The sequence below is a fragment of the Helicoverpa zea genome, chromosome 14 (assembly GCF_022581195.2).
Source record: "Helicoverpa zea isolate HzStark_Cry1AcR chromosome 14, ilHelZeax1.1, whole genome shotgun sequence".
Taxonomy (NCBI): Eukaryota; Metazoa; Arthropoda; class Insecta; order Lepidoptera; family Noctuidae; genus Helicoverpa; species Helicoverpa zea.
Window position 1 is genome coordinate 8736142 of NC_061465.1, and position 72089 is coordinate 8808230.

The 72089-nt window shown below is 36.4% G+C and overlaps 1 protein-coding gene across 1 annotated transcript; it reads left to right on the top strand.

Annotated features, from left to right (window-relative positions):
* The first annotated feature begins 18827 nt into the window (after positions 1-18827).
* Positions 18828-51847, top strand: LOC124636391 (B-cell lymphoma/leukemia 11B). Its single transcript, XM_047172470.1, has 5 exons — positions 18828-19623; positions 36919-37095; positions 37368-37571; positions 37827-38009; positions 48190-51847. The coding sequence occupies exons 1-5, from the start codon at positions 19587-19589 to the stop codon at positions 50187-50189; spliced, it is 2601 nt and encodes an 866-aa protein (XP_047028426.1). The 5' UTR covers positions 18828-19586; the 3' UTR covers positions 50190-51847.
* The last annotated feature ends 20242 nt before the right edge of the window (positions 51848-72089 follow it).

Here is a 72089-nt window from a genome sequence, read left to right on the forward strand (position 1 = left end):
AGAGGTCACTTTAGGATGGTGTCCGTAAGTTTTGTGGTCACTTGCAATATTTATGACACTTTCACTTATTTGTTAAGCTCATTGCAATTTACGTTTTGGCAGTCGATCAAGTGTTTCAAACGTTTTCCGATGTCATCATCTTGTCCGTTCAAAAAAACCCTGACGGTTCCCACTCACTTTTTTTCATTATTTTTTCAGAAGCCCATTTGTTACTAGTGATGTGTCTATTGTCCTTTAAGTAACTCAATATAGCGCAACGGACTTTTGTCAAAATATTTACTTTACCCGACTGGGCCAACAAAGGGGCTCTTAACGCTAATAATGCCGTTCAAGTCATTCAAATCCGAATCGGCATGTAATTGTCATTTTAATTTCGACTGTTCTGTGTATGGGGCTTATTTTGTATGATAATAAGATATTCGAGAATCGATTGTTGGATCGATGCAGATCTTGAGATAACATAGTATCGAGTTGCTATGGTGTGTGAATTGATCGCCAGCTGTGATTGGAAGTGCGAACATTTAAATAGATACGAACATAATTGTAATGTCACAATCTTGATATTGTTGAAAAAATCCTTAAAGCAAAAAAAAATCTTTAGCAGCACGATTAGTATATTTTAACATGTTTTCAACCCAAACTATTAAAAACCGTAAAACAAAAGATTTTTTCCTCAACCAATTATGTAGATACCTGTTCTACCCGCAAAATAGTCAACAAAAAAGCCCAAAACATTACACATACACAAAACCTTTTGTTTTCAAAAGCAAGCCTAACAACCAGCAGCAACCAAAAAAATAATCAATAATAGACTTTAGTACCTACACAATAAAGGCTAGCATGCTAATCACTTTGACATGAACAAAAACGGTGACCTTTTTGAACGGCCAGCTATTATGGAGGACTTTGTATGTAAATTCTAGGCTTTAGCTCCCTTGACCCTCGTCATCAGGAATGAATTAGGAGACGAACTTGACCATGGGTCAGAGGTGTAGGTTATAAGTGATTGACATACCGGTAACCAGTGATGGTTTTTTGTTCGTTAGTTGGCGTCTTGTTTCCGTGGTGTATGTAATTACGTGTGTAGTGGTTAATTGAAATTAATGTTAGTTACATTACAAACTAGATTTGCTTCTAGTGCAGATTTTTGTTTGTAGTCCAGGTTTCCATGTGTTAATGTCAAAAGTTTACCGTGTGATCTTCATTCGATACATATTGTCATCAAATATCATGCAAAGGGCATAAATATAGAAGTAAGATTGTGGGTTCTTAATGAAGGAACTAATTGTAATTATCTACTTAACGATACGTCTATGACCATCTATAAAAACCCTGTTATAGAAGTCTCATTACAATTACAATACAAAGATGATAGAGGGTCTCCATGCTCTCTCTATTGAAACATAGAAACATTGGATTACACCAGAAAAGGGTTTGTATCTAATTCCTACTTATGTATGACATCAACTTAGGCACACTCGACGAAACCTACATCATTATTTGCGCTAGATTTTGGTAAGTACAGTATCTACAGTTTTACTTAAACGTACAATTATTACCAATACACCTGCTTACCAGACTCAACTGTCCGCTGAACCCTGACGGCCATGGACGAGCCGGTCAATACACGGTGCCAGGGCGTGCCATACGCCACCATCTTTACATTTTTAGGGTGCTACTAGCCATGCCAGTTGACTTACCTTCCATGGAGATTGGACAACAGTTTACTTTGTCGTTGCTAAGGAAAATAGCATCGATATTATTAAGTTCTTCCCTAATGTATTTATGATTGTCAGCTGTTTTTCTGATACATTGGGGTGCAAAGATTTTATTTATTTATTTATTTATTTAAAAACACCTTAAACTATCTTAACAGGATCTCTTATCCTAATACGACAGCTAAGAACTAAAAACTAAGTATTTAAAAACTAAATTATTTACAATCACAGTAATCCACTAAAGTTAAAATTATATACTAGGTATTGTGTTTATAACATAAAATAAATAATAATTCCTTTGCGAATTCACCAAAACAATATGTAAAAACATCAATGCTGCTATGTAGATCGTTTACGATACGGATGGCTCTGGTTATGGGTGCTTTGGCGAGTAAGTTGGTTCTCGCTGTAGGTACCAGTAGCAGAGGCGGGCTTCGCCGCCGCCACACGTAGCGGTCCAGCACACACAGGCTCAAGCGCTGCAGCACTGCCGGGTGACTCTCCAATCCGCGAAGCACCTTCACCAAGTAGGCAACCAGTGCAAACTCTCGTCGGACACGCAGTTGATTATAGCCAACCATGCCCAGGACAAACAGGGTGGGATACATCAGTAGGTAAAACGGATATACCCCATATAGTTTCTTGTACAGGTGGCGAGTAAACTTATTTTGAACGCGCTCCAACATTACCGCGTACTTCGCTTCATGTGGGGCCCATATGACCGCACTATGTTCCAGATGACTCCTGACTAGTGCATCATATAGGACCCTGACAGCTGCGATGTTGGTGAGGCTATGTGTCTGCCTCAGAATAAATCCTAGGTTTCTGTACGCTTTCTTACAGACTCTGTTTATGTGCTCCCGGAATGTCAGATCGGGTGTCATGATAACACCTAGGTCTCGCACCTCGGTGACTCGTTGTAGTGGCGCCCTGTCTACCACATAATCATAGCGCACAGGTGTCCGAGCGCGGGTGAAGCTCATCAACGAGCACTTGGATACGTTGAAGTACAGTTTGTTTTCATGACTCCATTGTACTATGCGATCGATATCCTCCTGAAGGCGTCTGCAATCTGATTCGGACCTAATCTCCAGCAGCAACTTAAAGTCATCCGCAAATAATAAACAAACGCCATGCCTTACGACTTCCGGCAGATTGTTTATCATTATCAGGAATTCTAGAGGCCCCAAATTACTGCCTTGACTTACCCCCGACCAAGTGTAATATGGATCAGATTCACATCCGTTGTAATCCACATACTGCTGTCTGTCTTGCATGTAACTAGTGAAAAACCGCAATAGATGCTGGGTGCATCCGAACTCGGCTAGCTTCCGCTGTAGGATGTCATTATCTACGGTGTCAAAAGCTTTTCTAAAATCAAAATAAGCTGCGTCCACCTGCACCCCAGCATCCACAGCCGGCACCACGCGTCCCATGAAGTCCAGTAGATTGGTAACAGTACTGTGCCCCGGACGGAATCCGTGCTGAGCATCCGATAACTGTCCGCGTACTTGCTCTTGCTTACAGCGCTGAATGGCAGACTCGAACACCTTTGCCGGTGTCGATAACACAGCTACTGGTCTGTACCCACTGATGTCCGGTCCCGCCCTGCCCTTGGGCACTGGAATGACTCGCGTAATCTTCCACTTACCTGGGAACTTTGCAAATTGAAGACAAGTGTTAAATACAAACAGTAAAGGTTCCGATAGAGATAGTTAAAGGACCATGGGCAAAAATGTATGAAGCCTGGGCTCACCCACCAACAGAGATGAGACCACTTTGAATATACTTGTAAAGCACTAAATATAAAGATTTAAACTCATTTTTGCGAAGAATCCATGGGGTTATTTTGCTATAAATATTTTTCTCCGACCATAAATAAACTAATATTCTGCAAAAAGTAGTGCTGTTATGGCAGTGTAGGTTTTGTTATTGAACACCTTTAACTAGTTTTAATTCCAGGTTTAATGTATACATAAAAAGTAAAACAGCTGCTAACAGTTAAAATTATTTTTGTTAACATTTCAATCAATATCAATAATAATGTCGTCTAAATATCCTGCCGGTGGATTAAATTGTGAGTGCCTGCCTAACCCTAGACACCATATTATTGAAATGATATGAGCACAAATTCCTACTGAGCGTCTACCTGTTAGACACGAGCAGTAATACTGAGCGATGGCATCTCGACCCATTTCGTTTCTGTTAACCAGAATGTATACCTACGTAATATGTAAACCTATTTAGGTGCATATCTTTTTTTTGCCATGGAATTGAAGGTAGTGCCCAAAGTAACAATTTTAGTACAAACAAAAACCTTCACAACGGCATATGCTATAACTCTGTTGGACAATGAGCCCAATTTGACTCATGGTCCTTTAGCGGGAAGCTTGGACTTGATAGATTCGATATGTTTATGGCGGTAGTCACTGCTGATCTTAGCTCTCAAGGGTTTCATTGATTGGTTAATAACATGGAATAGTACTGAAGCACTAAAGTTTAACTTTGACAAAGTGAACGTCAAGTTCATATTCAGAAATCAAGTATTCTTAAAAATAAACTTGAAAATTCAAACACAAACAACCTGGCCATAAGAACAAATAGAACTCCTTCACCTGTACTCCTGATTCGAAAATTAAAATAATTCATTCTTAAAAAAATACGTCCAATATTGGTAAACAAAGGGTATTATTCAAAGCCAGTATTCCACTAGAAGTGACCCGTCTGAGGGCGGTAGGCAGCGGTCAATACCTCGTGCCAGCCACTACCACCCGCCAATGAGGGTACGCTGATTTCGTGATTAGATTAAAAAAAGAATGATTTCAAATTTCGAATTATAAATTGTTGGAGACCATTAAGCTTCAGAGTTTATTTAGCAAGAAGGTTGTTAAAAAGAGGTCCTTTAGCATAAATAAGTTTTAATGCATTATGCTTGGACCTATTTTGGGCTTAGTCAATTGATAGAAAGTATGAAAGAAAGTTGTGTCATAATATAATTTTCACAGTGACCTTACAACAATTTATTTACAGTTATTTTTTATTAACGCATAAAAATTAATGATCACTGGTTTACGTTAATAGTCTCCAAGCTTTATTTGCAACAATACACTTCAAGGTGAAGGTTTTTTGTTCACAGACTAAAGAAAGTCTGATTACATTTCAGCTAAACTTACAGATTACGAAAAATAATCGACTTTTTAACTTTGTAGCCAAATTCCACATTCCCGAAACCAAAGTCATAGAAGCTATGATCAAAATCCTCGATGGTTCCGTTTCAAAATATCCTGTATAAAAAACATAACCCTCCTTCTAGCAGTCGGTTAAAAAACATTAAAAAGTAAAGAGTAGTGATGGTATCGGCCACGGCTATCGCCCACACAATGTGGCACGAGCCACCAATTGTTGGCGACCCCTGCCATTGTCTAACGGGCCTTTGTTTTTACAAGTAGCCCGCCTGATAAGAAAAATATATTATTGAAAAAAATGTTTTTGATACCTGCATCGGAGTATTTGCTAGCGATTTAGGGGGATTAGAGAGATATTATTTAATTAAAATATTTGATCTCTCTATAAAAACCAAATAATTGTACTCTTCGCATTCCTGAAGTTAAAAGTGAAACATATTGCGGTGCTATTTTCTAGGTTGTTTTGAGAAAATATCATAGAGAAAAGGGGCCTGCTATTACATCGCTTACAGTATTTCTTAAATGACTATCTACGATTTAGGTACACGCTCTGCTACGTACCTATATGTTGACTAAAGGTCTAACAGAAATCAGTAAACAGATCATAATGCAAGGAAGGCCTAGTAATCACCTACCCGCCTACCTAGTAATTACCAAGCAGCATAATATACACTAGAAATCGAATCTATTAGCGTGATGATAACCTATACAGTGCGTATTTAGTGGCGAACTAAGAGCACTTTACTATCATAAATTATTTTAGTAGCTGCTATACATAAATTATAATTGATCACGAGCCTAAGTAAGCATGTTTAACATGAAACAGCCCATTAAGTGATGCCCTATAGATGCTAAGCAAACCTATCAAAATTAAAAGTCAGGGCAGTCAGTAGCTCGGTGGTATAAGATTCTTCAAAGTTCAAATGGGCCTGTGGAATACCAAATACCTGATTTCAATGGTAAGTCAGAGATGTTAGATAGAATTCTAGACAATACGGCGGGTACGGTACCCACATAAATTGATCTCAAGTGTAAGCTATAGATACATTCGTATTTGTATATGAACTTCATGTTTGCACTAGATCATTGTATGGTTTCGCCCATAGATTTTACGTAAAAAAAGTTGTCTAAAAGTCTTAGAGCGTTCTGTTTTTAAGAAAAATAAATAATTTTTTAGGGATTTTAGCAAGCGGTTCTGATTTCAAAATCTACACTTTCTTCTGTACCTGATACTTGCAGGTAACCTTCATGAAAATGGTGTACCGTAGCATTAAAATGTAATAGAATCAATATTTATTGAAAAAACGGTTATTATTTTATAGCACGAAATTCAGCACTTGGTCCTTGAAAATAATGTTATTAACTTTCTTTTATTATTGGTCCTTGAAAATAATATGTTTCAGGAAGTACTTAGGTATATTAAAATACTCTTTACCACAAATCAATACCTACTGGAAGATATTAACCAGAATATGAATTCAATAGTAGTCAACTTCGGACAAGCAAAACTTCTCGGCAACATCAGTAGAAACAAATGCGCAAGAACTTAATGGCTAACTTCAGAATTACATACTTATTTGGCAAAGTTGAAATAAAAACACATGCACAAACAAACAGACACAAAATATTATTAATAATATTCAGATTTCGTATAGCTCCTTATTAACAAACTCAAGTTATTGAGTGTTGCAACTGATGAGTAACGCTGTGAGAATATTCCTTAGCTCGCGGCGTGGGTGTCGGTTTAGTTAGCATAGATTGCATAATGGGTTGCTTAGAGTTTTAGGCTAATTACTCTTTTTAACCTTGCCCTACATGGTACAGCTTTCTAGGGAGTTAGGACATAGAACTGCAAAGATTGAGCGCATCTACCGGGACATAGAGAATAAATGCACGGTGAGATTTTGAGAATTACAAAAATAAGTAAATGTTAGCAGAAACATAATTGCTGATTCTAAAAGCAATAGCTAGTAAGATTGTTTTTCCTTTAAATTGATAGGTTCCAGCTCTTATTTGAACATATTTAGGTAGACAGGTAATCAAAAGCTAGGGACGCTGACAACCAGTCTTACCAAGGGGTTAAATAAGAAGCTCATAATGCATAGATCAGAACATAACTTATTAGTATTTATTTCTCAAGACCTATTACTTTTACTTTAGACATTACTTTGACTTTTACTTTGGCTTTAACTTTTGATGAAGAAACTGGCTGTTAAACGAACTTAATAACATAACAATAGAATAAAAAAAAACCATTTGTTTGTTCTATTACAGTCATCAATTAAGCACTTATAACGCCATAGTTAACCTCTGACAACGAGGTTAGCAATTATCAACCTGTCACCGATGTATTGCGATATAGCCTTGAACTGAATAGGTATTTGTTTAGTCGAATTATAATATGAGATAGATGAACTTCATACAGATTATAAGTAGTAGGTAATTATAAATAATTAGGTATTTTATATAGTAGCCTTATATTCTCATCAGTGTGTGTACCTAGTACCTACTCCAGACATTTAATTTCTGAGACAAAAAAGCTCGAGGCATCAGCAATCGAATCCAGATCTTCTCACAATATTTATGATAGTGACACACTGGATTTAGAAGCTTTATTAAGGTCAGAAAATTTCTTAGTCACTACCTACTGTTTCGTTGATATAAACTTTGTTTTTAAAGGCTTCTATAAATCTAATACCAAGCAATTCCTTGTATCATTTGAATCAAAATGGTTGGTAAATAAGTATGCAAACGATATGGTTTAAGAACCATGAGAGGAGAGATGGAAAGACCATAGTTTGAAACCTATAATTTCATAAATACCACAATAAAACACCGTCGATTTAATCATAAGATATTTAAAGCTAAAATAATTCAATCTTTACTTACAAACTGTAAAGGTACGGGTGACATTTGATTCCAGATAACCTTTGACTTTCTCAATTGTCAAGTTCTTATTGAAATAAAACATACAATATAAATCCACGTATTGTACTAGTATTCTAAGAATAGAAGAATTGGGATCTGTTCAGGAGTATTCGTTTGTAGTTGTTCATTTGTTTTTTATTTAGGTATTTGATTCTACATTATGGCTAAAAATGTTTTCTGTGTAATATTGCTGCCTATGTTCGCTGCCGTGCATTTTTAGCGATGTTATTGATGATAGAGGGAGTTCCTAGAGTGATTATAATACCTACACCTGATATATAAAATAATGTTCCTGGACAGATAAAGATGTGACTTCTATGAGAGGATTACGATATATTCATCAAGAAATGACGGATGTTTTGTGAAGTAGAATAGCACACATTTTAGAATGTACTATTCAGAAATATGGCATATAATGCTTTTTAAATATTATGCGATAGAACGTGTCATTCTTCTCAGAGTACATTACAATTTTGTCCACATCAATTTAGAGAAGTTTCATAATAATTTAGCCATCCTTTATTTTCGCACTCTCACGATAGCTGTAACTAATTTGAAACATGGCATCTAATTGCATTTGTGAGCACAAAGGTCATCGTGGCAGCTCACCAAATGTATGTGAAGCCTCCTTGAATTTATTGTCACGTTGGCGGGACTGCATTTAGTGCTAGCTACCGAGCTTTTAGATGCACAAGTATAGTGATGTGTATAACTTTGTCGATAAATTAAGAAATGTTTAAAAAACTATGTGAAAAAAAGAAGTTTTTGTAAAATCCAAGCATTTGCTTTTTTTATGACTCATTATAAAGGTTTCGATTCAAGAAATGTATCAAAGAAAAAAATTAATAAAAAAAAGCTTTGTGTTTGGCAAAACTTGTGAATTTGGTTTTTATTTTTATTTTATTGGGAAGAGACAACAAACAGTTACATTGTAAATAGTGAACACAGGCATTATAAACTAAAATAGATGTAACAATGCAACCCACAACGTTATCTACAAATTAATAAAAACATATAGAGACATAAAAAATTAAGCTAAAGTTAGAAGACTAAAAAAAAACAAAGACATACTATATACATACTCAAACAATACTGGGAATAAACTACGTGTTGATGTTAATATTACTGAGTGATTTACAAATAAGACTCTTGAACTGGCCCATGGTACAAGTAAATATGTCAATATGTACAAAGTTCTTATTATAATTAGCAACCATACGACGAACGGGGGGGGTGGTTGGTAATCATTTAAAAAGAAAGAATTTATTTATTTATTATTAATTCATAGAAAGTATTTTTATTTTGCGTTACAAATACATATGTGTAAAGTACAGTACACATGGTAAAAACCAGATAGAAAACTGAATCATACAACCTAATTATGTTCTTAGAAACAAAAAAAAAATTGTTGTATCACTAATAAAACATCGATAAAAAGTACCTCCCCAAGTCCAGCACTAAAGCAAAAACCCGTTGACTTATTTGGCTCGGCACTTGATTAGGTGTATCGTAGGCGCGTTCCCACCTCGAGGTACACATTCATCCTAATTAGCGCCTAACATCGTTCATAAACAACATTATATAGGTATAACTTAATATAGTACTACATTATTATATAGTATTGTCTCTAAATCAACTGTAATGTCCTATGTCTGTTTTTAATATACCTCTACAGGTGAAGATGTTTTGTGCCTTTTAAGCGGAATTTTCAGTGATCTTTTTTTGTTGAGTCTTGAAATAATTTTGGAAAATATGCTTTTCATTCTTGCACAAACTTAAGGCCTATTTCGTTGGCCACGATAGTTGCGAAGATCTTGGACAGTTTGCTTGATCAACATTTGGCTAAACACATTGAACTCCATGATGCGCAATTTGGGTTCAAACCCGGTCTATCTACGGAGAGTGCCATTCTGTGCCTTAAGCAAACTGTCCAATACTATACTTCCCGAAAAACACCTGTTTTTGCTTGTTTTTTGGACCTGTCAAAGGCGTTTGACCTTGTGTCTTATGACGTACTGTGGGATAAATTGCAGAGCTATACTGAACTACCGAATGAAGTAACATCCTTGTTTCGTTACTGGTATGATAACCAGAGAAACAGTGTTAGATGGGCGGAGGCTTATTCGGATGTGTACCGGCTGGAGTGGGGGGTTGAGCTCACCCCGCCTCTTTAACTTCTACATAAACCGACTGATCGGTGAGCTCAGCAGTACCAGAGTTGGATGTCATATTGATGACATTTGTATGAATAATATTAGTTATGCAGATGACATGGTGCTGCTGAGCCCATCAATTGGTGCTTTGAGGACACTTGTTGCGATCTGTGAGTCGTATGTAGTGGCCCATGGGCTCAAGTACAATGTGAAGAAGAGCGAGCTTATGATGTTTAAGGCGAGTGCCATTAATTATTCTGATGTCCCCGGTGTGTCACTCTGTGGCGCTTCCTTAGCTTGGGTTACGAGGTTCAAGTACTTGGGTCACTGGGTCACTGAGGACCTCAGGGATAACGTAGTATAGAGAGGGAACGCAGATCGCTGGCCGTTCGATGTAATATGCTGGTTCGAAGATTTGCACGTTGTACTAATGACGTCAAAATAACTCTATTCAAAGCCTTCTGCCAGTCTTTTTACACGTGCAGTCTTTGGACCAGTTTTACGCAGAGGACATACAGTGATCTGCGTGTCCAATATAATAATGCGTTCAGGATACTGTTGGGGCGGGCGTGGCGTTGCAGTGCATCCGGTATGTTTGCGGAGGCCCAAACATGACGATTTCTACGCGATTATAAGAAAAAGAGCTGCCTCCATGAATGGCCGGCTGCGCGCCGCCACCAACAGTCTCCTGAACGTGTTTTCTGATCGGTGGGACTCCCCTCTGCTGCGTCGTTGGGTGAGGATTCACACAAATTATCGTTTTTAGTTGCTATTAATTATTTATTACTAACACTAGTCTTTAAGTTATTTTGTATACTAACACTATGGACACATGTCTGAAATAAATTATTTGAATTTGAATTTGAATTAAGGACTATTAAGTAAAAAATAAGGTATTTTTAGCTGAATGAATCAATTATCACATAAAAAAGCTTTATATCCTATTCTTATTACATCCACATAATTGCAAACCTGGACAAAGGCGCTAAATGCAGACCCTACTATTTCTGAGGTTCCATTTCGCATCATTACTTCAAGAGCTCTCCAGTTAAGCGAGACACTACAAAGTCTGGACTTCACACCTCAAGGAAACGGCTTCATAAAAAGCACCTTCTAAATATAAACCTTGTCCATAAACGCTAAAATTAGAGGTGCGCCCAATAAGTGGGTTGTAGCTTGGCCAGAGACAAAAATAGTCTATATTAGGGTGGGTCGCGGCTAACACTCTAATTTTAACCGTCAAATCCGTAGCGGACCCCAATCGGGGTCTGAACATCAATGTCACCGTAAGCTCGGTTTAGACCCCAATTGGGGTCTGCGAATCAGTCATACACTTTCCTAATTATTTACGCTCATATTTATTTTCTTTCCAATCAAACCACATTTGTGAGTACTAAATAAAATAACTAAATAAATTTAAATTATTATTACGCATTCAAACCTTTCATATTTAGCATCCCGTTAGAAATATACCTTTTTAAAATCCAATCGTAATTACCGGGAATTCTGATCGAACTCGCCATGTTTGTTTACATTAGTTGTTTTTTTAAATTTGAAGACGCATAGACAAGATGGCGACGGTGATAGAAGTTTTGCATCGAATGATCCGATTCCTTAAAATAAAGAATCGATTTAATAATTTTATATTATTTGATATTATAATATTACTAAATTGCACTTTTGTATACTTACCATAATCTGAAAATAAATTAGGAAAAGTAAAATGACTTAATTTATTTTGAAAAAAATGCTAGAAAATCAGTGGTAGAAAATACGTTGTAGCCGGAATAAAAAAAATCTTCGGTTTTTAGGGTTTCTGAAGACGGCAAATGAAGACTTATTCTTCGGGTGTTTGATGTGCAGGATTCCTGTAGATCTGCCAAACTTAATGGCGATTCGTTACTTCCAACTTTTTAACTGAGCGGCAAAGCTATTTGACGAGAGCCGTAGTTAGGTGTAGTTATCGCAAAATTTTATGACGATTTTATTGTTTGAAGGGCAAATAGTTCGCTGTTCATCGAAAGCTGGTCCAAGATGGAAAGATGGCCGCCGCCGACTTATTTTTAACCGACTTCCCAAAAAGCGGAGGTTCTCAATTCGACCGTTTTTTTTTGTATGTTTGTTACGCGATTACTCAGCCATTTATTTATCGATTTTGATGATTCTTTTTTTGTTTGATAGCGTGTACTTCCGAGGTGGTCCCATTATCATTAGGTCAGGATCTGATGATGGAACCTTGAGAAATCGAGGGCGACTTTCGAAAGTTGCAGAAATGCATAGGTTGAAATCTTATCACTCAGGTGTTTGCCTGGTAGCACTATTCAACAGTGAAGGCTTTGAGCTGACCTGATGATGGAGACCAGTGAAGGTCGAGGGAACTCGACAACTGAATATTTAAACTTTCTCGTGTTTGTGCTTATATTATTCGTATTTACGAGGCCTCTGCAACAGTGAAGGAGATGGAGACGAGAGAAGTACGGTTGTCGAGTTCCCTCGACCTTCTCTGGTCTCCATCATCAGGTCAGCTCCAAACCTTTACTGTCTCATAGTGTTATCAGATATACATCTGAGTGTCAAGTTATAACCTTATCTATGCTTACAATTTTCAAGAGCTGCCCTCGATTTCTCAAGGTTTCCATCATCAGATCCTGGACCTAATAACAAATATGGGGAATATACCCTTTCGACCAAAAACAAACATCCAAATTGAGAACCACCTCCTTTTTGGGATTCGGTTAAAAATATTTGGTGACTTTAAAATCAATCAATTATTATGTCTCTAACCGACCACGGGACTACAGAGTCCCGGATTTTTGGAAGGCGAACGTGGGGCCGAAGCCAACACGCTGAAGCCCTTTTGAGACAACTTTAATGAAATGGTGACACAAAACCGACGATTATCCCTGTATACACTATAGAAATGTACCCAAGGACAATGCCCGGTTCTGTGCTAAACTATTGCTAACTATGGATGAAAACTACTTGGGCTATTGTGATGGGATGCTAGTGGACTAGGAATGGGGAAACTACGGGAACTATGGCACCTGCCGATAACAATGTAATAAATACACGTAAAAATGGCAGGTGGAGACTCGCCAACTCACTTACTGGGCCCCCGGGAATCAGTCGCTAAATCGCAACAAGAGGGCAACAGGTACATGAGCGGCTGAAGGGTGAGGATACCTCGGCGGACTTTAAACGCAGATCACGCGCTCCCTGTGGGTCCAGCATCACCGGCCCACTCGCCACTTACCACGAGGCACCTACCCTCCGAGCGGGCTGCTAACCCTACTCTAGCGACTCCACTCTGACCGGCCGGTGAAGGCAAGCCAAGAGGCGGGAGACCTCTCCCCCGTCATGCTTCACTCCGGCAAGCCGGAGATGGGGGACAGTATACTCTCCCTGGAGCACTCGGATATATAGCCCCGCGGGGTCGCTACTCCCCGTCATCCGCCTCAGATGCCCTGCGGGGCAAATCAATCAATTATTATTATTGTTTCTCATCATCAAATAAGTACATACCTTTGGTAGTTACAAATTGCATTATATTTCAGAACACCCGCATACCCTCCGCCGAAACAAAAATGTTAGAATTGTAGAGAAATAATATAAGAATAAATTAAAATTCCGTAATAGGTAATAAAAATTCAATTAAAGTTAAAAATTATTACGAATGACGCAACACCAAAATAAATAATACATATAAAAATTTAATGCTAAAAACTTACATATCTTTTTTCTTAACAACAAAAACAAATTGAACCTATAATTTAAAATTAATAAATAAAATTGAAATAAGTTGCTATTAAAAAATAGGTATATATAAAATTGGTATTCGATTATTTATAATAAATTTCCGATTTAGGTATCGAATGCACACCGCTGATTGAAAAAAAAAAATACTCCATTCCAAACTCTACTTGTCTGTGACTTGACTGATGTTGTAAATTGTTCATTTTTATTGTGTATTTTATGTGCTGATTTTTTAGTTATTGAACATAAATAAGTGCACGAAATGTATTGCAACGGATTGAAAATGTTATAAATATGACGTTTGTGTTGTGTTTGAGAAAGTGATGCGATTACTTATTGGTAAGTTTTCACCAAATTTGAAATGCCTAACTTTTCGATAGACTTAAAAACACCGTAATTATTATCTTTTTCTGAATTAACTGACCCCATTTGACCTTTGCACGTTGTTGTCAAATAAGTGAGCTCTAAAGTTATAGTTAAAATACTTCTGATCACGCATTACGGACTTAGAATTCATGTGTTGAAAGTTATAAAGTACAAATTTTTGACTTCCATGTCGCGATTCAAAATATCCCGCCGAATCAACGGTAAAGTCATATGTCAAAATCTTGTCGAGCAGAGGGGTTAAGATGGTCACGGTTAGAAAACTACGTCATCACAAGGCAAACAAATAAATAATTTTCAATGTATCTTTGTGAATGAGGTTTTTGTTTTTGTTTGAAGTAATAAATTAAAGCTAAAGCGTGTTTTGTTTATTTATATTGTAAAACAAGTAGGTACATACCTACCTAGAGACTGGGGCACTAGATTCTTCAGAAGTAATTTCAGTCCCGAAATATTTTTATAAGTATATTTAACCTAATTTTGATGGATATCTAAATTATTATCATAGATTATAAAACGATTGAAGAACGTTGATTGTATCCGTCTAAATTCATCAAATTATACATAATTTTGATAAAACGATAACAAAAAATCTGAGTCAGAGTCTTGGTCCTAAGTAACATTTTCTAAGTTTTTAGATCAGATGGATATCGTTTTATTTAAACCAATGGCTATATCTTATGCCGTCTTCTTATTTCTTATATTATTTAAATGAGTAAACTTGACTTATTTAACTTAAGTAAGCTTGACTCAAATCTCATAGAAACTGGGACATTAAATGTCCACCACACGTGTTTCAAAAATATGCCCTTTAAGGGACTCAATCTATTTTGGAATTGGCCCCCAAAGAGGGTATGAGGCAATGAATATTATAATTTATGACTTTCTCGGATTATTACTTAAGTATATTTTTTCACATCTTTCATGGAGCGTTTAGTTGATGGTCTGTGAAAATTCAATGCTATATGACTGATTATTTTTGACACCATCATCATTTTAACCATCTTTTAAATAAATAGACAGTATGTGTGCATATTTTATCCACGATTTTAAATAATGCAACTGAGAATACAACTTAAGTCCATTTTGCATTTGCTAAGTTTTTGGTTACAACCTTTATTTGTAAGAAAATATCCAAACTTATACAAATTTCTTTCCTAAAAATATCAACTTTAAGACTATTTTATTTTTAAGACACATGCACCAATTTCGTGACAAAAACGTTGTCAACGCAAACAGGAGAACTCGATACATTGGTATAACGTTACGTGTCTCAAATTGAGCAATTTTCTATATCCTGTGCCACATCTGTCTCGGAGGATGATAGAAAAAACTATCCGTTGAAACGTTCAATTATAGACTGTACCAGTTATCATGCAAAAAATTGGAACTGAACCTGAGTTGGTGGGAATTTTGGAAAATTACACTTTGAAGAAATACCAACGACCTTTTGGTACAAATTTTTTGTTTAGTAATTGTATCAAAAGACTAGTGAAGAACATCCATGAACATCATATATATTTTTCTTCTTTCGAGTCTTAATATAAGCGGAAAGGTCAACATATCCAAAGTGGTTCTAGTTCATAAATGTCTAACAGTTAATAAAATAAGACTACAGAGGAATCTTGCTTTGGTTAGAACGCTCACATTCTATTCCTTTTAAACTAGAACACGTCACACACTGTCATCGTCTAACTCTATTTTTTAACGGTACTACATATTTTAGATAGAATAATTTCTTAAATAATTCAAAGTTACACCTGAAACCGAAACGTATATGCGTTTTTAATAGAATATGAATATGAATATACATTAAAAGTTGAAGTATGAAAGTTAGAAAAACCTTGTAGATAAGCAAGTATCTATTGCGCTTATAGATTAATCAAAATCTTATTTGATAAAAGACAGTATCAATCATTTATATGTCTGATGGACGACATATCTAATTTGATGTGTTTAAAAAACAGATAATTAGATATACTTATTATTTACGATTATCTTGTCATCATGAGTTGAATATTTTACTAAATTATATAATACCTATAAGTATTCACGTAATATTTATTAGTACCTATTGACATATAACAATACAAATACAAACTTTTGTGTTATTAGCTTTTAACACTTTCAGGAATATTTGTATGAATACAATAATGAAGGTTTTGTTAAAACGTGAATGTCAAGGTTATTTGTGTCATTGTTATGATTATTTTTGGTTCGATTGAAAATGACAGTCATCATTTACTTACTTCCAATCAGTGTTGCTTCTAGGAGGTGTTATTTTTATGACGTACCTATGTATACTTAATTGTTGACTTATGGACTAAAGATTAGAAATAATTTGATCAGATATTGAGTAAGTTCGTAAGATTGAAAAGTAAAAATTAATAGGAAAAATTTTGACGCTATGAAAACTCGTAGAATTTTCTGAAAATAAATTTTGACACTGACAAATAAAACATTTAGTATTAAAATCTTAATTTCTTAAGAAAAAAAAAAACACAAATTATTCACGAAACGCGACAAGGTTTTCCACGCCGCCTAGCGTCGAGTAGCGACGTGAAAACTCACCCCGCCGTCCCACGCCGTTCACCACCATCCCTTTCCACACACCCACACACCCCTACATATGAACGAGATAGACATACATCGGTCATTATATCCAGATTTCCACTCGAGAAAACGTACAACCCTTTAGTTGTCTCTATTATCGCGGTTCATATGTGACAATTAGAGAGGGACGGGTATAGTACGAAGGTTTTATGCTGGACATTATAGTGACCGCGGTTTTTAAAAGGTCGTGTGCAGCCTATCGCGGTGTGTTTGGTCAAGTGATTGGGGATCTTAGGCTGGGTACAGAATGTTACGTGTGTGTAATTTCAGTGTTTTTTTTTTCAAATGAAATATTCTTTTGTGTAAAAATAACTTCGGAAAATCAAAAGAAGAAAGTAGTCAGCTTATTTCATCCTCCGAGCCTTTTTCCCAATCATGTTGGGGTCGGCTTCCAGTCTAACCGGATTCAGCTGAGTACCAGTGCTTTACAAGAAGCGACTGCCTATCTGACCTCCTCAACCCAGTTACCCGGGCAACCCGATACCCCTTGGTTAGACTGATGTCAGACTTACTGGCTTCTGACTACCCGTAACGACTGCCAAGGATGTTCAATGACAGCCGGGACCTACAGTTTAACGTGCCATCCGAAACACAGTCCATGGTATCTAAGATATACTTAGAAAGTACATACAAACTTAGAAAAGTTGCATTGGTACTTGCCTGACCTGGGATCGAACCCGCGCCCTCATACTTGAGAGGTTGGTCCTTTACCCACTAGGCCACCACGACTTTTTTTTCAAAGTAGTCAGCTTATTTGTAATACATAAATGGCATTATAAGAAGTAATATTTGTTTCAATTAAAGTATACTTCTTTGTTAAATAACAATTCAAATATCAGCTCATAAAGCAATAACAAAATATACTCCAAAAAGCATCCCACAAAACAACAAAAATAACGAAATCAATAAACAATCAATCACTTAGAACAATTTGAAATTTCAATAATCGAGCAGTCCCGAAGTTCGCGACTGAGTCGAGAAACAATTATGAAAAAGTTCTTTTTCGACGCCCGTTCTCGCGCCAGTTAAGTCCCGACTGACACTCATAAAACTTATTAAAGTCAAGGACCGACCGAGATAAGTTCGTCGGCGTCTTAAGTAAAATAACGGCGGCGAGGGAAAAAAATGTGCCGCGGAAACTTGCCAGCGAGAGTGAACACCTAGCTTTACGTGTTGCGCTTTCTTACATTTTTCGGTAATGTAGTTTTGTGTTGTTACTCTTTTATTTGGACGAGTATATGTAAGTTTTGGATTTGGGATGTGTTTTGATTTTAATATTACACTTGTATTAGTTACGAAAGTGTTACGTACTTGCGTGATTTTATTTCCAGTGTTTTAATTTAAAACAACACACCACATCACGATATTAAAAACTGTAAACAAATCTTGCTACACCTTTTACGATTTTTACAACGAAGCTACGATGCTGGCGCGCTACGAGTCGCGTAGCGTACGTAGCAACTTGCTACGCTAACGTATCTTTTACTCAATGACAGACACGTAAAAAAACGTAGACATTAATTACTCTTTAACTGCGAAATAAATTTTCCATGTTTTGTCGTCTTACATCATCTCCACATAGTTTAATTGTGTCATTTAATATTTTAAAACAAGAGTATCAAAGCTTTCATTGTAAGTCTTCTAAAAGATACGACTCACCAAGTAAAACAAAAGAAAACTTTTTAAATCCCTTTTATACGAGTTCTTAATTTTTAAAACCGCCTTGAAAACGTAGACTGACCGCGCTCGGGTCCATTCAATTAAAAATTCCATCTCCTAATCGAGTCATGAAATATGCAAGCAAATATTATCCCTTTTCTTTTGTACGCGCTGCATCTTCGCCCCACCCGCGCACGCACACCGACGCACGGCACTTATGATTTATGCCCGTCTCACTCCCACCCACTCGTCTGGAGGCAGAGCACGCGTGACACGGTCTCTGTCGATCAGCCGAGGCGGTGGCGACCGCGAGTAACCCCTGGCCACTTCGTGTGGACTCGCACGCGCCGTCGTCGGCCGGCTGAGCGAGACGGCGCGACTCGTGGACATGCGGAGGCCGCGGAGCCCTCGCGCAAAGGGACACAGGACAGACGCTCTCGGACATCGGGCGAGAGCGGGCGGCCGGCCGCGCACCTGCCTCGCACCGCTTCGCACGCGCGACGTGCTCGATCGCGAGACGCTACTTCGATACATCGTAAACACGAGACAACTGTTACAATTTCTAAATTATTTTATTTCTGTTTTATTTTTGCTGAAAAATTATTTGGAGGATAAAGCTAAATTATCACCGGAACAATATAAATAAAATTTAATAAATCGGACAGTGACTGAAAATTTTGTTTGTTCGGACTGAAAAGTGAAGAAGTTTAAACAGATGCTATTTAATGAAGTGTGACCAAATGAATCGTTTGCCGAATCGCAGGATCGCCACTAGGTGTGGGTAGATTAGATAGGGCACTGAGACGTTCATTCAAGTGTTGATAAGGCCCTCTTTATGACCAGTCGATTTTGGCGAGCAAACATTCGGCTGACGTGTGAACTGAATCACCACAACATGAAAAGGAAAAAGTAAGATAAGAATTGCTTGGATTTTGATTCGAGAACGATGAAGAAATTAAGAAGATGACTAAAAGTTGTATTCATGTTTACCGTCGGACATTCAAGGGGGGATTTGTGATAACACGACCTCCGTTATCAATATCGTTTTAGAAATAGGACGATAAGCCGCTGGACCGACGGCGGCCTGTGTGAAGTGAGCTAAAGAACTGTCATAAGATAGCAAATATTTTAAGATAAAACATTCCGAGGATAAAGAAGTTGTTGAAGATCTAAAAATAGGTGACCAAATCAAGATGAGAATCAAGATGCCAGCTGTACGCATCGCGCAAGGTAAGTTACTGAAAACTTTAAATTCTTGTTGGATATTATTTTTAGAACTTGCAAACTTCTTAGAAAGTAACTAAATATTTTAAGAAAATCGAGGTGTAAACTGTAGTTGACTAAAATAAAACTAGGAGCTAGAAAATTTTTAACACGACAACAGGCAAAAATAATTTAGCCAAAAAAAACGCTCCCAAAAAGAATCCAGCAGAAAATATTTTTATGCCCTGTCCGCGGTTCATCTAACGCTTCACAAAAACATCATCTAAATAAACAGTGAGTCCACATGCACAATGCGCCAGAGCCGGCGAGACTCTATTCAGACAGGCAACGAGCTACTTAATACCGGAGGTTGAGACAATATTGACACTGCGTCGTGGTCATCACATGTCCGAAAGGGAAACATGAAAAGAGTACTAAGTAGCCCCTTTAAAATATTCATGCCAGTTTACCCCTTGCTGTGTCCATTCCACATTTTGTCACACAAAATTAGAATGCTACAATTTGCATTGAAGAAGATTAAAAAAATGGAAAACGTTAATGTTAGTCACGTTTTTGAAACCAATAAAAATTTATGTTTACAAGAGTGTGATGATAATATTGTAAAAATAAATCTATTGACAATTAAAGTAAAGGAATTATTAATTTTGATACTAAATGAATTTGCAATGCAAATTAAAGTCGTAGAAGCAATTATCACCTGTTGTAACCTTTACCCATGTACCTACTAAGGTTAACAGTAAAGCAACATTGTAAAAACTTGCAAGCCATAATTAATTTATTAGCTCTAAAGTGGTCTTTGCTTTTATTATTTTCAAGATCATAAATGCAACAATTTATGCTGTGGACAATATTACTACTGGCTTCAACTACTAGTGTTTTAAGGACGGATTGTTTGAGGAATGGTTTTATTAAAATCTTGTTGGAATAGTTGAAATAGTTTTAGCAGCCAATTAAGAAGAGTGACTTAAAACATTAGAAACTGTTTTCTGAATACACATGCCATTTCCATTGTTTCTACAATAGATTCCCACTATCCAACAGTTAGGTGTATTAATTAAAAATTATAAGCAAAAGTGTAAGCATCTTATGTTCTTTCCCATGCTTTACTTAGTTCACAATGGGATGACCAGTGAATTTGTAATTGTAGACCGCCAATTACTCTCATAGTGCGGTTTTTACTTCTAACATAAATTCAGATGATTGTCTAGTTTTTATTCCGGATGCTCTCTGTCTCTGATTTTAAAACAAAAGACTGCCCTTATTTTGACTTAACTGAGTTTCCATGTCATAGTTCTTTTTATAAAATAAATAATTTGGAGTATTAAAAAATCAAATGAGAAAAATGTACAACGTAGACTTTAAATCAGAGTTTGCTGAAATACTAGTAATTTAAAAAGTAAAGCAAGCATAGCCCGTATTAGCTCCTTTGTAATATATGAGCCTGCGTCAGCCGTCGACTCTCGCGCACGGATTCCTCTCAAAACTAATGTTATCGCACACATGGGCAATTAGTCCAAGTTGACCGGAGGCGACGGCCGACTCGGATTGGTCGGTGGCAGAGTGACGTCACCGTCGTCTGCGGCCGTCGCGCCCGATTGGTCGACACGCGTCATTTCGTCGATGACACGTTTGTTCTTATTTTGAAAGCAAGAAGTTCGAGGTACTTCGGGTTTTGTTGTAAGTAACAATGGGACCCCCTTTACGCGTACATGAAATTGGATGCCATTATGTGGTCGTTCCTATATGTATATGTAGCTATAAAAGACCAGTAATTATGAGGTGAAATTCCAGCTAAACAGACTTTAATAAACACTTTTAAACTGTCACAACAGCAATCACAAAACAAAATTGTGAACAATTTAGTAAACGTCATGGATCGCAAAATTTAAAATTTAAAAAGTCGTCAAGTTCTAACGCGATCCCAATTATGTCCAGAGGCAGAAAACCTTCTGGCTTTTTAAAACCCTCCTCAAAAGTATGAATTAGGGAATCGTAAAATTACTTTATCAGGTGCGAGGCCAGACGGACGGGGGATACCGCGAGCGTAACTTTTCACCAAACTTTTAAAAATCCAAGTTAACTTTCGTTCCGAGCCCGACCGGGATCTAAATAAAACATTAACAGAGGTACCGTTTTGTTTTTACTTTACGTTTGTCACTAATTGATATGGGTTGTCTGTCCGCTGTAGACTTTTTAATTGATATTGTTTTGTTTTTGAATGGGATGCTTGTGTCGTCATTAATAATACCTATCTTGTTTTATAAAATTATACAAAACTCTATGCGTTCCAGAATTACTAAAAGTTCCCAATAGTCTTATTGGTTGTACATTTTTTATTGACCGCTTGAGGTTTTGTTTAATTGTTTCATTTATTTGCCATTGTGTTTGATACAGAACTGAACGGATGCGGCATAAAAGGGCCGCATGTCAATTTAAACATTGCCTATATCTTGTCCTTTGCCGCTTAGCGATTCAATATGTCTTCATTAAGCGAATATCGAAGGATCGCATTTACAAACGGAACTCTCAATCTTGATCCTTGGTCAGGAATTATTGGACCACGGTTAATCCTTGTGTCTTCATACAAATATACGGTGGGAATGTGCAAATAGGGTTGAACTATTTGATCAAGTTGTTGATAATAGAATAATTTAAAAAAAATCATTATCTTGATTTAACGGTCAAGTAACTCCTTCTCACGTTATAGACGGCAACTGTTTACAAAGGAATCATGATTAACGAGCAATAAATATTATAGAGTATGTTAATAGAGCCAATCACCTATTTCAACTGCACGCATTCAACAATAATGCATCCTCGCAAACCACGGTCGTGGGAAAGAATTCCCATCTCCCTGTACTTGATCCAATAAATTGAATTCGTCAAGACAACATATTTTAGCAATTGACAAGCGACGTCCATTAGAGCACAAGAGAAAGCCACATCAGATAATTTATTTCGCAACATATTTAAATTATGGGAATGAAGTTAATTTTCTTATTTAGAATAATGATTGTGCGGACGGCCACCCGTTTTGAATTTCCAACTGGACCGGCTTGATTTCATGTTTTTTTTTTACTGCGCGTCGAACAGCGTTTTGTATTTGTGATTCTGAAGATAAAGACGTATGGATTTACATATGTTATGTCAGCGGAGGTCCTGGTAACATTTAAATTGGATTTATTAGTCCGGTCCCATTAAACAGTGCAGAACAACGTTGGAGGCATTCTCTGTATGATACTGAACATTTGAGAATTGAATAAAAAAGTTTCATAAATGCAGATGGGAATCTCTATGTACCTAACTAAGGCAATATAAAATGCTATTGGATAATTAAATAAATCATAGGATCAAATCGTAGAATTTGAACACGAAGTTTTAATTAGAGCCTCATCAGGTTTAATTAATAAGTCTATTGCAATATTCTACTTACCTGACAAAGCAAATACAGAATCGTACCTGATATTTATTTTTACAAAACAAACGGATGAACACAAATATTAGAAAAAATCACTGCTCACTTTCACAAACAATCCTTTCTCAGAGGAAAGGATTAATACAACTAACAATACAAATCTAGTTACAAACAATAACAACGGTAGCCCAAACATGGCATTTTTTGTTAAAAACTGGGACGTAATCTATGACATTTAGATGAGCTTCCCCGATAATTCCTTCACAGCACTTAATTCAAGTAAACTTATCTTGTACAAGTAATCTGTATTGTAAGGTTTTTTGTATCTATAATGTTATGGGTATCGATTGAGATCAGTTCATTGTTAATTTCAAACGGATTTAATATTGAATTATCACTTTTAAGAAACTGTAGCATATGTAATAGTTTCTTAAAAAGGCTCTCTTCAAATCTACTTTCTCTATCAATGCTTTAACGCTATCCAAATAATTTGTCACTTCAATTAAGCAACAAGATTACATAACAATACGTTTTAAGAATCTATTCATCCACAGTCCAACTAAATCTCCTTTGACCAATGTCCGCCCATTAGGCTAACTTAAAATAAATACAGAGCTTAAACACAATGGGATAAAAAATGTTCATAACGAGAATTAATTTATTGTGAGCAGACCACGATCAATAGCCAGGGAGTGGGTGGACAGATTCTCAAGAGTCCATCTTTGTCAGGCTTTGATACCAATTTGTTATTGTCGGCCTTTCAACGTTAGACGATTTAAAGTTTGGTAGGTGTTAGCTTTATACAGATTAAAGACTTAACAAAGAGCCTTTAGACCAGCGCGTTTAGCGTATTGATCAAAAACACAACCTTTGATGGACGGAAAATATCCAAGCTAAACAAAAGCAGCTGAGATTTTATCGAACGGAACCGAACAACAGGTTAACAATGGATCAAAATTCGATAGAGGCACCTGAATCTCCAATATTTTCCCATGGTCAAACTCCGATAAACACCTTGACAAAAAATCTATTCCTACCTTTGACAAACAATTGGTCAAAAGATTTTTTTTGCCAAAACAGGCTGAGTCCGCACCCACATGAGTCGGATCGCCGATAGAACAACAATACGGAATAGGGTTGGTATCCGAAGGCAAAATAACTATTGTACATCATTATGTGACACCCTTTCATCAATTTTAATAGAAAAGGGCTTACAAGTGTCACTTTCTTTGATTTTTTTCTAGTTTTTGCTCCATTTTCTGTTAACAGTAGCATTATAGGTGGAAGATGCAAAAATATAAATGCTGGCAATGGTGTGTATTGTAGCAGTAATTTGTTGATTGTGATCAATTTACAAACACCTTGCTTTTTTGAAATATTTTATTTTCAACAAAGAATGAAAGTTATTTTCAACAACTTGTAGTTTGAGGAACATCATTACATAATATCTTCATTTATCCTTAAATTCCACAGTACCTATGTTACCTTTATTTTCGTCAAAAACATCTGTAAACCTAGAACTATTTTAACCAGATTCCGTTTACCTATAAGAAGCATGCAGGTACAAAGTCCACCAAAATTTGATTGAAGGGAAGATTGCTATGTGTCAGTTCTACCTGATCCTCATCAATTCATCCAGAACTGTCGGCGAATGAATGATTCCTTCGTGACCATTGTCCAATATCTTTTGATTCGGCAGTTTAAACTCTCCGATTATTTTTTCTACCATACGGCACACACATTTAATAGAGCATAGGACTGTATTGTTGGAACTCATCCAGTTTTGGACCTTTTTTGTGGTCTAATATGGTTTTTTCATGTGTGAATTCAATTTCAAAGGTTTGTTAACAATTTCATTTTTCTGCTCTAATCGATTGAAAGGTTGTAATTAGTTTAAGATAAGTTGCCATCATTTCAGCTGCTAAATAAAAAGAATATAAAGTAGAAAAACATTTTTTAATTAGTCATGCCAGTTAAAAGTCTACAACAAAACTACGATTCCCATTGACTACACATTAATCTTTTTAGCAGTACAGAGATTGGCTTCGTCTAAATACAATCATCAAATGCGAAATTACGCTAGTCAATCGAGTACCACAGACCAATAAAATAACAGACAGGCCACAACTTAGGTCACGTGTTAAAATATGTTGCAATGTCTCAAAAGCTTATTGTTTCGCTTAAGAGATTAAGTGGGTGTTAAAAATCATAAGACACACAGCTAAAGGAGTGAAAGATGATAGCTCGATGTACGTTTATGATTTATATTGTGTTGTAAGGCTTGTCGGGTATTGTTCTAGTCATCACGTGTGCTGCGTGGGCGTTCTCTCAGATTTATTACAGATAGCCCTTTAACTAAATATTGTTAATGTTTGGCACGATTCGATAAGTAGATATTGTTAACGGAATATGGTCTAACAACTGTTTTATAGCCTCTCAAAAAATAATAGTCTCTACCAATTTGTTGGGTAAAAGTGTTCGGTAATTATAGTTGTGTATGTAAATCCACTGATAAATAATCTCTCAGTAATCACTACCGCCATCTGGCGTCGCACGTAGGTGTCGGCGCAATACTGCATTTCCGGTTACCCAAGCTGTATAGTCATAAGGTCGTATCTCCATTTGTATGCTGGGAGCTTTCCCATACCGGGCAGTTCGTGACCGCTCGCCTTGTTAACGCGATGACCCGACTTGAGATTATGCACTTACATCCGTTTGAATGATGACTGCTTAATTGAGGCCATGTGAAATGAACAAGAAGGTTCGTGTATGTATAAACAAAGAATATTTTTTGCACAAGAATTATAGAGCGCCGCCTTTTCTAGACCAGAGAACAACTTTCATAGCATACATAGGCTTCGCAAAATTATATTATAATTTTCGGATGGCAATGGCCATGGCAGATGGCAGTTTATATAACAATTATATAAACTGTAATTTATGTTTAAAAAACGATATAATCAAAATATTAAAAAAACAAACAGCATTTTGGTTTTCGCAAAACCATCAAATCAACATACCCCATTCAACAAAAGCCACTACTAAAAATCCCTACGCGTACCACAGACATAGCAACTAACTGTAAACGTAGAGGCGAACGGCGAACGATAAATTTGACGGCGCGGCCGCAGATCAGCTTTCTTCCGATCGGCAGATAACCGTCGAGTGACCTGCGTGCGAGCGCCCAACATAGCCTATTGTCTGACTGCAAACGTTAGAATTACCCGTACTTTAGTCTGTATGAGCAAACTTAATTGTTTTCCACTGGATTTTATTGAGACATTATTTTTTAGTAGGCACTGTTTTTTTTTTTTTGTTTATAACTTGATTTACTAATTTTCATTAACACATTTACATAAATAAGAGAGTTTACTTTTGTTGTCGCCTGTAATGATTTTGACTACAACTTTGCTTTTGCATCCATTTTTGGCAATGTTCAACAAAAGTTATGTCACTAAACTAAAACAATTAACAAGCGTAAATCAAAACTCAAAAGCATTCAAATCGTCCTAAACCTATAAACTTTACGCATCAAAAAACAAATGAAGACACGTCTGTAACTAAACAACTCTGTGACAAGAACGAAGCGAACCATTAAATTCACGCCACGAATAATTGGTTTCATCAATGTACCTTACCCGTAGAATACACCAATTTAACTTGACACCTCCTCCCTCCCGCCTGACGTGCCAACTCACATGACAGAGGAGAGAACCCACTGTGTGGCAAAGGTCATATTAGTCTGGAAGCATACGCGGTAAATTATGAGAATAAGTTCAATGAGTCTAGGCGACCTGAACACTTTTTATGGTGGAAGAAATCTGTAACACAATGATGACAAACGCACGCGTTATTTGCTTATCTTAAAATATTTATTGTTCCTTACTACATAAGCTTTAAAACTGCAGAAGATTTATTACACAATTTTTTAATTTTCGTGTAAATTTCTAATTTTCTATAATGATAAAATTACACACGGTTCATCTATCATATTTGCGAAAATCCCTCTCGCCTATCCCACGCTGTCATAGTTTTTTTTTCATTCAAGGTGTCATCCAATCCTTTGGCAGATCCGTCATCAAAACACTTGACAATACTGTCCACAATGTGCGCTTTGACCAGAATCGGAACACATTTGTGGGAAAGTTTTTTTCGGTCAAAATAGATGGTCATGGACCATTTTTGTGTTTGTAGGTTTAGCTTAATTGATGTTTTGATCTAGTTAAATGCGAAAATAAATTCTTCTTGTATTCTAAAATAGGCTTTTCTTAGAAAAGTTAAAATATTTGATACTTGAATGAAATGCTGAGAAGACTTCTCATTTAAAAATTTAAAGCCTTTTGTAGTGTAATTAGCATCGGTATTAAAGCTTTGCAGAGGATCAGTATGTTTAAAAAACGCTTCAACTGTATTGATTCTCCAACAAAATGCATGTATTCTCAAAGATACAATAAGAGAAACACAAAAAATATCACTCATAAAATTCGCGAGTCTATAATCAGAACAGTATTTCACAATAGGGAACCGCAATCGCGATATTTGAAACGAAACCGCGGACGCGTCGACATACACTCTCGCGCATCACGCGCCGCCATTGTCCATTCTATAATTACCGGGTCGGACGGAAGACGGACCGCAGACACCTGTTCCGTTTTCACACGGCCACCAACAGGTAAGTTCAGCCGAAATTTCGGATCTCATCTTGGACAACGGTGCTGTAACAGTATACGTTTTTGTTCATCCGACACGATTTTTTCGTCTGACATCGATGAAAAAATTTATATGAGTTTGGTCTATTTGGATAAGAACATTTAGTTGCTGAGACCTCTATTATGTCTAGTATTTAGCCGTCACTGACCCTTATTCAATTCTCATTCTATTCCACCACAATTACTAATACGCAATGTTTAATCAAGAACAATACAAGTTTGCAAAAAATATTTCTGTCCGAAACATCACGCGCAATTTGTCGCAGGAAAATCAAATTATATTATTTATCCCCCATTATTTGCGTCATCCTACCAGATGTACACTCCATGTCAATCTTCCATGTTTGTTTACCTAGAAGTAGCAAACATTATGTCGTGCTGGGGTCACTACCAAACGTTTGGTCGTCAATTTGATTGTCATAATTTTATTACGAGTCGCTCGGCAAATCTCGAAGATAATTACTTTATTTAATTACCTACTGTAAGAAATAGAAAATTGGATAAAGTTAGGATTGTACAGAATAGGAGACAAACTTCACTCTGCTGGGTTAGGATTGAACATAAAGAGTTTAAAATGCATGTCAGCAACGTTTAGTAGTTAGAAAGCTGGACTGAGTACAAAAACCACGTCAAACCAATAATTCATGCTAAATATAGCACGATACAATTATAAGTCATCCATTCTGATCTGTGCAAAATCATATTCATCCACTAATACCATTTTGGAAATGACATGCACTTTTTGCTATTCAAATGGGGGACAGTTGCGTTTTTTCAATATGGACGTTTAGAACCGTGTCCCCAGACTTTGGTACTGCAAACGATTACGCATATTTTTGCTCACACGTTATTAGGGGTGCCGTGTGTGAAAAAAATGTACTATTATAAATAAAAGGAGCCCAACAAAGGGATGGGAGACCGATCGGGGTCACTAGGAAACGGCGGTTTTGATACGGGAATTTTTTTACCTGGCACTTTGGGGGATCTTTTTTCATTAAAATTTCGGGCCTCGAATTTTATAGAGGTAGCCAGTCAGTCTGTGTTCATCTGCGAAGATGATCACATGCTTTATGACTTCGAACGTCTTGGTAACTCAGTGGTCAGTGAACTTCGGACTTCAACTTAGTGCAGTTTTATGTTAGTGCTTGTTCGGTTGTATGTTGGAACGCTTGGACTACATTAAGTTTAAGAACACTCACAGTGAATTTGTGGTGAAGAAATATGGATTTATCATCGCGGAGTAAGTCAAGATTTTTCGACTCTGGCATCGACTTAAGACGAAAAGGTATTTTCGCTTGATCTGAAAATTTTCCAACTTCCATCGTATTGTTTATGTGATTGTCGAATTCGAGTTAATAGAGACGTTGGGGGCAGCAATAAACGGGGCAATAACCAATACTGAAGACAAATTGGAAAGTAATAAGGCAGTGAAAATGATATCTGTCCCCGAAAGATATCTGTGTATGAATCTGAACGAATCGGATGCCATTCACATTAACATATAAATGAGTGCGTAAGTGGACTGAACGTTATAGTAGTATTTCCATGCGTATAGATCGGCCCTGAGTTATATGGGCTATATAAATTGATATGATTTAATTTGGGTATTATGCTGAGATTAGATTGATTGCTTACTAAATAGAGATAAGGCTGGTCTATTATAATATGTAAAGTGGGATCTGACGCGTTGTCTCTTGCATTTTTTTGCTCACGATCTTATGTTGCAAGTTTGAAATTAGACCAGTCATATGTTGTGTTGAAACTTAAGTCTCTATCGTCAATTTTATTCTGAAATTCTTAGTGAAAGTTTAAAGCAAACACTCATTTCCGCAAACACCACACTTTATCAACATAAAGCGATATTTAAAAGTATATTTCAAATAAAACTGCATTCGTCTGCCGCATTGACCGCAAATACTCGTCCGCAGAGGTTGTATGTCAAAATAATGACCGCGAGGGTAATAGGCGACGCTAGGATGTGTTCGAGATCTTTCTTTGTTTTATTTCAAATATATGTTGCTTTAATGGAGATGTATGAGCCTGGCTTTTCGTTCGGCATATTAACACAGCTGATTCAATTAGAATACAATGCTTGTAAAAAAAATTTGAATATCTGTTCTTATTGGACTGTTTTTTTGGTTTACGGTAGATTGTGTGTTGCTTTACATAGTCTTACTTTTAATAATTTCATTTACCTTATTAACTTTTGCTATATTCTGTCGTCATTAACTCCAGTGTCCCGATTCATTACGTAAATACCATCCCATACTTTTATTTTAGCATCGCTTTAAAATTTTAGGTCTCATATAAGTTTATTATGGTTTAAAAAGTCCATTTCTGCTGTAACTGAGCAAGGGTTGTAGCCAATACTGGCACCAGTCCCGACCGGACCGACGAAGCTTTATGACCCCACTTTTATAGCTTGAGGAAAAACTATATTTCTTATTGTGCATAGATAGATGTGCATGTATGACGCGAATTTTTGTATGCTCTAAGTTTTTGTATGCATACCTTTTTTTATATGAAACTATTGCTTTGTATGGCTCAAATCTTATAATTTCCACAGCTTTAACTTTGTCCAAATTATAGTTAAGATTTGAATGCCCTCAGTTTTTTTAAGTAAAAATATGTAGGTCTGAGATTATCCATTCCCTACACAATATAACAGCGAAACAATCAACCATATCGGTACCATATTATCACCTACCAGTAAACAAGCTTAGGTCCCACAAACAGACGTACTTGCAGTAATAAATACAGTCGGCAGCAATAATTAGTGGCGGGCAGTTAACGGCAGTGCGGCTGGAATTAAGATTTTTGCCATAAATGCCCGGCGTCGAGATAAAACTGCCACGCCAAGGATTAGGGGTTAAGTGTCCGCTTTAACGGGTATTGTTCTAGTGCTGCGAGTTATTGATGTCGATAAACGAAGCCGAACGTCTTGGGAGTTGTGAAAATGTAGTAAGGTTCGCTGGTTTCGTAATTAGGTGGAGTATAGTTGGGTAGTAGGTATTTTAAAGAAAATGTTTAAATAGATAGTTTATCAAGTTGCTTTTAACATATTAAATTGTGGTTGTTGAAATAGTATTTGTTGGATTCGTAGTTTTCATTCTCTTTGGTGAAATAACATAATTATAATATGCTTTATTTATGATGAACAGGACATTGCACAAGTATTTTAAATGCTACATAATTTTACTGTTCAGCTATTCGTACAACAGAGGTCTGTTTAAGGAAAATATATAAAGTATCTCATTTATATATTTTCCTTAGACAGACCTCAGAGAATTACTCCACTTAATGTTTCTATTGATATCGATTAGACGTTCCCATCCCTATGCCATCTCAGTGTAGTGCCAGACAGTCCGGTGTGGCGTTTTTATTGACACTCGTGCCGTGACAAATATCTTCAGGAAGAACATACCATACTCCTTCCCCTTGTTCCGCAAGGGATGCTTGGCACTCAGTATACGACCACCGTATATTTTGATACGAATTATTATGAAAGATTTTACGATGAATCATATATTGCATCAGTAAACCGTACTGTTAGTTATCTAATTAAGTTAGCATCTGGAATTTAAGATGACAGTTAAACTATTGCATTGATTACCAACAAATTATACAGCCTTACAGTTAATTATTAATTTATGTTTATTTGGCACGATATTCAGTTTTGTAGGTACTCGGAATTTAGCTTTTATGTCGTTGGGATAACGTCTGATTTTGGCTGACCGATAAAAAAATAAAGAAAAATTTTAATCTCGAAAGTTAAAGCGACATTGACACCGTTCAGAAAAATTGACAATATAAATTTTCACTCTCGATTTTTATAACCAACATTTTTCTATTAAGGGTTGTCCATCCGACTCCCTTGGCGCGGAATCATGTTACACACCTAAAGCGAAAAAAAGAGAAAAAAAAATTCAAATCCCTCTAACGAAGAGGCGAATACACTGGAGGCCTCTGTTTTTCTCCAGTTATTCCGAATATTCCACCAAGTATTGGGTATCTGTAACACGATTACTGACCCGACCTTAATTTGATCAGCCACCAGCGTAGCCGCTATTTTTTCGTGTTGTCACCCCCGGGGGACACTTTATTTACCTGCGCTATGTAAAAAGGTAATATTGATAAGCCATCTCCTTTGTTGATGACCACGTTGAAAGTTTTTAAATCAAGATGGAACATTTTCCGGGATCTTACTCATGGACATATTTTTCTCAATATTCGTTCAACGGTCACTTTGTTAAAAATGTTTTGAAATTTTCGCACACTGTTTAAACTAGCTAAAATCGGGGACAAAATTTTCATTAAGTATTTTTTTTTTGGCCAAATTAAAGAAAATAAGAATCAAATAAAACAACGTACTTTACTAAAAAAAATAACAAATTCAGCATTGGACAGTGATCCTTTTAGCTCCCTTGGGTCGAGAGAAAAAAAAACAGCAAGATAAAGATAATCAGCCGTTTTTGTCGCTCGGAATTACGTCGGATAATTTGATTAGCTATCGGTGGGCGAGAACCGTCCCCTTAAGAGGTAATCCTATTTTATAGGTAGGCCCTTTAATCTGATAGATGCTAGGTGTCTTATATTGGGCACTTCTGATTGTATTTTATGTTTATTGGTTGTTATAACGATGGTTTTGTTAACGGCTGTTTGTTATCAATTAACCGTCACATAACAAGTAAGTGTGCCTTCTTTGCTTAAAAAATCTTAAAGAAAATTTAAAGCTTGTTGATAAATTAGCTTCAAAATAAGAGATTGTGAGCTTGAAAAAATGGTCGTACTAGAGTAGACATTGATTGACCGACATGGCACTTACAGTACATACTTAAAACAATCTATATACCAATTTAAAGTATATAACGTAAAATTCTCCCCTCCATCAGCTAAGTGTAATTATAGGTAAAAAAGCAAGGGTTGCGGAGTGGCCATGTTGAGAAAAGTGACGTCATTAGCACGCTGTTGACACAACCCGCCTTCTGACGTGAATGGCGAGGCTAAACTGGCTATATGGGCGTGTTTCCAATATGGAACTATGTGTTTTTTGCTCGTTCGTAATGTTATTCAAGATATTTTTCATATAAGAAAAAAAAGTTCTTAATCAAGAAAACTTACAGCGCAGAAAATGTAATTTGAATGATATCAACTGCTTAGAAAATATTCAATGGATTACTGCAAGCGCTGCATGTGGTTTTAAATTACCAGTACCAACAACTAAAACAAAAAAAAAAAGATTTTCAAATCACACAAGTGTCCAGCCAGTTCTATCAACAAACACAAAAAGCTTCTGATAAATTAAAACAAGCCTTAAATCTCAATTTGCCGACACAGGGCTGCTTCAATGGGCTTTTGTGGCGTATGTCCATTTCCGACAACTCCAGGCTTTGAATAAAGTAGCTGTCAAAGAAGCCGATGTCAAAATTCTTTGGCATTCATAAGTTTGCAAAGAAAACAGATTTTAAAAATAAAATGAAAAGTCTTTGCTTGCTCACGCTACCGCCGGTGAAGTATGGTATGCAGACAGGATTCTGCTGTTAGAATTTACAAATACTATTCTAGATATTTTTGAGTCTAGTGACACTAATGTATGTTTAATACATCATTATCCTAAACATTAACATATTATTACAAGCCTAATCTAAAGGCCAGTAAAGCATTTATACTCCTATACAATATTCAATTTTGCCATCGACCGCCACACCCAAACGGAACGTACAAACCAAAATCATAATAACATCACACAATAAACACCCCCGCAACATTTGATATCCATTCTTATTATTTTTATTTTCGATTTATCGTTGTGAAAAACGAACAATTTCTATGTACAATAGTTGGGGTCTGCGATCCCCTGCCAATTAATATTGGACACAGTGGTCAGAGCTATGTCAAAGTTAGACATATTTTTTGCCACAATGACATGCACAGCAATCAATAAACATCAATCTTAAATATTTTAAAAGTAAACTCCAACTTTTCAGTACTCCGTCAAAACCGTTAGGACCGTTTCGCAAATTAACACAGTGATACAATTCGTGGCGGTTGGGACAAAATGTAATTAATAATTAATGCAACGAACGGCCAAGTAGAAACTTTGCTAACACAGAAGTTACTTCTGGCGCTGGTTGTTCGGCGTGACCTTTTCTGTGAAAAAACAAATGCGGAGATATAACTGGCATGTTACGCCGTGTGTAGTAACGAGCTAATTTAAACTTTTCGGTCTCTCAGTCCTTTCGGAGGGTGTCTCCCTTCCCGTCACCTGAGGCGACTGTCCTTGGTTAGGCGGCACTTTTCAATAAAACAGATATAAAATGCACGCGCCTCTTATATTGGTTTTCGGATCAGAATAATTGATTTCAATTTTAGTTTCAACTTTTTTTCATTCAACCAATTGTCGATCCAATAGATACTTCAAATTGTAAATGGCATGACGACCTAATCCTATTATCATATTTAGTCTTATTTTCAGATCACAATTCGAAAAACATATCAATCACAAAACGTTTCTCGCAGAACCCTACATAACCACAAAATTGATCCATTTAAAGCATTCAAAACCGGAGCACGCTACCCTCGCTATAGATAGCCATAAATCACTCTTAACGTGAAAATCAAATATTTATGTGGGTGTAAAGTTTTTGTCCACACAGCGCATGTGTAGTGACCAGTGTCCAGTGGCGAGGCAGTGGGAGTGGCCTCGCGTTTGTCCGAGTTAACCCACAGTCCAGTTATCTTTCCACGTAAATTGATAGGGTTCGATTGTGTAAACGTTCCTATTATGTACTCGTAAGGCTTTTACATTTACACGTTGGATTTAGAAAGGGTTTTGTGGTATATGCGTCAGTACTTGAATCGTGAAGCAATAATGTACCTATTATGTTCGAAGATTGTTTGTTGCATAAGTGTAGTGAGATCCGATATTCGCATTGGTACCCATTTCTAGGAGATGAGGTTAAAGTCTCTATTAGAGGCCTCAATTTCCAGTAAAGCATTTTGCTTACAATAATTTTCTTCGTCAAATAATTTTATGAATGAAATTACTACATTTCAAACTATGAAAACATCAGTGACTTTATTTGAACAAGCGCAGGATACAACTACCTCTACTTCCTCAGGAAGTGTTCCCATTTGCCACGAGCCATCACCTTTACAAATCTGTAAAAAATTAACATCAATAACGCGTGCATTTACATAATATACCCTCTAAACAAACTAGGTACGGCAGAACAAACAATAGACGTTGAATCACGTAGTTTTTTTCACTATATTAATTTAGTACTCGGGTTACAATGCAATACAACCCCTATAGACATTACAGTGCTGCCTACTTTACAAAGAAATGGAAGGAAAAAAATAATAATAACAAGAAAGTTTGAACGGGAATGTAAGGGCGTCTCCACAGTACTTATGTGAAATTAGCTCGCGAACGCGCTTTGATGTGCCGACCAATTGTTCGTGCGAAAGCGCCTTTATAATCCGAGGCGTCGCGACCATGTCTTGTGTTGAGCTATTTACATTATTATGTAAATGTCGATTAATATGTAAGGATGTAATTATGTACGCAACTTTGTAAAATAAGGCAGCCGGTACCTTACACGAGTACCATGATATTGACAATTTCATAATAATCACAATTAATAGTACAAAGTGTACTATTACACTTTGTATTGAGGAAAAATGTTATGTAGGTTGATGACCTCTGAAAACACTGATCTCAAAGTCAAAGTCATGTGCTTTGGACCTTAGGACTTTTAGCTGATTAACTTGAAAAATAGAACAGAATCTACCACAGCAAAGCAATTACAATTTTAATCGAATGAAAAGTGTATTCTTTGATAAATGAATAAATTGATTGGTATAAGTCTTGACTAAGACGTAAGTTGGCAATGAAAAGACTATCGACTTACATTTTTATATAGAACTTTATTCATATTATTATGCTGACACGATTGACATCTTAGTAAGGTTTCAATTTGTAAGGCTCTTTGCCAAGCTAGACTTCTAAGAAACGATTGCTCTATCGAGATTGATCTAGAAACTTTAAATTATAACTAAAAGTAAACTATACTCAGGAGCATTTAATCCCTGACTGCCTTCAAATATTTATAGACTAACGTTCTTAGATTATGTTCCAACTCAATTTTTATTAAAGTTTTTCTCAATTATATTTTTATTAGGTACTGATTGGCTAAAGAGTAATTTACCTAGAAATATTCGCCTCTTTACTTTGCCCACTACCTGCTGTCCCTTCTAAAAAAATAATACAAGTATCTATAACAAGCTATAAAACACTACCTTGGACTATAAAACACATAATTACTATCTCACACTACAACATCTGTTACAAAAAAATCGATTAACTTTCTTGTCCTAACAAAGAACATAACCCTTTAAATGCAGACCGCAGACTAAGACGGTTATTACGGGCCTTTTGTACCCAGATAAGCGGTCAACCCTACAACTGACACCTCACAACACCGTGAAGGTAACAACATGTAATTAGGTGTTATTTTACACTTAAAAGATTGAAAGAAAGTGTCATTGCCCATATGTTGTGGACGAATGTTGTGAAACATTTTTTTTTGTTTATAATTGGCATTGAGTGTCCTGTCTTTTGAAAACTGTGTCACGTTTAACATCGGTTGCTTGTGGTTTTATACTTTGGGAGCTATGAAAGATATTTTATGATCAGTGTTTATCCAAAGCAATCTATTTCTTGCCTTGTATGAGGCCTTTGCCCATAAAGATGATGATCAAGGAATTATAATAGCACGCGTGCGCTCATTGAAGGTCAGTCATCTAGTACCTTTACACACTTCACAGTTTATTCGGTTTACCTCAATTAGGTCTACAATGTTAGTAGTAAACAATTACTTACTGGACCTATGACCACAATTATCTTTAATTGTATATCACAATGAATAGGGAAATCCGCGTTTTCGTATCTTAGCGCTTTAGTCATATCTTGATATAAAGTTATTACAGGAATTTTAAATATAGGGGCTTTTCAATCATTTTTTTTTTACTAAAACACAAAAAACCAATGCTTTTTAATGTCTAATCATATTACCAATACCAAACAAACCTGATTCAAACCAATTTTTGCCAAATATAGTGTTAGCTATACCTGCCAAAAAATCACAGATATCAAACTATGTACCTCTTTTTCAGCGGATGCGGACAGCGCGGCTGAAGGTGGCGGATCCCCGGTGCCCGGGGTTCCCGCAGACACCCTGACCTGCGGGGCCTGTCGCCGGGCCTTCGCCCTGGCTGACATCGTGCGCTTCATCCAGCATAAAGTCTCCTCCTGCGATAAGGATCTCACGTCTTATCATTGCTATAGTGCAGGTTTGTTGCGTTCGTATTGCAGACTTGAAAGAAAAAATTTTTTCTAAGACGCCGTAGCGATTCAAACCATAGTTAAGTTTTGCAGTAACTTTGTAATTGAGAGACAATTTTATAAGCCACAAGTTGATCGTTATCAATTTACTACTTCAATACAGTAGTGTATAATTATGTCAGTTAAATTCCCATAAATATAATATTTACATAAACGTCCACGTTAAAAGATTAACCTTAGTTTTTTCTATACAATATTTATTCTTATTTCCTACCCACAGGACCCAATTCGGACCATGAAGATGGTTCAAGGCCAGGCCAGGTTTCGAGTGGTAGCACCAGTGCGCGAAGGCCGTCACTCCTCACAGCCAGGAGGCCTCCCAGCAGCAGAGTGCATACCCCTCCCCTTGCCAGCCCCTCCATAGCCCCTCCTGATCTATTGGAAGATGGAGGCGCTTCAAGCACACCTAAGAGGCTATTAGATGGTAAGTGTTTCATCATCATAATCGACTCATATACAGCTTTTTTCCAAAGTAGGTTCCCCTCAGTTAGGCAATATTAGACCTTTTAATTTTAATATTACAAGACACGAGATTAATGCTCAATCCTTCTCCGTGTGAGAGGAGGCCTGTGCCCAGCAGTGGGACGATACAATGGCTGTAACATTACAAGACACTCCATCTTAGTATTATTTTACTGCTGAAGAATTTTAGATTCTAAAACTGATTTCCTATCTTTAGGTGACGCGGAAGCATCAACGCCTAAAAGGCGAGCGTCTACGTCACCGATGCCATCAAGTTCTCCCGATGAGGACATTAAACCCAAGATCAAACAAGAACATATGGATACCTCAGGGTCACCTGAGGACCAAAAGAAATCGAGAACCGAAGTTGCTGATGCCGAATCCAATACTATGCATAGTGGTAAGTTTTCTTTAACCTTGTTCTAGACATTTGTAGGTTACTTCTGATTGTCTTGAAAAGTATCGTCAGGTCCAAGGGTCTGTGCATTTAATTCATTAATTAAATATTCGCGTTTCATTCTTAAACAAACAACTCCGAGAGCATTAATTACAATTCCAGAGATAAACTTCTTTATTTTATTTACGACTGTCTTCATGCAATTAGACATCATTAGCGACACCCATTTGATGACTGTGACGGCAAAAACATTCTTTTATTTCTCATTTAGTTTAATATTATGAATGGTTAATATTGTCTGGAGTTTTTTCATCGAAGTTACGTCGAAAGCAATAGCTAGTTTCAAATCTTTGATAGTATCGTCGTCTCTATAACACCTACAATTCTAAAATACAGTGACACGTCACTTTTGGAACGGGACAGTTTTGTCTGTGATTCAACCGACCAAAAAATTCCTTAACCAGCCAAAAGACGGATAGGACACGTGCGAGAGAATGCCATTTTTATACTGGAGCCTCACGTCATCGGCATGACGGTCCAGCGTTTATTATATTAATGATTCTTGCTTAACTTCAAAGGATTTTTCGGAGACAGTTTTATCTTTACTATGGGACTTTGTCACGCAAGATGTTGCACAATGACAATGTTGGACAATTATGTAGGTTTTGCTTCGTCATCGCCAGTCCATACATTTTGGATTGGGACTTAATCCTGTCTGGTAACAGGATGTTTCGAATTGTTGTTTTTATTTTTCTCAGTATTGTTGGCTTGTTATTTAAACTGGTTATAAATGTCACGTATGTTGCATGTTCAGTCTTAGTAAAGTGTGACGAATGAAAAAATTGCAGAGCTTGTAAAGTATCAAAAACTTTTATAAACCGTAGATATTGATATAAGAGTTAGCCATTTAATAATGGATTTTCCTATAAACTCAAAGATAAGCCAACTAATCCTTAAACCCGTTCCAATAAAAAGAAAAATAAATAAAAACTGAGGTAGCTTGAACATCTGTATAAGCGAGCAATCTTGCGGGGGTGGTTCGAGAAATAATCTATCCGAGACTAACCCTTTGTGAGACCAGATGTGCTGTCATTTGACACTTTTGTATTAAACCCGTTGCACAACAAAGCCTTCCTTAAACCCGAAAATTGTGCACCGTTCAAAATTATTCGACCCGCATTCTGTCAACTGCTTTATGAAATAGCAACTTACAAAGGACGAAGAAAAAATATTAACAATTTTGTTATAATTGCATCAATTTTAACACTAACATTCCTCTTTTATCTCCAAAAACGGTTTTTTTGTTTGATGGGTTTAAGGAAAAAGATAAAAATATGAAACCAAATCTTTTTATATAATCACACTTTTGAGCATACCGAATCTTTATATAGCAACCGTCCACCACACATCTGATAACTAAAGACCAAGCCTATTTGTATTGTTTTTTAAACATGCTGATAAAAAAATCATCCGATTGTTTGATATACAATTTGGTGCGATAATCAAAAGATAGGAAACGTAACTGTTATATCTGGACACTAAATGTGACGTTATTGAGTCGCTGTAATGCCGGGGTTGCGCTATCGAAGTGTCAATTGCAGGTTGGCTTCAGCACCGGTTGTTTCGGATTATTGAGTTTATCCTAAACGTTCATATTAACCCTTTCTACTGAGCTGTCAGGCCAACCAGTTTCAATATACCACTGGGGCATCACAATGAAATAAAGCAATATATTAAATTGATAACAAGAAACAATAGAGCCAAGACCATAAATCCACTCGACTTTTAAAACCGCATTCATAACGGAAGCTTATTGTCAAAACAAGGACATAATTCTAATGGTGACAGTAAGTCGCGACCTCGTGCCAACTTAAAAAAGGGATCTTAATTTTAATTGTATTATTCCGTACATATTAATTAACCCCATCGCAGTACGAACAGATATAGGGGATGATTTCGGAGAAAAAAATTATTTGCATGAGCACACGATTGACGCACGCGTATTGTTGTCATCTGCCTTTTGTGATGACCCTTACATTAACCGTGGTCGCGTTAATGCCTAAAGAGCTCATATTGTACGAAATGTTTATGAATTTTGAGCCTTTTGTCATAGTCGTTACAGTTGAAATTTGAATTTTATCTCACGGGCGTTAATGACTCACTGTGTACCGATGGCCACGATATTATAATTGTCAAAGATGCTACCGAGGTCCCATTGTTAGAAACGTTCTTTTATAATTTTTTCAAAGATAAAAAATGTTTGGCGTGTTCCTGACACGTGGTACACGTTCATGCGTTCACCGTGACCTATGGAACTCCTTTAAGCGTGACACAATGCTTGTGGATATTTATAGTTTTTGTATAAACGGGAAGGTGGCTAAGTGGCGGGTTTGGAATAAGTGGGTTTTAATTTTAGACATGACGTCTGCGACTTTGTGAAATGTGAGGGGAAGTTTGTCTCGTGTCCTTTCAGTTTGCTCGTATTTCAGTTTTACATACCCATCTGAGGATCTTGCGCAATACATGTAACATGTTTTACTTCGTTCAGGTGACAAAGCCAACAAAGACTTGGTAGATGTAAGAATTTGTGTCCACAATGTGCCAGAGTCATTACCATCACAAAAAGGCAGTGAACCAATGGCCGTCAGTTGTTTGTATCAAAACAAATATTGTTTCAAGTGCGGATAGAGTCCAGTGTTTGGTTTTCTTTGTTTGGTTTACAAATTAATGAAGGATTGTCAGAGCGGATATCTGCTCCGTATACATCGTTAACTGTTTTGTTAGGAATTTACCAACGGATTAACCGATTCTATTCATTTGTTGAAATACTTCTTTTTAGTTCTCTTTTTTGGATTGTATTCGATGACCCTTTGAATAGAGCATGGACAATGATAGCCGTATCGATTTCTGCAGGACCCCAGATAAAAATTATCGTTTTAACCCGACATGCACGGTCTGGCGCACCTCAAACGGTCAGCTGCTGCGGCCCAAACAACTGAGCGCTTTTTACTTGCCCACCCGCGCGAAATAAACGTCAACAATGAGTTTGAAGCGGACAGCGGGGCTGTTGTATCTGTGAACTAATTACGCATTCATAGACCGTACTTCTGATAAATGATCGCCCCCGCAAATGATTCCTCGATTAACTCCCGTCCAAGATATTTCCATATCAAGACATGTTTTCTTAAGGGTCGGCCACAAAAGGGCCATCTCGGCGCCCAATCTTTAATCCTATCTCGGGGACCTTTGCGGGTGAATTTAAATTTCTTTAGAAATATCGTCCTTATTATGTACGTGCGGGTTTCTATTCCTTGGGACGTTCGTAGGCGAGATAACGTAAGTTAAGTCCGAGAGGAGATTGTTGTGAAAAAACTACCGCTAACTTTGACGAGATCCCATCTGCTGGCTCCTGTCCATTGAAATTTGATCCCTATGCTGAATGCATAAATTCTCATTTCGTCCGAGAGCTTCCGGATTAGTAGAACCTTATTTTGTATATGAGGTGATAAGTCTTTATGAGGGGTCAACCTTTTCTATAGTAAACCTCACCCTTTTAGTGAAAAGAGTCCGTTGATAGCTGATTTAGGAATGGTGATAATGCATTCAGTGTGTGTAAATATATCATAGATTTATTTTATGATAGATTGCCTCTCGACTTTCAGCCGTTGGATTTGGCAGATTTTTGGTGGATAGAGGTGTAGTTATGCGATGTGTGAGTTAGGAATTTTAAAGGATTGTGGTGCATTGTGTGGTGCAGTATGCAATTGAATAGCTGTCATATTTGCTTTGTGGTCGCGTCCACGTGGGGACCGCTGTGACCGTTTGCGGAATTCGTTAATTAAAATTTGCGTTTCGATTGATCGTAGCTGTGCAGATGTTGGGTTAGATGCTATTCCCTAATGAGGTAAGGTATGTCCTATTTTAGTGAGGGCTGTCAGGTTATAAAGCTCGGATAACCCAACTATTCAGGACGAGTAAGAACTGAATTTGGTAGTAATTTTGATATTAAGAGATAAGTTTCAACTGGTCAATTTAACAAGGACATTTAACACCCCACAAAACGCAATATCCAGCAAATAAACAAGTAACACTTAAACGCATCGGTGGTCTGAATCAATTTTAAAGCGACCTCCCCTCCAACAATTTTATTGTTTTTCCAACATTTTTTGTAATATGTGGTAATGGTCGTCACACATGTGTTGGTAACTTATTATGAGTTTAAAATAGCCCCACACATCGTGTCGTCGACGAAATTTTGTGAACATTTGTGTCTTGATTTTGAGTTCGAGACGTGATGTGTTAACATGTCTCGAGACGCTTGGGGTATGTTAGTGTTTGTTTTAGTTTAGGTATTGTAAACTGACAATGGTTTAAGGGAAATTGTGAAGTTTAGGTATTATAATTTTCATAGCTTGCTTTATCAGGTCAAGAGAAAAACTTTATCATACTTTACCTATAGATGTAATAATAAATATACATACAATGGAGGTAAATATAAATAAATACCCAGCTGTGCAATTGACCGTTTTATTAGTGCATGATATACTACTTACTAGTGTATTAAACATTATTAAAATGCTTGTCTGCTTCACAAAAAAGAAATATTCAATATTTTTGACCAATCAAATTCCTCCCTCTAAAAACTGTATCTCTGCTTACATAAGGGTGTAACTGCGAGGGCGTAACAATTTGTGTAGTAATGCGATAGTTTACAAAAATCACTTTTTTCACGGTTTTACCGCGATTGGGAGCGGCCTTAGACGTAGCGTTGACGGTTTTATTGCTTGTTTAACTAATTAGCATTTTATTGTAAGCAAACCGGTAAATAAAACTAGATATTTCTTGACTACTTTTATTGAGTTTTTATTTTATGGTCAATGTATTGTTACTAATATTAAAGTTGTATTTAACCATTATTTAGTGTTTATTTTTTATTGACGGCTCTGGCACACAACAATTTTTTTCAAGTGCAACCACGCGTGTTTTGCCTTAAACGAAACATTGAAGCCACCTGAAAAACAGTAATGTTAGAGCCCTAAATAAAAAATATACACCAAATAAGAATCATTAAAATCTTATCATCATACAACACATACAACATTGATACAAAAAACCAAAACCAAAGTCAACAAACAGAAAAAAATCTATTCACAAAACCAAAAAGTACCTACGTTTCGAGTTTTTCTTACTTCATCACTTAGGTAGAATATTAATATTAATAGTCATACAAGGCAGGTCGGGGTCATTTCTTACTACGCTTACTTACCTTTTGTTTCGCAAAACACTTGTGTACTTACTGTCGGTCGAATCGGTCAATTCGTGTACATATTTGTACAATAAGTCACAAATTATTTATTTCACTTGCGTCCTTATGACCCAGACGGCATTGGGTGAAGTTACGTCTTGTTAACGACCTGCAGTTAATATTGAATGGAAATTTTCATTTAATTTCAATGTAATTATGATGGTTTGCAGGCTAATTTTGATAAGTTGTTGCTATGGTGATAGTTTTGCGTTTGAGAAATTACTAGAATTACCTCAAGGCAAATGGAAAATACCACTAAACACGCCTTAGCTCCTTTACGCGTTAATTTAAATACGCAAATGTGTTTTAGATTTCAATTGCTACCATAGGTGTGGAAGACAGAATTCAAGAAAATAAAATACTCCTGAAAATAAAATGAAGTTCTATCTTCGCAATTCCTTTCACTAAAGATACACTACACAGTGCGTCTTCTAAATATGCCATTGCATATAAAAAAGCATCCCAAATAAAATACTGACACATAGGTACCAAACGTTAAATCGAAACAGTATATTCTGGATACCAGTCACGCTGCTTGGCGCCCAACCAGTTTTGGCCAAGAAACTTGTATTTGGAAAATTTTATTTTTCTTCGCAAACAACAACATGTCTTCCAGTTATGGGTCACAATTTGCACCATTCGGGGTTATAACTTCGCACTAGTGTAAAGTTGGGTTCTCTTTGTAAGCGGGAAGCGGTGACCCAAAAAACCTTTAAGTAATGTCACTTGATATTGCCAAATGACATCGTAATTTTGTTGGTCCTGCTATGAGGATATTCTAGAAAGATAGCACAAATGTTATTAATCTATTGGATTTTAAGAATTTTGATGAATAATCACGTCTGAATTAATTACGATTTATTTCCCAAAGAACAACTTATAATTAATTGGGTACTTCTTCCTCTTAGATTTTCTGTTTTCCAAAATTATATCTCGGTAATTCGTAACGTCTTACCCCAACCCGCTTCCCGCGGACAGTATGCACTAGCCCCAAGGGGGTTAGCGGTGAGCGGGCGGAAGGGGAAGGCGGTCATTCAGCGCAGCGGCGCGACGGACATCCGCCGCATAACAAGTCGATGGCGACTCTCTACGGAGCGCCGTCCTTATTTCAGATTTCGCATAGATTCAAATATAGAACGCATTTTTGAATTTCGGCGTGCTTCGGAAATTATCGTTAATTGTTTGGGTTTGGAATTGATTTAAATGTCGGGTTGTCTTTTGTTTTTAATTATTTTTGAAAACAGAAGAGTCTCAATTTGATTCGGTGTCTTTTCTTTGTTTTCTGTGGTGACTTGTAATGGTCCTATAATACAAGTTTCATCAAAAATATTGTAGACAAACGATAAAACTCATTTGCCATAGCAACAATATGTTCATTTGCCGTCAAAACAAGTCAACTTATACGTACGTATATCTAATCTGTAGACGTAGCTAAGTAAATAAACAATGCTGTAGTACAAACTCGGCTCGTCTGTAGTTCTAGTGGTGTCCGCGAGAGGCGCTGGGGTGCGAACAACTGTTGTCGTCGCCGGAAGCAGCGCTGGCGGCTTCCGGTCGAGGAATGTTCTATATGGGCCGTTAGAATTTCGCGATTTCAGTTTTAAGTTTTATTTTTGCGGCGAAATGTTTTGAAATTTTTTATTTTGTTTCGTGATAGTTTTATTTCCTGGTTTTGGATTGTTGTAACGTTAACTACTTTCTGCAACGGTTTAAGAAAATTAAACTTTTCATCACTTCACGATAGTCGTGGATTATAAAAAAATTGATTGGAAGCAATTTATTTTCAATTTCAAAAACAAAACTTCGGAATTCAACTGACCCAAAGCCTGTAGGTATTATGATTGCAATAACGACTTTAGAATTATAATCCAACACCACTCACCTTCACCCCAAATCATCAAAATTCCACCCAAACAAGCCAATACAAAATCACCATTAATTTACCCACCAATAAAACAAATAAAATTACAAAAACAAAAAAAACTGCATACGTCCATAAATTACGTTGGTCCGCGGCCGCGACAAGCGGATACGCTTTCCCCGCTAAACGCCTCCCCACCCGGGTAGGGGTCATTCTTCCCACTTCGCCCCAACCTCCCCGTGTTTAAAAATTTCACTCCCGGTGACTCCCAACCCACACAATACCCGGTAATCAGCGATTGCCTTTTGAAATCGAAACGCTCGTTACACATTTTTTCTCGTACCCGGATAACCTGTGCGTTTCCGGACGATTCAGTCGTATTGATATTTCTTGTTGCGATAGTTCGGGGTTAGTTGGTAATTGGTGGTTTTGGAAACTATTTTTTGGATTTAATTGTGGATTTTTTTATATTGTCTCTGGTATTTTCCGTAGTAGATTTTATTATTTGAATGACAGAATAATTTACTCATAAGAATTAAAGAAAAAACGATGATGGTTAACAGTCATAGCTTGCACTAAAGACGGTTCTACCGTTAAAGTCTGCTTCGAAGATATAACTTTTAACTGCTGGCAAAAAAACCTTTTTGTATAAGCTGCACTTAACTATTTTTTGTAAATATTAGTACTGCAAAATACACCGTTAAACCGCCCACCCGCACACCTACCCACACTTACCTAATTATCAACCACACATAACTTCAGATGGTTATCAACGATTGAGAATTACAAACGTTCTCTAATCGCTGTAATCCGGTATCAATCACACCGGACTGTTTTGTACCGGTATCAATCGAGTGGCACTATTTTGTATCGGTATCAATCTAGTGGGACTATTGGCTACTGATGTTTATGTTATGTTCACCCTACTTATGATGTGTGCAGTATATTTGTATGGTCTGAAAATATAATTTAGGGTTATAGAAGAAACACTGATTGAGTTTAATTAAGTAATAGGTGTATAGTTGAATTAAGAAGCTTGTTTTAAAATGGCTTTAAAATGTTGACAGGCTGATCGTTGAAATGTTTTTTTTTAGTTTTACTGAAAGCTAAGTTAGTATTTTTTCTCAACGATCGTATCAAAACCTTTTTGCTTATTCCTAATGGATTGGTTATTTATAACTTCAGTATTTTACCCATTTAAATAACTACTCTAAAGTAAGGTATTCGCTCATGAAACTAAGCCTACAAACTAGTAAACGTAAGGTTATTATTTGACGACATTAGAGGTACATACATAGTTATTTATATGAATATGACGTGTCGATCTAGTGAGTACCGTATGATGACCAAAACATCAGCACAATGAACAATGCTCGGTAGCTCCGTACAAAAAGGTCACTATATTGATATCGCGATAAATCTCTATACAGGCTGATACAAACACGCTTTATTTAATAACTCACAAATTAGCAGTTACTTAAAATATAGAACTGTATAAATAGGTATAAGTATGTTAGAAATTAAAATAAAACTTTGACACACAAGGGTGGTACTACACACCATTCATTATAAATACGCATACTTCCATTTCCATCATCCATTGTAAATATTTTATTAAATCTTTGCCGAGCTGAAAATATGCAATCAATAATTGTGATTTTTTAAATGACATTCGTAATTGTTAATTATTGCAATTTATACGAAATACCATCAGAGAATTTACGTCATTAAAATTAACTGTATACATTATCAATTAGATTCAATTATTTATTATTTATTAGGCAATTACTATAGTCTTAATTCCTAGAGGAGATCTTTTATCCGTGTTTAAAGTCACTTGTATACCAAATATAACCTGAATTCGTTAAGAAATCGATGCTTGATTCAATGACAAATGAATCAACAATTTTTCTGATTTACAATTTAACTAAAATAGTAAGTTTATAATTACTGAACCAAAAAGTGAACATGATGTAGGTGTCATCTTTCCGGTCGGTCACAATCTGACCGTTACATTTCAATAATCGTCTTAACAGTGAAGATCGCTTATCTGCCGCGCCCACCGGGCTAGTGATGTGACTTGCTATCGATTAAATTAATCGATTTTTATATCGGTTAAGTATCGAGTACAGTGAAAAAATAGATTTTTATGAGATACTGAAAATATTAAAACAACATTTTGAAGTAACAAATTATGAATAAATGTGATAGAAAATAAAAAAGTGTTATGTCTACATTGTGTGATACATAAATTATAGGTGTAGGTACATTACAAGTTATAATGTTATTACTATGTATTACACCGCAGTTATGTTTAGCGGCATTTAAATTATGCTACAATATTTTTATCGACATTGAAAGCGGCGCACATCACTATGAGATCGCTGAGACGTGATTGTCTCCACAATAAAATGTGTCTCGGGTTAACAATGAGCAATCAAATTACTGTCACAGCGAGGCGGAGTGGACGCGCCTTGACCGCAACGCCTAAACTATGAAGCGGAACCAATGAACTTACTTGTGTACACAAAAAGAATTAAGAAAGAAATTAAAAAAGAAAGAAGGCAGAAAATTCATAATACGTTACGCAATAGCCTCGTTCGTATATAGGCACTCAAATAACGGTAACTAAGCTACCGTTTAATAAAAAAGCCTCTATTCATTTTTCCCTTAGCAGGCCAGTGTTACATACATAGATTTCAATATCAACCGTCTTAACCCGCGCGTGCGTACGTGATCCCAACCCGCGTATATTTCATAAGATTTTAGAGGTGCATGAATCACGCGAGACACGGAGCGGCGATCACTCACCGCTGCGCCGCGAACCCTTGGACCTCTGGCTGCTTAACATGCACGCCACGCACGCACCCTAGGCCCAACACTACGATATGTGAGAGCTATTACTAGACACTTTGCCCGTGTTAATATTGCTCTAAATCTTCCATCGAAAAGCGTTTCCATCTCCGTCGATCAATTTGAAAGTACGTGTTTTTAACCTATTTTTTCTTTGCCCACAGAACCCAGCAACTATGTGTGCTCAACCTGCAAAGCGCGCGTTCACTCCGCGTGGAGGCTCCTCCAACATGTGCAACACGTGCATGGTGTTAAGATCTACGTTGAAGCTATGCCTCAGCCACAACCTAACAAGCAGAACCACTCGACGTCAAGTACTTCTTCGTCGAGCTCGGGCTGCTCCTCCACTGGCGCGCCTCTCCCACCGCCTAGCTTGCGCCACCACCCGTTACTGCCACCTCCTGACATGCACTCGCCGTTCGGAGTCAGTGGTTTACTAAGGATGCCATTGCCTGGTAGCCTACCACCGCTGGCTCATCCTTCGGTCCCTCCGACGCCTTTGTTCGCGCGGCCGAACCATCACGATCATCGTTTTAGAATGGAACAGCTCGTCTCAGAGCAGTTCCGTCACCACGGTCTCAACCTAGCAGCCGCGGCTGCTGCTGTGGCGGCAAACTCCCTGCCTCCACACCAGGCATTTCCATCACCGGCAGACCGACCACCGGTCGTACCTACGTCGGTATCGGGCCGGGACAGGGCCCCACCAGTATCTCAACCCCTTTCACTAGAACCCCAGCTGGATTTTTACTCGCAGCGCTTGCGGCAACTGGCCGGTACGACCAGTCCAGGGGCGGCCACAGGCAATTCCAGCTCTCCTAGCCCCAGGAAGCATTCGCCTCCGTTCGCTTCCCCGTCGCCCTCCAGAGTCGGACAGACTCCTCCGGTGGGCGCCGGACCTGGGACGGTGGACGCGCCTCGCGAAGCAACGAGGCCGCACAGTTCGACTTCACCCGAACGTCGAATTGAAACGCTGACGGCAGATGCCCCGCCAACGGAGCGCCCGACATCAACACCACCTGCAAAGCGTAACAACGACGAAGCAATCCATTCCTGTGAATTCTGTGGAAAGAAATTCCGATTTGAAAATAACTTAATCGTCCATCGTCGCTCACACACAGGTGAGAAACCTTTTAAATGTACAGAATGTGACGAAGCGTTTGAGAAAGCCTCGAAACTAAAACGACACATGAAAGTACATAGAGCGCCTGATGCAAATACAGAAGATGGCGAGTCTGGTGGTGATACTGGTGAAGACGATTCAGATGATGAATTGGAGGATGAGGAGTTGGACGGGGAGGAAGAGGAAGAAAACGAAGATGGTGATGATGTAGAGGAGGCAGAAGACTTAACTGTCTCCAATAGTAGTGCTCCTTCTGCACCTACGAGAAAACAAACGCCTGTTATGCAAAACAACCCGCCAAGCGCCTCAGTTGTCGGCGAATTAATGGACAAATTCGGTTTATCTAACATTGCTCAATACAGTGAAGCTTTCAAACAAGCTTTGCAAGAGTCAGGGAATTCTCTCAAGTGGCAATTAGCTAAAGATAGAGACAATAACAATGGCCCTCCTAGTGACAAACCAAACGGCATGCCACCAACTGCCGCATTACGTTTAAAAGAGGAGTTCGCTAAAATGCCACCTCAACCCCATCCTCTATTCAACCCTTTTGAGAATCCATTTGAAGCGTCAAAACGTATAAAGCTCGACATGGACCGAGGGGAGGGATGGTGGTTACCCACCTTACATGCTCAACGGCCGCCAGAGAATATATTTGACGGCCTCAAAAATAGCGGCAATGGCTTGCTACAGAACCCTTTACTAAAATCGAAAGAGGGACGACGGAATGACACCTGCGAATTCTGCGGGAAGGTCTTCAAGAACTGCTCAAACTTAACGGTCCACCGGCGGTCGCATACCGGGGAGAAACCGTACAAATGTGAACTGTGCTCATACGCGTGCGCCCAGAGCTCCAAGCTGACAAGGCACATGAAGACTCACGGACGACTGGGCAAGGACGTTTACCGCTGCCGGTTCTGCGAAATGCCCTTCTCCGTGCCGTCGACGCTCGAAAAGCATATGCGAAAGTGTGTTGTGAATCAAAGTAATGGTGCTCCTTTAGCTCTATCCGATGACTCTAACGCGTGCCGTGATGAGGCGTCGTGACTCTACCCGTGGGGTGGGCTCCGCCTGCCGCCGCCCGCGCCGCCCAGCCAGATCTTCTAAGATCTGCTCCGGTCACGTGTTCCGTCGCGTTACTCCAGGAAGTACGCAAGATACGAACGTTCGCGTAGACCGGACTCAGGCCGAGTTATGTTCAATTTCTAGTCTTAAGGATTGAATATTGACAAAATTGTTGTTTATACGCACGCAATATGAGCCCAAAAGTTTGCACCGAAGGGCATTAATTTAGTTACTGTAATCGTAAGTGACATATCTTCTTCGTACTGAACAATGTTGATACCAGTTGCATTGTTAATGTTATTTTTTCATTTTGTTCGTTCGGAGGCTGTAAGTATGTCTGCAGTTTTATGTTACGTACTTTCGATCTTGTTTTGACATGTTTTTTTATTCATAGAAAAAATGTGGAAACCAATGCCAAAGTTAGCTATGTTGATTTAAATATACTTACTATTTAGTTTATAAGATGTATAGTGTCAATTAAATTAGAATTCTTTCCAGTATTTTCTAGGATCTTCATAGTTTGATGTAGTATGTGTTTGACGAGTAAGTTGTTTCGTAATTTTAGTATATCGTGTACAATAATAAGCGAAATGTTTCCTATCCTAGATAAACAAACTTGTGTACATATTTGATGTAAGTTTATTTGTGTAAATCGAGTACCTACCTATTGATGTTCATATTTATAGACGATATTTCAAGGATTATAACAAAATTCGAATGAGAAAAACGGTGAGTTTCCTGTAATCGATAATTTATTTAAGCATTGTAGAAAGCGAAATTGGAATCGATTAATGGTAGGCGTTATTCGTATCGAGGTACTTGTATGTTTAATTAGCGATTAAATTATTAAATTTAAATTATCACTGTGAGATCGATATTCGTTCATGTGCTATTATTTCTTGTGGAAGCTAGTTATTTTATTAAGACTGAACACAATATTCCAGTTTTGTTTTTTTTATATAAATAATTTTCTTCGTGAATTTCATTCGTACCTAAATTAGTCCAAGCGTGAAATCTTTCAGTATACGTACTTAATGTAAATTATAATAGAATTTATATTAGATAATTGTAAGTAAATTATAATAGAAACATTTTGTCGTCCATAACTGTCTCCTCACTATTAGGCCTTCTTCAGACGGTGTTAGTACAAAGGACAGTATTCTTTAGTGATAGTTTACTAACGCTGTGTGAACAACGCCTAATTTCGTACACATTTCCAATTTGTATTTTGAAAATATTTTTTTAGGCAATCATTTACGAAAATTGTAATGGTTGTTTAATAAAAATATTTTGTGAATCATACTTGGGATGTTTGAAATCATTTAAATGATTCACGGAACCCACCCGAATATATTAAAATTGTACAGTCGAACCAAGATATAAATGTTATTACTTTTTAATTTCGTTGTATGGTTGGTAAAAATAGATAATGTTAGATTGTAAAATGAGAAAAAAACCATTTCCCATTTTCTATTAATAACACATTTTTTTGAAAAGGACGGGACGACGAATGGAGACAAAATAGAGAAAAAAAAACTAAAACAAATTTTATTGTGTAACTACGTGAAAGATGAACTGTTTTTATTATTTTTCATTTTTATTATTTTTATTTTCAATAAATATCCACGATTTGTTAATCAGTTTTGTCGTTTGATTTTCTACACGTGCACCTTTTACCCTATTCGGAAGAAAGAATGATCTGAAGTCCAAAAAGTTTTGATGCTTTAGCTGGCTAGTTCTAGAATAGTCTGCCAAAAGTCTCACGAGTGCACATTTTTCTTAAGTTTCAATGATTTCTCTTCTACTAACATGCAGCAGGATTGGGTTAGACTCTCATGACTAGCAATATTAAAAAAAAATACAAGTGACATGTTGTGGTAACAAGTAGTACCTATTGGTTTATTTATATGAATGTTTCTCAAAGACTAGCAACTTATGAGAAAAAATGCTTAAGAACAAAATGATGTAGCTATGACTCCAAAATGCAATTTGCAATGACAAGGCGAAAAATCAAAAAATAGTTTTTAGATAGGTAAACAAATAAGCTGAACGAGTTCATTCCAGGCCAGTAAGAGTATCAATGCAGTTCTTATAGGAAAAAGGTAAAGTATGAATATAGGAATGCAAGAAACAAATGGAACTGAAAGCGTTTACTAAGACTTACATTCATCATCACACTGAGGTTTTCCGAAAGCTTTTTGCGGGCTTATATTGAATAATGATGATGATGCGTAGGACATTTATAGTGCACAAAGATTTTCGCAGACACAGGTCTTATTGGATCATCATCCTCCGAGCCTGTTTCCCAATCATGTTGGGGTCGGCTTCCAGTCTAACCGGATTCAGCTGAGTACCAGTGCTTTACAAGAAGCGAGTGCCTATCTGACCTCCTCATCCCAGTTACACGGGCAACCCGATACCCCTTGGTTAGACTGGTGTCAGACTTACTGGCTTCTGATTACCCGTAACGACTGCCAAGGATGTTCAATGACAGCCGGGACCTACAGTTTAACGTGACATCTGAAACACAGCCAATGGTGTCTAAGATATACTTAGAAAGTACATACAGGTCTTATTGGATAGTCTTATATCAATAGAAAGAAAAAAAAACTGTTATTAATGCGTAGGACGACGAAGTGATTGGACACAGCAGTGGACGTAGGTAATAAGCCGTGATGATAATGACTGTGGTGAGTATTTAGGTAGTATCTGATTGGAGTAAAGAGAAACTTCTAAAACATTAGAATGTGAGATTAAACCTTGCATGCACGAAGAAAACAAAACTGACTTCTAGATTAATACTTACATGTTATGGATGTTATGGGATAAGTGATACCTACTAGGCCCCTTTATACTTAATCTGATATCGATTCTGATTGGATTATTCTTCCTTATTTGATAAATAATATTGCTAAAGCTGTGTTCAATAAGCAACTTTTCTTTTACTTCTATTTTAAGACTAGAAGTGTCACCATCCCATTCTCATTATGGTTTCATATTTAAATTTAAGAATGGTTTTACAGAAAAACCTTAGGTAAGAAAGTATTATACAACGAATTAAAAAGGCCCCGCTTAATATTTTATTTTGTACCTAATTAAAATCTAGTAGTAGTCGCCACTACTTGTATGATTAACGCTCAATCCTTCTCCATGTGAGAGGAGGCTTGTACCCAGCAGTAGGACGATAAAAAGGCTGTAACAGTAACAGTAGGTAAATCTAGTAACATTTTTTTGTTGTAATTTAAAAAAAAAGGTAATTGAACCATCTGAATAAGACTGATAAGTAGGTAGACTTGTAATTGTTTATAGGACTTAGTTTTCCGAAGCTATAGGCAAGTAGATAATTTGTATGAACTTTAAAATAATTATGCGATGTTAGGAATTCAAAACCTTAGGTGTTCAAAAAAGTAGTATATCCTAAATGGATATACCTACTTACTCAGGTCGGTGTATAACCCTTTTTTCAGTTGATACGAGTGGTATGTATTAATGACTACAACTTAATTAAGTAGGTTTAAAAACAATATTTTTCCTTACAACATAGACGTTCTTTGGCAAACTTTAGAATTTATGTACTTACATAAGTAGAAGAACAAGTTCTAAAATTCGAATCTAAAATCTACGCCCATATAGCGCAAACTACATATCTAATTAACATTATAACATTTTTATAAATAACACTTTTACAAAATAATGCTAAAGTCCAAAATATCCTCGGAGTAAACTTCCCTCGCTCAAACGTACCCCTCTCTATAAAGTTACAAAGTTCGTACGGCTGAGCTGCCAGCGCCATCTAGCGTCGAGTAGCTAAAACAAAGTTGTTGGACTTGCTATAACAGTATAATATTCAATTGGTTACACTTATTTAAATCGTGATAATTATGGAAATAAGTATTTTTTTACGAAACAAAATGCTTTTAATTCTTTCTCTGTGTTTGGTCTTTCAGTACCTACTTTATCAAGAAAATAATGTAGGTAGGTATTTCAGTTATCAATTAGTAAAGGTTTTGTGAATGTTCTTTTAGATAGATTGCAAGTTTATCAGTGATTAAGAGCAGTTTTCTTTTTAACATTCATACTTTTATCTTCATACACCTACTTCATTCATAATATGCATTGGTTTGACAAAACTTTTTATCTGAACTCATAAGTTTCACCTTCAAATATTCAATAACCTATAATCAAGTAAACATTATTATATTCTAATAAACATTATTGGAATTAATGGTCGAATTGGAAAATAAATAAGTATTAGAATTTCAAAGATCGTGATATCGATGTTTTCTACTAAATGCAACAAAAATCCAATAGATGGCAGAAGTGTCGAAGAATTACACAGGCATAATGGTTATATATATAGATGGCAGCACTAAAAGAAAGCTGAAAGGAGTCAGAGATTTCTGGAACAAGTGTGATAAGTTGGTATGGTTTGAAAAAGGATAAGGTTAAGATTTTCTTTACAAATGTGAGAAATTACACTTAATCTACAATTTTATTCGTAAACTTAGTACTTACATAAAATGTATTTTAGTCATGGTAACGTTGTTGGGCTACTAAATTATTGCCCGCCTAATTCTAAATTGATATTGAAATCAAATCAAATCTTCGTTCTCTTCAGTTCTACTTAATTGAAGATGAAAATATTTTAGATCTGTCGCCTAAATAGTTAATAATGTAACATACATTTTCATAAAAATCTTCTGACTCGGCTATATATATTTATTGATCCTGGCCGATTTCGGCCACAGCGACTTGGATCTGCGCTTAATTTTGAGAGCTTCGCTGGTGTGCTCTCCAGTGACTGACAAAGCCAATTTTTGCAGTGAATGTCCGTCCACATTCACTGCAAGTCAGCACTCCTCCGATATAAGTGTATTGGATGGTCGCGGGTGGTCGGGCCTTAAGCTCATCTCGCCTAGCGTCGAGCTGTTCTCTCCGCCGGCTCTCAAACTCGCACACCTTGTCCTTAATAGTCCGCCTCCATTTGGTCCTATCTGCCGCCATAGCCTCCCAGTGTGACGGATCTAAGTCACATCTCTTAATGTGGCGTTTCAGCACATCTTTGTACCGCAGACGTTGACCACCCTGCTTACGCTTGCCAGTCTCCAGTTCTGAGTAGAAGACGCGCTTTGCTACTCTGGCATCTGACATCCGGGAGACATGACCAGCCCAGCGCAGCTGTCGACGCATTAGATAGGCCTCAATACCGCTGATTCGGCTCATCATCCTCCGAGCCTTTTTCCCAAACTATGTTGGGGTCGGCTTCCAGTCTAACCGGATGTAGTTGAGTACTAGTGCTTTACAAGGAGCGACTGCCCTGCCTGACCTCCTCAACCCAGTTACCCGGGCAACCCAATACCCCTTGGTTAGACTGGTGTCAGACTTACTGGCTTCTGACTACCCGTAACGACTGCCAAAGATGTTCTATGACAGCCGGGACCTACAGTTTATCGTGCCATCCGAAACACAGTCATTGGTGTCTAAGATATACTTAGAAAGTACATACAAACTTAGAAAAGTTGCATTGGTACTTGCCTGACCTGGAATCGAACCCGCGCCCTCATACTCGAGAGGTTGGTTCTTTGCCCACTAGGCCACCACGACTATAACCGCTGATTCGGTCACACTGAAAAAAACCGAACAAAATTCCTCTCAACAAACAACGAACTTTCACATTTCGAATATCACTAAGGACATAGAATACCACCCTCTCCATCAAAATGATCTCCAATAAGAATTCACCCTTACAAAAAATATCCTAAATGGAAATTTTCCCTTTTCACGCTGACCGGTTCAATCGCCACTACTTGTATGTCCGGGGGCTATTTTGACCAATGGCCGGTCAGTGCGTGACCACGCCCCTTTTACGGACATCGGTCAGACAGGGGGACTTGATATTGGAAAAATTTGTTGAGTGTTGTGAATATTTTGGGTATTTTTTTTAAGGCGAGTAAAATTAAATTGAAATTACGTGAATTAAATAGGTTTATGGTAAGTGCCTAGTAGTCTCAAAGGTGTTTTTTCTTTGCTTACAAAATTATTCCTCACAATATGTATAGAAACTTAACCACTGAATTGGTAGTGAAATGGGACCAAGAACAGATATACGTTAGGTCCTATATTAAACATAATGATACTTAGTAGTGATATTATATCTATTTATTGATTTTAAAAGAGTTTGTTTTCTTACTTTATTAAATAATTATTTTTCTTTTTTTGCATCCTCTTTCATTAAGTCTTTTGGTACAGACGCTACAGAACCTTATTCGTAAGGTTCCTCCGTTTGATAGAAATGTCTTATTTTACAATGAACCCACCACAGTTTTAAACAAATGTTTTTTTTTTAATCTAGCATAACAAACCATCTTTGGAATCAATTACAAAAATGACCGTTACGCACATAATTGTTATTAGTATTGTTATTTTAAAATTATTATTGAAATAAATAGTACCATCTGCCATTTTGAACAATGCACTTTTTTGCACACATTTTGCAAGTGTACCGAGGGTCCTATTTCTAAGAAAACAGGTTTACAGTTTGCATTCATAAATTCAGTTGAAAGAGTTACTTAGTTTTCATTTTGTATCAAAAAGATTTTTGGCGTTAGAAATAATTATTATGAACTTTAGACATGGAAAGAGTTGCTTTGAGGTAAAAATAACAAAAATACAAATAAGGGACCAAAGTAGATCAAACATACAAACGGTATGTTATGTGAAACATAGGTAATCACAAAAGTAATGTCTCTCGAAATACAGGCGTTTACGTGACTTGAAAAAATACATATACATATAGAACTAGAAGTAAGTACATATTTAATTTATTTTTCGCTACAGGCTTAGTTACTACAACTACAATAAGAGAGTACTTACCTATATCTTGTCACAGCAAAACCGGCCCCAACATATGTAGTTGTTAAAGGGCTCTGAAGATGATGCTGATGATGATATTATCACAGCAAAAAATAACACTACTTCACAAAATGATAAAAATAACATTACCTCACAAAATGATAAAAATAACACTAGTTTACGGATTTTATCGCATTAATAATAAAATTTTGATTTCTGACACTTACGCGAACATTAGACATTGAAATAAAACTAGAATAACTATTTTTCCCGAAATGCCTACATTTTTCTGGATTTTTAGAGGAACTGTATCTTTTATACCTAGTAGGCCGGATTTGAAACATCTCCAGATGTTTTTTTTTTATTTCAATAGCCTCGCAAATCATCCTCATTCTAGACATTATTTAATCGTAGACGTTTACGTTATTCGCGGAAGTGTCAGAAATCAACAAATTATAAAAAGTTTTACAAGATGAACTTTGTAGATAAAGGCTCAGAGAAAACCGTATGTGTATAAGATATTGCGTTAATCAAAACAGAAATGTTTAATCAGTAAATAAATATTTTTACGTAAGTAGGTACCTAAGCCCCCGTAACCCTCCAACCATCAATAGGACAACAATTCAAAACTAATAACTTATCGTTACATCAACATGATCAATAAAAATAATAATAAGTGAGGACATATGTTTCACAATACGTAATAAAACTTTTTTATTATCAGAAAACAACATTTTTACCCCACAAAGCGCACGCGACGAAGGGTTGATTTAAGAGAAAAACAGGGAAATGGGTCGAAGAGGTCATTCTGTACCGAGGGCTGCAGTGAAAGGGTTAAAACGCCCTAATAACTGGTCATATAGACCTGGCGTGGGTTTGATGGAACCGGTTCAATTCAATATTGACCGTTTTATACTTATTTTACTTATCAGCTTAAAATTGGTCAGTTGATGTGCAGGAATAAGAAGACTCATCAGCTTCAAAAAATGCATATTATTATAATGTTAGTAATTTCATTCTTAGATTGGAACTACTGAAATATTTATTTTTTCATCATATCGTTTGTATACACGTCTTACACAAAGACAGGCTCGATAAAAATATAGGATAACAAAAAGTAGCCAAGTACAATTATATCGTACCTACTTAGTAAATTACCATTAGGTACTGAAATACGATTGGTTAATAATATCAAGAAAAGAATTATCCTAACTTAAATTCATAGTAAAGTAGGGTTTTCCATCTTAATATAACCTAGGAAGGTATAAAATAGCCCCTTAGATAAGTGCCTGCATTTTGAGCTAACGATGATCCATTATGAGAAGACATTGTTAGCACAAATTCTAGACCAGGTAGGGTCTTTATCAACCTGGCCTTTTCCGAACTACATTGGAGTTCAACTTCCATGATGCAGCTGAGTACCAATATTTTACATGGAGCGATGACCCTTCTGACCCATGATAAAACAAGTGGGCAGATTTTTTGTCCTCTTACTGTCCGTGAAGACTGACAATGATAGTACAAATGGTATAATAATAGGTAAACATCAACAAAAAAATCAGAAGGTACTTATCACACAGGTATCATAATTAAATTTATACCTACTATCTACAGCTTCTTCGTTACTGAAATAAATAAATTTACTTTAAAATTCAGCATTATGTCTATGCTTTATTTAATAGATAAACGTTTAGTATGAAATTTTTTTTTAGCTACCAGATACTAATTATTTTTGCTGACGTAGATATAAGTTTAACTGTCAAAATAATGTGTAGCTAACGTGGTCAAATAATTAAGACCACTCTTTTTTAAAGGACGCAGTTTAATCATATTAGGTAATATGATTATAAATAAACCTAATTATTTCTAGTTAACTAAACCAGATCAGCTATTTTAGTGAAATTAACTTATTGCGATATCAACAATACAGTCACGAATGTTACCTCTACATAAGCAAAGAGTTCGCGACCTAGCTAAACCAGAGATTACAAAAGATCATACTCAGTGGAAACTGAACAAATATACAATAACAGTTCTACTCAAGTCTCTAAACAACTAAAACCACGCCTCCAACATTCAAAATCTTCATTAAAGTCCATTCCGAGAATGTAATCAAAGCAATAGGCAAAATAGGTGTGCATAGTTAGGAACAAACCAACATAACTTGAGCTTCCCCCCCTCTCTGCGTTCTTCTCCGATCAGATTAGAAAAGGGCCGACAAATAATCCAGGAGGGCTCTAATTTGGATGGCCAAGTTGAGCGCTACAATCCGAATCAAAATTCAAAACCGCGCTCTCTCTTAATCCCTGTTGAGGATCACAATAAAAGGTAATACATTTTAACTCCTGCCTAAGAAGTGGACGATTTTGGACCTTATTGCGTTTGTAAAAGAGATTATAGCACCTTGGCTATGGCAAAAATAAGATTATCCAAGCGAAAGTAGAAGGTGAAAGGGAGACATTTTGTTGTAAGGTGTGACGTGTACTGCGTTAGAAAAGGATAATGACTTGATTTAAATATAAAAATTATGGTAATACTTGTGGCAAAGTTCATTAAATTGATGATTAGCAATTAAATCTTCAAGTTATGATATGTTACCTCTTCTTGGCAGTTGGGTTAAACTATCAGCACGTTTTTGAATGTATAATTTTACAACTAACAATTTTTCATCATGTGAACACTTCCAGAAGTTTTGCTGAGAGCAAAATTGTTTTTCAAAATAAAGAAAATCCACATGAACATAAATTGAAAAGCTAAACATGATAATTATACTGTTAATAGGTAAGTCTGTACCTAATCATAAATGTAAAGTGTTTTGTTGATGTATTGGAAATGTTAATGTGAACAAACATTGTGTACCAGTATTAATCATTTATTTTGTACATGTAATGTATATTATAACCACCCGATTTTCATAAATGAAGATTTACACTAAGTTTTCTTGTTAGTTTACGTGTACGGTATCCCTTGAGCGCAGGTACGGGCCGGCTATAGCTGGGTAACCCGGCGCCACTCATTTGTGTTCAGCAATTAACTCGCGCGGTTCGTGACGCGAACGCCGATGTCTTCGCCACTCACCTTGTGTGTGTATGTTTTATTTTGTGAGCTAGGCTTGTCCTGTGTTGTTGCTTATGAAGTACAAGTAAGTTTTATGTATCAAGCTAGCCATCAAGTTATTATCCTTAACTAAAGTATAATATTTAAATGAACACCTACTGTAAATCATAATATCCTGATTTTCTCATCGATCCCCTCGAAATACATATAGAGAGTTACTACCTAATTGTTACCAGCTACCATTAGTTGCTACCAATTGCTACCCTTTTTGAAGGTGACAGCTATTCTGTTATCAGGAGGAGTTTGAGTTACTACAACCGATTATCATACATGATGATTTTCACACACTATGATTTTCCTATAGTCTTTTAAATAAACCTGGTCCAACTACCCCCAGTGTCCGGTATCCCTTGAGCGCAGGTGCGGGCCGGCTATAGCTGGGTAACCCGGCGCCACTCATTTGTGTTCAGCAATTAACTCGCGCGGTTCGTGACGCGAACGATGCGCGAACGCCGATGCCTTCAACACTCACCTTGTATGTGTACGTTTTATTTTGTATACTGGACTTTTGCAGTTTTTTTGGTGTATCTTTGGAAAAAAAGGGTTTTGAAAAAAGTTACATACTTACTGTTTTTTAATTAATTCGAATCATAATCATCATCTGTTGTTAATTGGTTAAGTGTTTTTAAGTATCATTGCTTTAAACTTCTCTAAATACCCATAAGGATTTACATACGTACTTATAGAAGTAATATTTTAAACTACGTCAATAACTGAGATATAAATTCCCCTGATGTGATGAAATATAGTTCCTAATATTTTAGCTCAGATTCTACCAAACTAGTACTAATACTAATCATATCTAATTATCTACTTAACATTTTTGGGAAAATCATAAAATAAGTAAGGATTAGGTAAGTAATTAAATAAAACAAACTTCTAACTAATCTCATTATCATTTAATTGGAATCCAAACAAAATACTTAAACAAGCAAACATCATCAGAATCACCTCTACAAACACGTTAATATAAAATCTGAAAAGTTACAGATTCAAAAACAGAACAGACAATTACAAACATGCCTACATTAAACCATATCTATGTCCTTTAAACCCGCGGCCCCTACATCAGGTAGCGTACATTCGCTGCGAAGTAAATAACAAAGAAATATATAACCCTTCAATTTAAGCATTTTTGTAAAAATCATTAAATAAGTAGGAATTAAGTAATTAAATAAAATAAACAGCTGTCCTAATTTTCATTTATTAATTGATTCATACAGAAAATATATCAGTCAAACCTTAATAAAATCTTCTCTCTAAAAATACAAAATCCCCAAAAAAATATCCAGATTAAAAAACAGAACGCACAAATTACAAACACACCTACATTAAACCATATCTATGTCCATTAAACCCGCGGCCCCTACATCAGGTAGCGTACATTCGCTGCGAAGTAAATAACAAAGAAATATATAACACAAAAGGCTTCCAGGGGGAATGTGGACAATTTTACACGAGTATTTACAACCTCGCTGTCCAACGGTCTCGGGTACTCTGCTAGAGATGTGCCGGTTTGTCGATAAAGCGTGGGCGAGTATTTAAAGGGTGGAGTGAAAAATGATAGAGGTTAAAGTAAAAGAATTTGGTGATTTAAAAATGGTTTATGTTTAATATTAGATATCAAATGTAAAGTTGAAGTTTTGGCACAATAATTTTCAATAACCTAACCTAACCAATGTCACTTTAACAATATTTTCCTGTGTTGTTGTACAATACAAGATGAATGTGTTATATTTGAATTATGAGATTCACCATGCTTTGATGTTTAATAAAATATTTGAATACTATACAAAATTCCAGCCTCATACTCTGTAAAAACTTTTCTAAAATAATATCAAATAAACATACACAGATAAGACTGTTTAAATATAAGAAACTATTATTATATTTAAACAGTCTTCATTAGTAACGATAGTCATTCTTAACCCTTTCAAATTTACAACGAACAAAAAAAAAACTACAAAAACAAAAAACTATCGACACCACAATCCCCGCACAAGCAGAGCCGTCATCAACACCGCATTCGGAAAATCTACACTTAACCAGAAGAGCCAGCCCTCCCATTTATCCTTACACTCGGTGTCCGTAGAGTGGGGACTCCCCCTGGGAGGGGGTCTAATTCGGGGGGCAAAAGGGCATCGGGCGAAGCTAAGCGCTACAAGCGCTGATTACCACTTTAGCTAAACTTTATTCTTTGCTTTTGGTGATTTAAGTTTTGTTTGTAGGTGAGACGAGTTAGAGAAGGTAGGTCACAAGATTATGTTCGGATTTTACCTTTTGTTTTAGGAAATGTAACTGGGTGCTATGCTAAGTTCTGTTACGTAAGAATAGTTTAAGAATATGAGTGACATAAGGCTACCTAAAAGTTTTACTTTATGAATTGGATAAAATAAAATGTTTTTGTGAAAAAACCTACCAACTTGATAATAGTCACATTTAAATAAAAGTATCTCAATTCCTTCAATTTACTAAACTCAATTAACATGACAACAATCCAGTGTCCCTAAACACCAAAAACAACACATAATTAAAACACCATACGTAACAGAGGGGAAAAGTTATCTGTACGTAAGCGCCCCTACCAGGGGAGGAGTGGGGTGGGGCGTTCTGGCCCATCAGTCTGGCCACGGCAATTCAGATGATGAATTAATCCAACAAATGTGACGGTATCACTTAGCCCTAATGCACGGGTATAATGTTACCCGAAAATTTCTCTCGCAGAATTCGCTCGCTTCACTTTGAAAATCTCTGTCGACTTAAATGTGCGACAGTCCTTTGTTTCTTTATAGGGATTATGTTTTGCGACGCGTCTGGAGGTTAATGTGTGTTTTTCTTATTCGTGGCTGGGTAGTGGGCGGTTTGTTTTATGAGTTTTTTGTAGTTCCAATTTTGATGTGGGGTTTCTTTCGTCTAGTCGTGTTGTTAAGCGTTTTATTGAAATGAATTAAAAGTACGTTACTGTTGTGGTGCCAAAATATTGTTAGGTAGAGTTAAAAATGTTTAAGTCTAATTAGTACCCTTGCGAATTGGGACATATCTAAATAAGAGCAAATAGAACATAATGTAATACGATGTAGGTATACATTTACCTAACACAGCCGAACCCAAAACAAACCAACCGAAATGAACTTCCCAAGAAACCTGAAAGATGTCGCCACACATCAAACTAAAACTTTACAAAATGTGACTACTCCGAATAAAGGTGTTGTTTTAATTACATTATCAGGCTGGCACACGCGTGGGGTGGGGTGTACCCTTCTCACGGGTTGAAAGACATTCAAATAATAGTCTTCGAGAAAAGTGGGACGTAGGCGGTACATTGTGCCCCGAGTAGGGAAGTTTTGATTGCGTTGCTGGCTGTCACGGCTGACGGCTTCGATGAATTGTCCCGGCTTCTGTCTGATATGTCGTACGTCGTTTGTTTTTATGTTACATAAGTACTTATGTAAGATTTTTAGTAGGTCAAGCGGTTGGGAAAGAAGAATATACTAAAAGTTATTTTCTATGCCAGTAAATGATTGAGTGTTATCCAGGTATGTCAATGTAGACTTGTAGTCTTCTTTTTGAATATTACCATCTTCCTTTTAGCAATTTTATCAACCCAAAATAGTTTTATCTATAGCATGCCTTAAATATACTTACCTACATCTCCTAATTAAGACCACGACACCAGTGAAAAAAAATCTCAAAATCTCTCAAAAAATTCCAAATGTATTTTACATCGTCATCCTCAATTAAAAATGCAACGTTTGCCATGCTAAAAACGTACCACCAAAACTCATTTCACACACACATACACACAACTGCCTCCACAACATTAACACGAAAATTTCGCAACACACACACTTAAACGTTCACAAAAGTGCTTGTGGGGGTACAGTTGACCAATAGCATGCATTTAACCCTTCACAGGGATTAGGGACAAGCATTGTTTCAGATCCCGGAGTTTCGAAGCGCCATTTTGTTCATTTAAAATGGACGGTGTGACAATGGGTCACTATTGTTCGTGAAGAGCGCTAGACCGACGGACGGCTCCAACGAATGTAGGCATCGCATTGTTTTAGTTTTTTTCTAATTTTGCATTTTTTATGCATCGGTGGCGTTCTGGTTTTAAGCCGGCCATCGTACATATTTGATGAAAAGATTTGCTCGAATGTAAGATGAATGGAGGGTTTGCAGATTGAAATGTATTGAGTACTGATGATGGGTGTTGAAATCAGACGTATTTGCTTTTTCTTCTTTTATTTTTTCTTATTCTAAAATCTAAGGCATTTTGAATACTGAGGCAGTTTGATACTAATATTGTAGCTACTAATATTGGTCTTGTAAGTATCTACTTCGTATTGTGACTGTGATGTGTTTTGTTTCAATATTTTTTTTTAACTTAGATATTTTAGATTTCCTTTTATGTAATTACAACGATAAATAGCATGTAGTCCTTTTGGATTACATACTTCACCGTTGCTTGCATATTCTTTACATTTTTACAGATTGTGCAAATTGGCTTAGGTCATCTGACGTTATGCAATAAATAACATAAAATGAAATCTATCACCTAATAAAATGTTTCAACATTTAATATCACGGATACATTAAATCAAATTATATTTAATCACCAACACAATATAAAGCTCGTGCCGTGTATTCAAAAAACCATTTATTTTACAATCCGGATTCCGTAAAACTGGATATTCTAGTTTCTATTGTCACGTTGTTAGGGTCATGACAACTAGATCATTCTTTTGTGTTCCTCGGCCAACTGCGCGGTGGGTTTATGAACATAATATGACCCGTTTTGGGCAATATTGTCCGATATTCGGTAATATAGTTTTGTCAACATCGGGCGTGTTGGACCGGGCCCATTGTTGTAGGGTTAACTTTGACAAATTATTAAAATGTTGAAAATAATGTGTGTTGATGGCTGAGTGTTGATAGATGATTTTTGTGACTTTGTGATTTGTGGTGAAGATATGTTAAAAAAACTATTTTTAACTGTTACTTTACTTAACCCCTTTATTACCTAATATTTTTTTTTATACTTCATAAAATATTCGTAACGACAAACATTGACTTGAACGTAGATTTTTTTAATTCCACATAAAACTCATATCTTTAAAACAGTTACCTCATTACTTACAAAGCATTACTTGTTTTAGAAAATTCATTACTTAGATACTTGGATCAGGAGAAGGAAAAGTAAATGTATCCATGTTTTACGTGGCTTTAACTATAAATACCTATTTACCATTATTTGTTGAATGGGGTCTCCAAGTCCGCAATGACCACTTCAAAGAAAGATCGAGAGGAAAAATGACGCAATCAACTGGCTAGACAAATGGATTGCTGGCCGCCATTTAGTTATTGAAGAAAGTCATACCGTTTAAGTTACTTAAAAAGGCCTGGTATAACCTTTTATGCCCAGGGTAACCTGCAATATTAATCCTAAAGAAAGCCAGCGCCAATACAAATCTTTTAACTATACTAAAAAGTACTTTTTCAGGAGACCTGAGCAGATAAAATTATGGCTATGTTTCAAAATTTGCAAGACTTAAAAAAATATATACATACTAGCTGTTGCCCGCAACTTCGTCTGCGTGGGCAATATAGAATAGTCAAAATACTACTTATCCCGTAGGTGCATTCTTTCACGTGACAGTGTAATTAGGATTAGCACTTAGCAGTCGCATAGATTCATTGATCAAGGTTGTGTTGTGGATGTGACCATTTATCTAAACAAAAGAAGTAAAGTTTGTGACGTTGTGAATATCTCTGGATCTAGTATATACGTATTATGTTGGTATCGCGTATGAAATCGCCCATAGCCCATAGGCTTCCTCAATTAGTACCTTCAATAAGAAAACTTGCATTTTCATAGTTAAGCTACTGTCCAATGAATTTCAGACAGATTTTTGTCTAAAATCTAACAGCTATACTACAAAAACTTAAACATCTGTTGAACACTTGTCTAAAAAAGTGTGGCTGCAAAAACGGACCTTATTTCAACGTCATAATCTGTATGACACGTGTTCAACAGACTTTTGAAAGTTTTTGTGGTACGACTGTAATGGCTGGCTTATTTTCCGAAAAGTCCACAAAACACATTTACCACGTTACACACAATGTTTTACATGCCAAACGTATACAAATTAAATAAGAACGTACATCAGACTCAGGTGTTCGTTCCATGTGCGTCGAACCTTATCTAAAGGCACAAAGCGGCCAGACGTATCTCATTACGATGCAATTTTGATGATTGGATAGTTGGATTGATTAGCTCTTAATCGACAAACGGATTTGTGGGCTGAGGTTTAAAGATTGACGGAGTGAATCCGAGTGGGTATCCAATTGGGGATTGTACTTACTAAAAATAGGATTGGAAGTGGGTAAAATCGATGTGTTTCTATTGACTTTCTTATTATTTCACGGTCATAAATATTAGATTCACAGAATATGCATAACTATCTAGGTACTTCAATACTCTGTGTCTGTTATTATTATTGCTTGCGATTACATCTTTGATTCGAAACAACAATTGTATAAAGCTTAGCTTGTTTTTAGCACAGCTTTTGCTTCTCTTATTTAGGTGTTTGAAATAATTAATATAATTATCCAAGTCAATTACGCATCGCGCCGCGTATTCATTCTAGCACTTCTTGTATGGTTGGTGCTACGCTGCTGACTACGAGTGCTACATTTGTAGCTAATAGAAAGTTCAGCATAAAATCATTTAGAAATAGTGGGATGGGTTAATGTAAAGTGTAACATTATAGTAGAAATATCAAGGATAAAAATAAAAACTCCATACGCAATAGATTGTCCGTAGTTTATTTTGACCCATAAATATTGTACAAGAAATTGCCATCGATTTTCCAATGCCAAAATAAGTTAAAGTATAAAAAGCCAACTACCGATATAAATCTAAAAAAAGAGAAAAAAATAATGAAACTATACCCGCGCAATAAGCAGGGCCAATAAGGGCACTCGGCAAACAGTGTAAATTACCAATTAGTAAGCCTTTCATACTGATACCCGTGCACAGAATACAAAGCTTAATAAAAATGAGTTCCGTAGATATAAAATAACTTTAATGTAGCTACTAATAAAGAAAGTGACTATGATATTGAGCCTTTGTGATAAAAAAATATTTTACTTGAAATCTATAATGTAAGTCATAATCTAGTTTTATTTAGAATACCTAACTGTTAAGGATAATTAAACTTATAGGTCATGCCAAAATGTTCATTGATAGTTGGATTTTTTGTGTCAGACTCTATAGGTACTTGCGTATTTTGACCCACCAGTTGTTTTAAATACAAATGAATGGAAAGCGCATTTATCAATAATCTGTATTACTGTAAAATCGTATTTAATCTCATCAATTTCAAGAAGCCATATTTTTCAAATTCACCAATAATTAGCTCAACTAATTTAAACATAAAAAATCCTGACTCCTAAACAGATACCGCCCTATAGCTCTCGATCCCTAAAAAACTATCGTCACTCCCCGTGCTATATTGCGACACCTTAATTAGTAGCTGGCAACACCGAGTGGTTGGGAATTGCCACTTTTTTCCACCATTGTGCCTCTTTATCGCCACTCTCCCCGAGTCGTGGGAGTCACGTTGCCTCGATGTGCCAATTAAAGTACGATATCAATTGTTTTTGCTGCCTTTTGATGCAGTAATTACGTTTACAAGTTTGTGAATAGTTTTTTCTGCATTTTTTTTCGTTTGTTTGTTGTTTTTTTGCGCGTTCAGTAACTGTGATTTTGTGACTTACTTTGTTGGCTTCGCAGCAGTCAACGCGGGAGTCAGTAAAATATTATGGATCTAGAATAGTTTTAAAGCTATTTTAAATAAATAGAATTTGGGTCAATTGTGAGTATTTTTACTACCTATCCTCTTATATCAGTCCTGTAGGTCCAGACAATTTTGTATCTCAAAAATGATATGATACCGTACCGTACTATTTTATTCAGCAGCCCATCAGTACACTGCAGTCCACACAATCCTCAATGTTACAGAACAAACATGCTACTGAGCGAGCATACTTAAATATTTGAGCTGCCAGCATTGGAACAATCGCAGCCAAGTCGAACGTTCACCGCGCCGATAAAACTATACTTACGTGGTTTTAAGAAGAACGGCACTTAAGCGGGATGGGTTTGTGTAATGTGTTGAGAGATTTATGTTATTTTTTGGTGATTTTTTTTTTGTACACAACCATATATTTCTTTATTTGCATAAATTGAAAGGACAAGAAAGAATTCTTAATATTTTTCATTTAATATGGATAATATGTAATTACACAACATTACATAAAATATATTAAAAATCTAAACGAAGTTTTTTTAAAAATTAATGTAAAGAGTCCGTTGTCCATGGTAAGCTGTATGAAATAAATCAATGAAATAAAAGTGGGTAAAATCTGCAATTTTTTACGTCTGATAAAGAAACAATATTCAGAGCTTTTATTAGAACACATATATATTGTATATATTTTCTTCTGCAATTTAAAATAGGTCTTTTTCTTTTCTCGTCTCTCACAGTTGTTGATTGGTGTGTTATAGCATGAAGCGGTCCATCGAAGCGACCTCATATTAAAAGGCTTTTAATTCTTGATGGTTCCACTTCTTCCCGTGGCTGATACAGTGATCTGAAAAGAAAAAAATAATATAAAATATTGATTTAGAACTTCCGTTTAGATTTTGTATTTTAACTTTAAGAAATTAATACTTTGAGAATATTGCTATTTTATAGCGAACGACTAGTATTTTATTTTAATAGGAATAACAGTTTCGCATTTTTTTTAATGTTATTGATGAAATATACGATTAGCATTACTTTTTAAAAAATACATAGTCACAAAAAATACCTAGATAAAGCTGATTTTAAGTATCTTATTTTCTGTTTTGTTGTTGTTTTTGTGAACAACACAATCTTGCGTTCATGTATCCCTAAAAACTTTCCGTATCCATCTAAAATTTGTTTATACAATGTGCATACTGATTTAAGCATGAGTAACAAGCATATAATCAAAAAAAAGAAACACATTTATTTAGTATCTATGTCATATTATTCAAGGGGTAAAGAAAAAAAAACTAACTTCTGAAATATTTACTCTACTATCAACTATCTTTACATTACCAAAGCCATCCAGAAACCCAATAAAAATATTCCCCACACTACCAGCACACTATACCTACTATACCACTATACGTTGCATCATTTTTCCTTTGAAAACCATAATGCCAAGGGGCTTTTGTGAAACTACCGTTGACATGCAGCCAGCTTTCAATGCACTCGAATCAGCTCATTAAAGTCTTTCCTTCGCATCATTTCCTTGGTATTTCAATCCTTGTAAATGTTACGTTGTTCCTATGTATGGCTTATTACGTCATGTATTGTTGTAAAGAAAATGGGTTGCGTTTTTCTTTTGTTTTTTTTTGTAGGCTTGGGATGTGTTGCAATAGGAGTTGATATTTTTTGCTGTTTTTTTTGCTGCCTCAGATGGTCTAAAATTGATGTAATTTTCAGACCCAAAAAATACTGATGTCATGAAAGTAAAGACAGTTAAAAATTTTATCAATTTTTACATAGGTTAAATTCACAATTATAAAAAAACAGTGCCAATATAGTCATATGATTCATCTAAAAAAAGCAAAGCAAAAAAAAACTCGTCAAAAACCACATAGACATCAATACATCCAAACCAAAAGAACAAACTAGCTAAACAGAACAACAGCCTGTCTGTCCCAGAACATTCCGTTTGCCACAACACTTCGTGTCGACTCACTTTTTAATTAGCGTATTTTTCTTTGTGGCGGGCCCGTGTAAATTAGCCTCAGTCGTGAAGTGCGGCAAAGCTAGAGCTCAGACGCACTATCATTGCCCTGGTTTTGTCAAGCCTTTTGTGAAGGCATTAACGTATTAGTTGTTTGTGTGTGTGTGTGAGAGAGAAGGATATGTGGATGGGAATTAGCTTGTTTATCGATGTGTTTTTTTTGAGGTGGTAATAAGTTGTGACGTGTTTAATAAAAGTTTTGTATGTTCTGCATCTTTGTGTTTTTTTTGGTGATAAACGGTAAATTACTATAACAATTATGTACCTTAAATTTTAAGGCGTATATCGCATTAATTAAGTAATAAGTTTTAGGCAATATTTTTCAAAGCGATTAAGCACATACTTATCATTATAACACCGTCATAATTCTTAACTACAACTTGGTTTATCATAAATTCCGAAGAAACAACACAAACACTACCCAAAGGCATTGTAGCACATTAGAATTTTAACTTCAGCAGTTTCAGAAGCAAGAAGATTAACAAATCCCAATCACGGGAGAGATTCGCGTATTCATACCAAAGTTTTCCGCCCACGAGAGGGACACAACATACAACATTTAGTAGGAAAGACAAGGACATTCTGACTAGAGATGTTTTGAGTGTGAGGGCATAGTACATGGGTCTGACATAATGATATATTAATTTCTGTCGCGAGCTTCTATTGTTTTGGTAGGTATTTTACGACGTGACGTATGGTCATTATGTTTTCATAGTTTCATAAAGAGATGTTCAAAGGAGTGCGTGCGCTTAATGATAGAGACGTAAATGTGGGTGATAAATCGCTTTATTGCGAATATATTGTGCTGCTTGCTAGACATTTTGGTTTGGTTAATAATTATTTAAATAACCACAGAAGGTTTTGAAACGGGCAAGTTTATGCCAAAAATACAAACCTCTGTGTATTTTTTTTTGTATTTATTTATTTATTTATTGGTTTCACAAAGTTTCATATTATTCCAATAGGTACGTAATAAAAACAAAAAATGAAAATATTTTAGATCAAAATATAAATTAGTATTTTTTTAACATTCAACCAAGAAATTGAAATGAGTAGATTAACATATTAAAAAACTACAGAATCTTTGCAATAATTTTTTTCGAAAGTATAGTCTGTTATTCAAAGTTCCTTATATATTATAAACTAGCTTTTGCCCGCAACTTCGTTCGCGTGGAATAGTGACTACCAGCAGATTTTTGATTTGACTAATAGATGGCGCTATATGTCCGGAATAATTTTATTTTTTTTTGTAATAAAAACTATCCTATGTCCTTTTTCAAGTTTCAAACTATGTCTGTACCAAATTTCACACAAATCGGTTCAGTAGTTTAGGCGTGAAGAAAAGACAGACAGACAGACAGAGTTACTTTCGCATTTATAATATTAGTTTGGATTAATTAAACACACATAGTTAATATTATAAATTAACTAAACACACATAGTTAATACGTCGTATCACTAATGAGGTACGTATCTTTGATATCGATATTCTTGAATGTAGTCCGCTTTTAGCATGCAGTGTAACGACCATCTTTGATACGAATATCTGCTCTAAAATTATTAAATATCTCGTCAATTTCTATGGTTCACCATACATATAGTTATGCCATTACGATTTGTATGACAATAAAGCCAAGCTGCAAGTGTACTTGTAGCACTCTGAGTTATGTAAGATATTTCTTATAAGGAGCATCCAATTCTAAACCCAGTTGCTTGCACGAGTTCTTAAACTATGGTGATTTTTGTCATTAGAGACTTCTGAGACTTTCTTTTATTTTGATTGCAAAAACTTATCCTAGTATCTGCACCAATTGCAATGGAGTATTGGGGGTACCTATTATTTATAAAAATAAAAAAAATCATAGCTATATGCATTCCGTTTTTTGTATGCTTCTCTGGGAATAGATTCCTGGCAATCAACATTCATTTGATGACAGCAACAACAAAATCCTTCAAATCACCCACAATGATCTAGTATCATATTACAGCTCCTCAAAACTAGCAGGTCATTAGTTGTTATGACGTCACACGGGGGATGATAATTAGCGTCTCCAATCTAACCTAACC

Coding starts and splice junctions, on each gene's coding strand:
- LOC124636391 (XM_047172470.1), top strand. CDS start 19,587: ATGAGAATCAAGATGCCAGCTGTACGCATCGCGCAAG. Junction 37,572..37,826: donor ACCTAAGAGGCTATTAGATG/GTAAGTGTTTCA, acceptor TCCTATCTTTAG/GTGACGCGGAAGCATCAACG. Junction 38,010..48,189: donor ATCCAATACTATGCATAGTG/GTAAGTTTTCTT, acceptor CTTTGCCCACAG/AACCCAGCAACTATGTGTGC.